The sequence below is a fragment of the Hyla sarda genome, chromosome 2, assembly GCF_029499605.1.
Source record: "Hyla sarda isolate aHylSar1 chromosome 2, aHylSar1.hap1, whole genome shotgun sequence".
NCBI lineage: Eukaryota > Metazoa > Chordata > Amphibia > Anura > Hylidae > Hyla > Hyla sarda.
This window is the reverse complement of record NC_079190.1, coordinates 333,307,831-333,378,131: the sequence shown is the minus strand read 5'-3', so window position 1 is coordinate 333,378,131 and position 70,301 is coordinate 333,307,831. Positions and strand designations below refer to the sequence as shown.

The 70,301-nt window shown below is 42.7% G+C and overlaps 1 protein-coding gene across 2 annotated transcripts; it reads right to left on the bottom strand.

Annotated features, from left to right (window-relative positions):
• Window positions 1-9,799: 9,799 nt before the first annotated feature.
• Window positions 9,800-61,343, bottom strand: LOC130356435 (polymeric immunoglobulin receptor-like). 2 transcript variants are annotated; one of them, XM_056557986.1, is made up of 18 exons: window positions 61,200-61,343; window positions 58,034-58,238; window positions 57,303-57,632; window positions 55,028-55,369; window positions 53,833-54,159; window positions 44,329-44,430; window positions 37,502-37,615; window positions 37,237-37,437; window positions 37,024-37,140; window positions 29,756-29,875; window positions 29,543-29,659; window positions 29,364-29,465; window positions 26,200-26,313; window positions 26,034-26,135; window positions 18,355-18,529; window positions 17,430-17,542; window positions 14,112-14,246; window positions 9,800-10,156 (listed from the first exon to the last, which is right to left on the bottom strand). In XM_056557986.1, exons 2-18 carry the CDS (start codon window positions 58,068-58,070, stop codon window positions 10,149-10,151), a joined length of 2,556 nt encoding a protein of 851 aa, XP_056413961.1. In that variant the 5' UTR covers window positions 58,071-58,238; window positions 61,200-61,343; the 3' UTR covers window positions 9,800-10,148. The 2 variants fall into 2 exon arrangements, with proteins under 2 accessions (XP_056413961.1, XP_056413962.1); XM_056557987.1 differs by lacking the exons at window positions 37,024-37,140; window positions 37,237-37,437; window positions 37,502-37,615.
• Window positions 61,344-70,301: the final 8,958 nt, after the last annotated feature.

Below are 70,301 nucleotides of genomic sequence, written 5' to 3'. Positions count from 1 at the left end.
TATTACTGTGTGAAGAAATAAAAAAGACATTATTGTTCTTGTTCTGAGGAACTATGGGTGTGGACAAGGTGGAAAAAGTGCTGGAAATGTGCTGAGTCTAAGATGTTTGTCTTCATGGCACTCTAGGCCAGGTGGGCATGAAAAGAAAAAAAAAAGTCTTCGATCAGAGAAGACATCACCTGTGAGTCATTGGATGTAACTGTACTGTTGTCACTATAGGGTCACTATTTAGTTGAGACTCACATGTAGAGAAATAGAACATTGCCGTACATCCATAACTTGTATAATGATCTAATCCCTTCTCAGAATAATATCAAAAACCGACAGGTTGTTAGTGTACCTTCTTATCAAAACGAGACAACCACATGGATAGCACTCCACTCCACCCGTTCGGCACAGGCGTTTTTAATCAGCAGGAGACTGCAGATGAGTTTCCTTCTAGCATTCTCCCAGCCCTCTGGCAGGGAGCACATGGTAGGTGTTCACACTGGTGTGGTGCTCTGCGGTGGCCTTTGTTGCTGTGATTCATTTTCTGTGGGGTGGTGTGGCCTAGGGTAGGGGGCTTGGTCGGGCAGCAGTGGAGCTGCCTGGCCACTGTGTCATTCCACCTGTAGGCTTGGTGTCGCAGTGGAGGTGGTTGCCGCCTGGCGCTAAACCATTGTTAGTTTAGGGTCCCACTTTAATCAGGTGGACTGAATGTGGCACGTGGGCTTGCGCATTTTGATTAAAAGGTACACTAACAACCTGTTAGTTTTTGAAATTAGGCTGAGAAGCAAGTAGATCATAGTACAAGTTGTGGGTGTGCGACTATATTCTGTACAAGTTGTAAATGTGCGGCCATGTGATTACTGTTTGGTTAAGAATGCATGTATTGTTTAGTGGTAAAATAAATCTGCATTGTGGCATCTATTTATAATGCTGGATCTATGATCAATGACAAACCCTAATGACTTATCATGGGGCCTGTTGGGTACTGCCGAGATGTCCATCAAAGCCCTGTATGCAGCACTTTTTTCTCAATAACAACAATGATAAACAGATTCTTATCTTCACTATATAGCAGGTGCCTTTTTTATTGTTTTACTTGTGACGGTCAGGTAACAAAATATATTAAATTTAATTAAACTATTTACCAGGTGTCATAAATCAAATCCTCTGCACAAAGGGGACTCACAAAGTGAAAGTAGACAACAGACATTCATCAATGTGTTTCTCCACACTACCAGGAATTACAGAACAAACACAGGACTTTGTTTCCAGATCTGTTGGAGCTCACAGCAGTGACAGCAATATGTTTTTTTCAATATTATACTCATTTTGCCAACTTTCTATATCATACATATTTGCATAGGGAGGTGTGAAAGAGTTGAAGGCAGTTTACCTAACAGCCAAATGGTCTGGAGTGGCGTAGAGGTTTGAACCTAGCATCTCTTAAAGTCATAGATGGCACAAAGGTCCAAGGTGTATCTACATTGGGCAGTAATACACAGTATGTAGTTAACTTAAAATATAATTCTTTGACACCTATCCAGTTAAACATATTTTCCTGCAATGTTGACCGTCAACAGGGTAAAACAATCCACCAACGACAAAATCGAAATTTTCCCATCTTATGGTAGAATTTCTTTCAATTCCTAATATTTTCATTGCAAAATTCAGAATGCATGCCAGTAGGGATGGGCGAATTGAAGCTGGCAAAGTCGAATTCATTCCGAATTTCATGAAAAATTTGATTCTAAACAAATCCAAATTTCCTTGCGCTTCGTTGTAACGAATGGCTTCATTCACTACATGTTGTGCGGGCGGGGGGGCTAAAATGGCGGTTACACGTGTGAGGACATGGGGCAAGAAAGTCTTGGAAGGCAGGTAGGTGGGTAGGCGGGATCACCCTGAATAACATGATGGCATCCCTGTGATGTCACAGCCTTATATATTCATTAGCCATTGCCAAAGATGGGCATTTCCCGGATGTTTTGCTGAGAGAGCAGAGACTGTGTGTGCACACTAATCACCGTTACTCACAATACAGATCTTTAAAGAGGCTAATCCATTCACCTCAAGCCCACATTCGTTCTGGCTAGAGAGAGAGCAGACACTGTGTGGTCACTAATCAGCATTACTGACAATACAGATCAGCACAGGGGAAATCCATTGACCTCAAGCCCGCATCACTTCAGGCAGGCAGGCAGGGAGAGTTTAGAAGTCGTTTCAGTGTCTGCCAATTGAGATCATCACAGGAAGCACTCCCCATTCATAAACTGCAAGCAACCATAGTGGAGGCAGGGACAGTTCAGAAGTTGTTTCAGAGTCGGCCATTTGAGTTCAGAACTGGGAGCAATCCCCATTCAAAGACTGCAAGCCACCATAATGTAGGCAGGGACAGTTCCAAGAGAGAGAGTACTCTTTTTTCAGTTGCAACCATACTGGGGTGTCTTACTGTTAAAAAAAAAAAGTGAAAAATATACGCACTCCGCAGTTCCATGTTTTTTTCTGGTTAAAGCTAATAGAGGGCAGTAAGTGTAATAGCACTAAAAGACTTACACACTAGATTGTTACGCTTCTTTCTGGTACAACCGTACTGGGGCGTATTACTCTAAAAAATATACACACTCCGCAGTTGTACGTGTTTTCTGTTTCAAGCGTATAGTGGCCTGTTAGTGTAAAAGCAGGGATATATACACACATTGAGTGTTCCACAAGTTTCTGCGGCACCCCTATAGGGGCGTATTTCTCTATAAAAAGTAAAATATAGACGCACACCGCTGTTGTACGTGTTTACTATTTAAAGTGTATAGTGGCCTGTTAGTGTAAAGGAAGGGATATATATACACACACACATTGAGTGTTCCACAATTTTCTGTTGCAGCCATATAGGGGTGTATTGCTCTATAAAAAGTAAAATATATATATATATATATACTAGACGACCTCCCCGCCGCTCCACACCATCTCCCTCTCCCCTGAGCACAGCCCTGATGTCGATTGACCGCATGTACCATTCTGTTGTTGGAAGATAAGACGGCAATAAAGACATGCTTGAAGGTGGTGAGTTGCAGTGTTTTTCTTACTTCATTGGTGATACAAGTTACCTGCTGTTCCACGCTTGTACCGCAGCAAGCTAAGGGACTGTTTTATACACCTGCCTCGCAGTTTAGCCCAATAGGATACGCAGTGCCTAGCTCTGTTTTCTACAATATCAGTTGAAATATATATATGCACACCACTGTTCTACAAGAATGTAAGGCAGAGAAGTGCCATACCGTGCACAGAGGAGTGGTAGAGACCTAAATTTATCAGGCGCAGGCAGAGGTCACAGCAGAGTAAGGGGAACATGGCAGCAGGAGTCACAGCGAGAGGTCTGAGCTCCCGGTGTCAACTAGCGCTTGTGTCTAGACCAGCAACCCAGCAGCCGTCATTGATTGGTTAACTCGGTCATCCACTTCATCCCAAGTGACATCCAACAACACCAGTCAACAGTCGGTGGGTTCCTCAGACACAACCCTCAGTTTGCATGGCCCAGGAGCAGTCCCTGTCCTCCAACTGCCTCTGTCCTATGCTGTTCCCTCACACAGAGAAGTATTTTATGCTGTGGGCTCAGCTCCACTATACAGCGAGGACAATCAACAAGATGACAGTCAGCAGCTACTGCCCAGCCAAGATGTGAAGGAGACATCCACCGTTTCCTCCGCTAAGCGGGCAAGTAGTTATGAGAAGAGTGGCTTGGGAGGTGGTGTTGCCAGTGTTCAAGCTCCTGAAACAGACACTTTTAAGAAACTTGAGGATGACATCAGTGACGTGCAGACACAACTCGAGGATAATGAAGCCGATCGCACTTAGGAGTTGGGTGCAGAAGGGGCTTCATCATCAAGAGAAGAGGTTGGCAGGTTGCCCTTGAGGCAGCAGCTGAGCCAGCAAGGTGGTAGCATGGTTTGGAGTCAGCAGGGTGGCAGCAGTGGGAAGTCTGGAGCCAAACGTGTCACCTTCAGGCTCTGTTATTGTGCCGCCTATGGTCTTGTCATGCTGCTGTCACCTCCAGGCTCTGTCATTGTGCCCCCTATGGTCTTGTCATGCTGCTGCCACCTCCAGGCTCTGTCATTGTGCTGTTCTGTGGCCTACCTAGGCTACCGCCACCTCCAGGCTGTGTCAATGTGCCGCCATGTGATCTCCAAATGCTGCTGGCTCATTAAACTTGTTATTCTCTTCAAAATCTTCAATTGACATTTAAAAAATCTCTCTAATTTCTTCAAGTGTGAGACCCTATGGTTTTGTCAGGCTGCTGCCACATCCAGGCTCCAAGGAAATGGGTTGGAGTGATAAAAATAAACCATAACATGGTACACGTGTTCAATCTGGTTGTCCAGCGGTTCCTTAAGTCTTCCACCCATCTGCAAGAAATCCTAAAAATAGCCAGGAAACTTTGCATGCACTTTAGCCACTGGTACACCGCGAAGCACACCCTCCTTAAGCCGCTTGTTGTCATATATTAGCTGTGGAATTACCACAAGAATCCAAGGAAATAGGTTGGTGTATTAAAAATAAACCATAACCGATTAAATGACACATTTGCAGTTTCATACGCAGTTTCACAGTACCAGCCGCGTTTACTTACACATGCATGGCTTAATATTTTAGAAAAGCATATGATACAGGCAGGATTTACCCAGTAACCCTCCCAGGTCAGGCCTGCACCAATGAGAGGAAGGGCAAACTGACACACTACTCTGTCATTGTGCCGCTCTGTGGCCTACATAGGTTGCCGCCACCTCCAGACTGTGTCATTGTGCCGCCATATGATCTCATGCTTCTGGTGGCACATTAAAATTGTTAATCTCATTAAACTCTTCAATTGACATCTCAAAAATTTCTTTAACCCCTTAAGGACCAAGCGCAATTTCACCTTAAGGACAAGAGCGTTTTTTGCACATCTGACCACTGTCACTTTAAAGGGGTACTCCGGTGCTTAGACATCTTATTCCCTATCCAAAGGATAGGGGATAAGATGCCTGATCGCAGGAGTCCCGCTGCTGGAGACCCCGTGATCTTGCATGTGGCACCCCGTTTGTAATCAGTCCCCGGAGCGTGTTCGCTCCGGGTCTGACTACCGGCGACCACAGGGCTGACGGCGTGTGGCGTCACGCCTCCACCCCGTGTGATGTCACGCTCCACCCTTCAATGCAAGCCTATGGGAGGGAGCGTGATAGCTGTCATGCCCCCTCCCATAGACTTGCATTGAGGGGCGGAGCGTGAGGTCACACGGGGGCGGAGGCTTGACATCACACGCCGCCGGCCCATGATCGACAGTAATCAGACCCAGAGCGAACACGCTCCGGGGACTGATTACAAATGGTGTGCCGCGTGCAAGATCACGGGGGTCCCCAGCGGCTGGACTACCGTGATCAGGCATCTTATCCCCTATCCTTTGGATAGGGGATAAGATGTCTAAGCAGCGAAGAACCCCGTTAAGCATTAATAACTCTGGGATGCTTTTTCTTTTCATTCTTATTCCGAGAATGTTTTTTCATGACATATTCTACTTTATGTTAGTGGTAAATTTTCGTCAAGACTTTCATAATTTCTCTGTGAAAAATTCAAAAAAAAAGTTGAAAAAATTGAAAATGTTGCATTTTTCTAACTTTGAAGCTCTCTGCTTGTAAGGAAAATAGAACCATATACCAAATAAACTACATATTGATCCACATATACAACATGTCTACTTTATATTTGCATCATAAAGTTGACATGTTTTTACTTTTCTAAACTAACCAATAAGAGATAAATAGACCACTTGAAAAAAGGGACTATATTTAAAATAGAATAATCTTTATTTAATGGAAAATCCAAAAATACATAAAAAACACACACAGCGTGGACATAAGCAGGTGGGGAACCAGGGAGCAGTGGGGGGGGGGGGGGAATATACAATCAATCCAAATTAAATACCATATAATGTTATAGCAATTATATGTATACCAAAATCATAGATAACAAAGTGCATAGAAGGAAATTTTAAAATATATGTAAGGGCAAAGTGGCCATCCAGTATAGACGAGTGCCAGTAACAAAAGCATAGGTAAAGTGCTGAAGGAACACTGCCCAAACAGAGAACCCAGTGAAGTAACAATACAGTGGTAGAGAACCCCCCCACACAGTGGCTCCCCAGTAACCCACCAAACCTACGACACGTTTCGCCCAGCGGGGCTTTGTCCAGGAGTGCTTTGGATAGGGGATAAGATGTCTAGGCACCGGAGAACCCCTTTAAGCATTAATAACTCTGGGATGCTTTTACTTTTCATTCTTATTCCGAGAATGTTTTTTCATGACATATTCTACTTTATGTTAGTGGTAAATTTTCGTCAAGACTTTCATAATTTCTCTGGGAAAAATAAAAAAAAAATTGGAAAAATTGAAAATTTGGCATTTTTCTAACTTTGAAGCTCTCTGATTGTAAGGAAAATAGAACCATATACCTAATAAATGACATATTGATCCACATAAACAATATGTCTACTTTATGTTTGCTTCATAAAGTTGACATGTTTTTACTTTTGGAAGACCTCAGAGGGTTCCAAAGTTCAGCAGCAATTTTCTAATTTTTCACGGAATTTAAAAAATCTGAATTTTTCAGGGACCAGTTCAGTTTTGAAGTGGATTTGAAGGGCCTTCATATTTGAAATACCCAATAAATGACCCCATTTTAAAAACTGCACCCCTCAAAGTATTGAAAATGACATTCAGAAAGATTGTTAACCCTTTAGGTGTTTCACAGGAATAGCAGCAAAGTGAAGGAGCAAATTCAAAATCTTCATGTTTTATACTCGCATGTCCTTGTAGACCCAGTTTTTGAATTTTTACAAGGGGTAATAGGAGAAATAGCCCCACAAAATTTGTAACCCTATTTCTCTCGAGTAAGGAAAAACATACCTCATATGTGTATGTGAAGTGTTCGGCGGCCCAGTAGAGGGCTCAGAAGGAAAGGAGCGACAGTGGGATTTTGGAGAGTGAATTTTGCTGAAATTGTTTTTGGGGGGCTTTTTGTATTTAGGAAGCCCCTATTGTGCCGGAACAGCAAAAAAAAAAAAAAAAAAACACATGGCATACAAGGGGTCCAGTGAGCTTTAACACCCCACAGGTGTTTGATGACTTTTCGTTAAAGTTGGATGTGTAAATGAATGTTTTTTTTTCACTAAAGTGCATTTTTTCCCCAAATTTACCATTTTTAAAAAGGGTAATGGGAGAAAATGCCCCCCAAAATTTGTAACCCCATCTCTTATGAGTATGGAAATACCCCATGTTAGGACATAACATTCTCTGCAGGCGAACTACAATGTTCAGAAGAGAAGGAGTCACATTTGGCTTTTGGAAAGCAAATTTTGCTGAAATGGTTTTTGGGGGGCATGTCGCATTTAGGAAGCGCCTATGGTGCTAGAACAGGAAGAAAAAACCCACATGGCCTACTATTTTGTAAACTACACCCTTCAAGGAATGTAACAATGTACAGTGTGGACATGTCGGATGTGTAAATGAAAAAAAAAATTACATGGGGACAATCCTGTGTCTACTAGAGGTTTTCTGAGGGATTGCAATTATTCCTGTCTTGTGTTCAGTGTGAACAGTGTCCTATAATTATATCCTGTTGTATTCGTTTTTCTGAATTGTAACTAGGTATCCCTGTTACCGGTCCAAGGGGACTCTGGGAGATTCATTCCTGTGTCTACTGGAGATTTGGGGATTGTGATTATTTCAGTTTAGCGATAGATCCCATTTTACCTTTGTGTGGGCAACTCAGAGGGTATTGTTATTTCTGTGTCTACCAGAGGTTGTCCAGGGGATTATGCTATGTTCCTGTCTGTTCCTGGAGTCTCTATATGTTTATTATTTCTTTAATCAGATCTTTGGAGTTTTTGTACATGCACTGATCATAGGATACATGATCACTTAGCTAGTGTTTTCCTCTGTGCTTTACCATTAGTCTATAGTGTCATCTGTGCAGCTCACTGATCTGTGTCCTCTGAACTTAAAGTTATTATAGAGTTCTATGTTCCTGTTATGTTTCTGGCTTGTGACCGACTGTTTATTAGTATGTGTTTTCAAGGCCATTGCACTTTAGTTCAGGGAGGGACCGGTGCCCAGTTGTTGATCCACCGTTTAGGGTGGATGGGCAAGTAGGCAAGGAGAGCGATTTTAGGGTAATTTAAGGGCCCCCTCTCCATGTCCCCTGGTCGGTCCCTGACATTGTTCACACTGGATTGGTGCTGTGCGGCATCCATTGCTGCTGCGGCATCGTGTCTGTGGGGAGGCGTGGCACTGTGACTGGTTTGAGTGGCATTGGGGCTGCTCTGCCAGTGGGCCGTTCCCCCTGTGGGCGCTGGTGTTTTGGCGGTGGTGGTCACCGCTCAGTGCTACACCATTTTATGCTTGGGATGTTAGGGACCCGCTACTTACATGTGGCCGTGACGTGGCTAGCGGGCTTGTACTTCATAATCATAAAGTACACTAGCAACCTGTTAGTTTTATTAACCCCTTAAGGACCCATGACGTACCGCTACATCATGAGTCTGCTCCTGTTCTATAATAGAGGCCAGGACCCGTGGCTAATAGCGTGCGGAGCTGATCACGGTGCTGTGCACTATTAACCCTTTAGACACGGCGTTCAAAGTTGAGAACTGCATCTAAAGTGAAAGTAAATCATTGCCGGTTAGCTCAGGGGGCTGATGGGGATGTCCGCAGCGAAATTGCGCCATCCCAAACAGCTGTTACACAGCAGGAGGGTCCTTTACCTTGCCTCCTGATGTCCGATCTCCGAATGACTCTTCAGTGCCTGAGATCCAGGCATGAGCAGTCAAGTGACAGAATCATTGATCAATGGTTTCCTATGAGAAACTATTGATCAATGAAAAAGATCAGTGTGTGCAGAGCTATAACATTGCAAAAAATAAGTTAACAAGTGAATAAAGATCATTTAACCCCTTCCCTAATAAAAGTTTGAATCACCCACCCTTTCCCAATTTAAAAAAAGTGAAAATAAAAATAAACATATGTGGTATCGCTGCGTGTGGAAATGTCCGAATTATAAAAATATATTGTTAATTAAACCGCATGGTCAATGGCGTACGCGCAAAAAAATTCAAAAGTCCAAAATAGCGATCAATAAGTCCTATCAATGCAAAAATGGTACCGCTAAAAACTTCATGGCGCAAAAAATTAGCCCTCATACCGGCCCATAGGCGGAAAAAATAAAAAAGTTATAGGGGTCAGAATATGACAATTTTAAACGTATAAATTTTCCTGCATGTAGTTCAGATTTTTTCCAGAAGTACGGCAAAATCAAACCTACATAAGTAGGGTATCATTTTAATCATATGGACCTACAGAATAAAGAGAAGGTGTCATTTTTACTGAAAAATTTACTATGTAGAAACGGAAGCCCCCATAATTTACAAAATGCTGTTTTTTTTTATTATTTATTTTGTCTCACAATGATTTTTTTTTCCATTTGCCGTAGATTTTTGGAAAAAAAATTACTAACTTCATATGGATTTTTAGGTGCAAAATTGAAAGAGTTATGATTTTTTAAAGGTAAGGAGGAAAAAACGAAAATGCAAAAATCTGAAAAACCCCGGGTCCTTAAGGGGTTAATGTTGCTGAGAAGCATTAGATCATTGTGCATGTTGTGGATGTGCGACGATGTCTGTTTTCTCTATTTGAATTCATATTAATAAATCTTCCCCAGTGTCTGTTATAAAAATGCCATAAATAAACACATATATAGAGGGAAATCTTACCTTCTTTTATTAAATAGGAAAAACATCTACTTAAACACTATACCAGAAATAATTTATATCCATTAAAAGTTAATGGAAGGCCATTCATTTTAAAGGGTACAAAAAAAGTAAAAAGGCATTTGTACAGCAAGAAATAACATGTTGCAACTGTGGCAAATTATATAAATACACACACACACACATACACATATATATATATATATATATATATATATATATATATATATACCGGATATATATATATATATATTTTTTTTTTTTTATATTTGTTCACATAGGTTTTATGTTAGAAAAATTCAAAGAATAGTGAAATTGACACTGCAAAGAGAATGAAACTTGTTTTTTTCAGTTCCTAGAGTTTTAGCTTCAAACTTCTGTAAAAATACAAAAAGGAAAGAATTGTTATGAAAAGTATATTATTATTATTATTATGTTTAAATAATTAGTTATTCCTTGTATCTCAAAATTACTAGCATAAATTAAATCTCAAAAGGAGAGGGCTAAAAAAATGACAAATGTTCTTTGTCGTTTTTATCCCTTTCCTAAAGAATACCTTCAGACATGTCGATAGAAAGCAGTACCACTTTCACAATAGGAAAACCCCCAGTAAAATATGATGTAAGGCTGCCATCACACACTGCAGTTTTTCATCCACAACTGTCAAATGAATACCTTTTTCTTTTTTTCTTTTTTTTTTTGGCTTGAGGCTATGTTTGAAATTACATTTAGACTTGATTCATACACAGCATTTTTTCATGGAGTTTTGAGCATATTATACAGTTTTTCTTTTAAAAAAATGTAGCTCTATTAAAATAAATTTGTGGTTAACAAAAACGTTTTATATAATGTAGATAATACCATTATATGTACATTTGTAATATACATTGGTTAAAAAATGTGTATATTTTTGTCGTAACAGCTATTGCCTGTGTGTCCCTGTGAGGAGACCTAATACAGGAAGTGGGGGTGGACAAGCAGGGATCTGTGCATTGAGGATAAGCAGGGCTCTGTATACTGAGGACAAGCAGGGCTCTGTACACTGAGGACAAGCAGGGCTCTGTGCACTGAGGACAAGCATGGCTCTGTACACTGTGGACAAGCAGGGCTCTGTGCACTGAGGACAAGCAGGGCTCTGTACACTGAGGACAAGCAGAGCTCTGTACACTGAGGACAAGCGGGGCACTGTACACTGAGGACAAGCAGGGCTCTGTGCACTGGGGACAAGCAGGGCTCTGCACACTGAGGATAAGCAGGGCTCTGTGCCCTGAGGGCAAGCAGGGCTCTGTGCAGTGAGTACATGCAGGGTTCTGTACATTGAGGACAAGCAGGGTTCTGTACACTGAGGACAAGCAGGGTTCTGTACACTGAGGACGAGCAAGGCTCTGTACAGTGAGGACAAGCAAGACTATGTGCACTGAGGACAAGCAGGGCTCTGTGCACTCAGTACAAGCAGGGCTCTATGCAGTGAGGACAAGCAGGGTTCTGTACACTGAGGACAAGCAGGGTTCTGTGCACTGAGGACAAGCAGGGTTCTGTGCACTGAGGACGAGCAGGGCTCTGTACACTGAGGACAAGCGGGGCTCTGTACACTGAGGACAAGCAGGGCTCTGTGCACTGGGGACAAGCAGGGCTCTGCACACTGAGGATAAGCAGGGCTCTGTGCCCTGAGGGCAGGCAGGGCTCTGTGCAGTGAGGACATGCAGGGTTCTGTACATTGAGGACAAGCAGGGTTCTGTACACTGAGGACAAGCAGGGTTCTGTACACTGAGGACGAGCAGGGCTCTGTACAGTGAGGACAAGCAAGACTGTGTGCACTGAGGACAAGCAGGGCTCTGTGCACTCAGTACAAGCAGGGCTCTATGCAGTGAGGACAAGCAGGGTTCTGTACACTGAGGACAAGCAGGGTTCTGTGCACTGAGGACAAGCAGGGTTCTGTGCACTGAGGACGAGCAGGGCTCTTTACAGTGAGGACAAGCAAGACTGTGTGCACTGAGGCTCTGTGACACGCTCTCAGCTCCCACAGCAGGATGACCGACAAGTCAGGAGGATCCTGCGCAGAGCCCTGCTTGTCCTGCCATAACTTCCTGTATTTGGACTCCTCACATAGACAAACAGGCAATAGCTGTAGGGACAGCATTTTTTCATTTAAAAAATTTAAAAATATATATATTTTTAAATCAATGTATATTGCAAATATATATATATATATATTTATATATATATATATATATATATATATATATATATATATATATATATTAGTATTATCTACATTTTATAAAAAGTTTTTGTTAACGACAAGTTCACTTAAGCTGAAAAATATATGTGGTATAGCTCTTAAAGGGGTAGTCCAGTGGTGAAAAACTTATCCCCTATCCTAAGGATAGGGGATAAGTTTGAGATCGTGGGGGGTCCGACCGCTGGGGCCCCCTGCGATCTCTCTGTACGGGGCCCCGGCTCTCCGCCCAGATAGCGGGTGTCGACTCCCGCACGAAGCGGCGGCCGACACGCCCCCTCAATACATCTCAATGGCAGAGCCGGAGATTGCCGAAGGCAGTGCTTTGGCTCTGCCATAGTGTTGTATTGAGGGGGCGTGTCGGCTGCTGCCTCATGCGGAGGTCGACACGCCCCCTTCCCGCGGGCTTTCGGGGCTCCGTACAGGAGATCGCAGGGGGCCCCAGCGGTCGGACCCCCCGCGATCTGCAACTTATCCCCTATCCTTAGGATAGGGGATAAGTTGCTCACCACTGAGTCATCACTGGACTACTCCTTTAAGGGGTTAAAAATGCTAATAAAAAAAATAAAAATAAAAAAAGAGCAAATAAAAAAGCGCTAAGTACATTCACACGGTCGTAACTAGCAGCAGATGACTGCGATTCACGCTACCATTGATTTCAACATGTCCACTGGCAGTCTGCAAATCTGCCCCTTTTGCAGACTGTCCACAGACCCATACATGTAAATGGTAGTGTAACATAGCATGTGAACATACCTTAAAGGGATACTCCACCCCTAAAAATCTTATCCCCTATCCAAAGGAATAGGGAATAAGTTGTCTGATCGGGGGGGGGGGTCACGCCCCGTCCCATAAACATGAATGGAGGGGGTGTGACGTGATTTCACAACCACAGCTGCCCAAACCCAGCGTTCTGAACAAAAATTTTCAAAACAACGGGAGGGGCCGCCTGGAGATTGTGGGGGGTCCCAGCAGCCGGACTCCCCATGATTAGACAACTTAAGATGTCCAGGGGTGGAGTAACCCTTTAAGTGTGGTTTCACAAACAATGCCATTGCACATTCCTTTTAATATATGCCTGGCTTTGGCTCAAAAGCTGAATAAAAAACTCCCATAAGAAAGTTAAGTGTAAACCATCCTTACATTTTTCCTGTTTTTTTAGTTTATTTCTAGTTTTTGTTAAAGATTAAAAGTCATCACCTATGCATAAGGTAGGGGAAAATGTGAGCATCTGATCAATGAAGTCCGCCACTGATGTCTTCCACAGCTCCATTCATTCTCTATGGTATCTCCATACATTGATGAGTTTGGTGCTCAAGAATGTTCATAAGTTCTATAGAGAAAGTATGGAGCAGCGGGTGATCATGTGTGCTGATGCTCTATACTGTACATCTGGGGAACAAGAGATCAATGTTCTCATGATCGGTGGGGGTACCTGTGGTTGTACACCACAGATCAGATACTTACCACCTATCCCCTGAATAGAATAGATGATGACTTTTAATTTTGAGATATAGACCTTAGGTCAGACCAAAAGACTCCTCCACACACTGCTACCCTTGTCCTCCTATCTCACATTAACTACTCCCTATGCCCCCTATACACTGCTCCTTATGCTCTCGCCCCCACATATACTGCTCCCTATCACCCCCTTATCCCATATACTGCTCCCTTTGCCCCCATGTTCTGCTCGTTAAGGTCCTCTTCTCCCATATACTGATCCCTATGGCTCTTCCTGTACACAAGTCTTCCCACTACCCTCACAGTCCCCTTCCCCCATGCTATTACCTCCTCCTACTCTTTTTACACTGTATTTGAAAGGACCTGTAATGACATCATCAGGAAGGTCCTTTCAGATGGAACGTAAATGTACATGTGCCATCTATGGGCGCTGTGCACCATTGACAGCTATAGGGCAGTAAAGTGCCCATGGTCCTATAGCTGTTTAGGGAGCCCCCTTGGCTTGCCCGGGTTGCCAGCCCTGAGTGCATGTAAGGAGTAGACTAATTAACACCTTCCATACATTTAAGTACTTTAAAAGAAACAAAGGGGAAACCAAAATGACCTGTAGCTCATTTGCTACACATACTTACCTGTTTCTTTAAAGACATTATTATACTTTGCCAGCTCATGAGTTAATATCTCACTCTCCTCAGATATTTCCTCCTTTGCTGGTTCTCTATCTCTCATGAATAAATTTTCCTGGTGATGGACAGAATTGTCCGTTGCTGTATAATGAAACAGAAAGAGCGTTTACTAGTGGAATAGCTACAACTGTGACATTCAATGGTACAGCATTCTCTATGGTATAATATTGGTGCATTGAAGCATTTGTTTAATTGAAACCAGAGCTTGGCCCACAGCAAATGTTTGAATGACTCCAGTCCCATTACACAGAAATACAGATTAGACCAAAAATGTGTCACTATACAGTAACTGAACAATGCTGCTAATATTTAAAGCTCAAATATTACCACTATACAATACTTAAATACTTTATGTTCCCATTGCATTAAAGAAGAATTGTGGGACAGAAACCCCCAAATTCACCAACCCCTCCACCCTCCCGGCAATCTCACATGGGGCCTCAGCTCTCTTCCTGAATGGAGCGTGACAACCACTGCACGAAGCTATGTCTGACACACACCCTCCGTGCAGCTCTATGGGAGAGGCGGGGATTCCCAAAAGCAGAGCTCTGGCTCTTTGATAGAGCTGCATGGAGGGGGCATGTTAGCCATCGCTTCGTGTGGTGGTTGACATGCTCCATTTAGGAGAGCTGTGGTGGGGGAGATCTTAGGATAGGGGATACATTTTTATTTGTCTCGGGGTCCTCCTTTAATGAGCCATTCCAGAGGCAAACAATGGGGTATGTTGTGAGTCTTCTGGCAAGGATCCTGGCTGTGTAACTGTAAGGTCAAGCCATAAAAGCAAGGGATGCTACAAGAGAGAGCCAGGAACAGGAGTTGAATATGGTGTAAACCTGCTGTGCTACACATTACAAAGTCCCCAAATACAGCCCCTTTCCAAGGAGATCTGCTGCTGATCAGCTAGAGGAGCATTTCTGTAACTGTGTGTCATCAGCAGAACACTTAATCCAACATAGCAAGAGGTGTGAAGAAGCTCTACTGAAAACTATTTATATATAGTCAGTGATGTTACTAGAGCTAACCAACCTATACATTTAATGGAGACCAGTGACTATTAGACCATAGACCATTATCGTATCCAATAAACATGTGGGTATTTCTTTTTTAAGATGCCAACAGAGAATTGTAGTCCACTATGCTATTTCATACTTTTTTGTAGCTATTTATAGTATGTATAGTGGCCAGATGGAGGCTTATAGGACAATCGTTTTGCCTCTGCCTGCCAATGGGAGCCAATGGACACTTTCAGCTAGCTTTCTTGGTATACTAAACAATCCCACAGTAAAAGTGTGAAGTGAACAGACCCTAATAAAAGCCCCTAGCCAGACAGATAATGTATATTTCCCTCTTCTAAAATGGTTAGAGTTAATGCACCTACAGTATTGTATTTGACTCGTGGTTTTATCATGGTTTAGCCACAATCTTTGCAAAAACCACAGCAAAACTTAAACCAGTAATCAATATCTTAATAAACTCTCATCACACATACACAAGTATCATATTTACACATGTATCTGTTTACGCACTTATCTGTGACAGAAGGTATTTTAGATAATGTTACCCCCAACCCATTTAAAACCCCCCCACCCCCCCATGACCAGTGACCTGCCATGAAATTGGGAAACAGAAAAGGGGCCCATTTAATAAATTACATCCTTTAGCATATAAATACCCATACATTAACAATATCAACATTATAAACACTGAATATTAGAGAACAATTCTGACAGTAAGGGTCCATGGAGGTCTCACCATACATATGTGTATGCATATACTCACTGGTGGACTGCGGTCAAGATCAGGAAATCATCCGGACTACCAGGATCCACTCTCCTCACATTCATTTGTATTAGTGTATTTAAGACACTGACACAAATGAATAACCAAAAGCAGCCCTGAGCAAAGAAACACTCTGTTCCCTGCCTACCCACCCGGTACTCCTAAGATACTGGTGGCACAATTAGCACTTCCTGCAGCATTCTGTTCTGGCCAGGTCAGGTCTGACTAAAAGAGGCCAGAGCAGAGGATCAGAGCAGGACCTTTGACCATAAGCATTCTCAGTCATTCTCAGTAATTTATTTGTACCATTCTTTGTATTCTTATACGGCTTTGCTCTGGCTTTACTCCTATGGGTTGGGCCCTCATACCTATACTTTGTATGTATCTGGTGCTGTTCTTATTGTATTTTTAATGTGTTTTTTAGCAAGCTTGTTTTGTATAATTTAATAAAGAAAGTACATTAATTTTGTCCATATTCAGTGGTGGTGCATTTTTGTAATTATAGGTGTATAATACTACACATGCACCCTTTACCTGCAGTTAACTGTAGGGGCTCCTATATCGGTGATATAATATATGCTTTCAGTATCCTCAAGCAGCATGGCTTTTACAGGGATTCCCTATGTGAATAGAGCTTCCCCTGGCTCTTCAGTTTCAGAACCGGAGACTTGGAAGCCCCGGAAACCGCCCCCCCCCCCCCCCCCCCCCCGGGAGCAGAGGCCCTGGAGCAGCTGCTACTGTGGTAGTTACGCCCCTGATTCGTTCCTCATGCAGACCTCATGTTTTTTACCCCTGGACCGGATTTAAATCTAAATATGGTTGAACTAAATATATTTAAAGCATTTTTTAAAATTAATATAAATACATAAAAAATCTACCCTATGTTTTAGTACTATATTTGAGCTACAATGCAGACATTATTCAGGGGATGTTATGACAGAGATTTATTCTTACATGTTAAGGTTTTGTTCCCACATGCTAGTGAACACGTGTCCAAAACCATATATGTTGTTATTATTATTGGCAACATAGTGTGGTCCTATCTAAACACATGGGGGCATGGTTTCGGATTAATACTTTAACCTGTATATGGTAATACAGCCTAAGAAATAATACAGACACATGCTTACATAGAGGCTTGAAGCCATTTACTTGTGACACCCTTAGGCTAAGTTTACACTTGTTTTTTTTTCTGGCAGTTTTTGGATAGCTGCCACTGCAGTTTTTGAGCCAAAGCCAGAAGTGTATTCAAAAGGAATAGGACATATAAAGGAAGGACTTACACTTATCCACCATATTGATCCACTTCTGACCTCTCCAGTGGCAGTTTACCAAAAACTGCCAGAAAAAAAAACTAAATGGAAACCTTATACATCATGGGTGGCTGTCAGTTGGCAGTTGTTTCCAGGTAAACAGCCGATGCATGGTTGTAATAAACCACCTTATCCCTTGGCATCAGAGAAAACTCAGATCACTAGTTCTTACCTTCTCTTTTTTTACGAACATTTTTTACAACATAAATCAGTGTTGCAAAACCAATGACACAGCTAATCGCCAGCACTGGGAACAAAATGAGGATCAAATTCTTTGGGTTCTGGCTGTTTAAAAATAAATATGGAATAAGATTCAGGTGAATATGTAAGTATCATGTTTATCATGCTATCACAGAAAATGGCTATAAACATAATACAATAACAACAAAGTTAAACTATACTCAATGTTTCAAAAGAATTTAAAAAATCTGCATGGTATTATTACATTAAACTCTGTAGTGACTAGGTGATGTCACCGCTGTTTTTGAGCCCTTGCCACACAGCTAATTTTCACTCTTCATTTCAATGTGATTAAAGCTGGACATTTTGCCTTTCCCCTACTTCTCTGGCCAATAACAGGAAATTCCCTACTCACAAGGCCTCCTTCTTTTCGCAATGCCATGCCATGGTACTAGGTACTAGATACTAGTACTAAGGTCCACTGGATTGAACAAGCTGGCAATGTGCTGGGGAAAGTATTACATATGGCATGTGGGGCAGTGTTATTGATGCACTAGGCTTTCAATGTATCATGTGAGCAAAAAGAAAATAAAAACAGCATCAGGATAACATCAAGGAAGAGGTTATACCACAAATGCAGCCCTGGTCTAAGCAGTGAACTGCTTCTGCTGATATTAAAGATGAGTAAAGAAAGAGGATTACATTCATGAAGCAGCACTTTTTACACAGTAAAAATGTAAGTATTACAAAAGGAAAAGGTGCCCAGAAATGTATGTTTGATATCTGATGCTAAAGATTAAACTCCCCTAACAGACTGTGGACACCATTTTGCTGGGAATTGAGACCTCTTTGGGGAACAGATTACTTTATACATAAAAGACAATAACATATAAAACTGTACTACGAATTCATCCTACCTCTGATATCTGCTTCCATTGTGTCCTGGTTTAGACTGAGTCTCTACTGTAGAATTTTCTAACAATATTGTCACCTCTGAGTTTAGCTTGTAGCCATGACTTATCCCATAGTTTTCTTCTGTCTCAGACATGGTATGAGTACTGTGTGGTGTGATGTTCCCAGAGTAATCCATTCCTAAAAAGTATATGCAACACAGCATTTCATTAGAATAATAAAAAAAGAATTACATTTTATAGAAACAAACAATGCTACTGCCAACTTAATGTGTTATCTACTGGCATTCCCTACTTGCTATAAAGGTACTATGACAATAAACTTATTGCAAACTGTCCTCTAGCGGTGATGTTCAGTATTCAGAAGTAATCTGTGGAAAAATCTGTGGAAAAAATCCTCCCAATACAGCCAGTTGACCTTAATGCTAATAGTGATACTGTTGAAATTGATTATAATGATATTGATTGTTGATCAATATATTAATACTTATATGCCATTGCTAATGCTGCGGAAAGATATTTGTAACCTTTAACCTGTATATCAGCTTGCTATTTGCTTGTAACTAAGATGAAGACCTTGGGACGAGGTCAAAAGACGCAAGATAAAGAAGAAATTGGAAGTTAGAGACAAAACATCTGAAGAAATATAGACTGTGCAGAAGGACGGATGCATCCGAAATTTTCTGGTAGAATAGGGAAGTGGTAACATAAGTTTCCTATAGTTAAGAAACAAATGAATGTTTAAAATGCTAATATATACAGATGCAATACTCAAATAACCAATCAAAATATAACATGATGATTTTGATGTGATAACTAACCTCCCCTTTTTGTCAACTGTAAAACACAATGTACTTCCGTATAATAAACAGAACTCCTGGGACAGCCAGTATGCTGAGAAGGATATATATACGAACATTTTGTCTGGTGTTCATTTCTTGTGTCGACACTCAGCAGTGTACAGGGGCAGTCACTCACATTTTATAGCCTAACCAGAAGCCAAACTTGGCATTAGGTTTCAGAAGTGGGATCTGATCCCTGGACCACACTCGAGGGAAGAGCCAGGTCTGTTGGGCCGACCCAGAACTGTCCAAAACTAAGAGCCTGATTAGCTCCACAAGAACACGGTAAGTCTGCTGATTTCTTTATGAATCTGTAGCTTATCTGTGTCCTTCGGGCAGTTTTGTGGGAGCCTGAGAGATGGCTTTTATCGACCCTCTAGGAGGAGCCCTTTGTGACATGGAATCTCCCTGCTGTGTGGTCTCAATTTCACAGAGGAGTTTTAGTCGCAGGTGACTGACTGCTGCTGCTTAAATCTATGTCCACAGTTTAGCAAATCAGGAGAAGTTGTGAGAGAACAAGTAAAATGTTCTTTTTGCCTTGATTTCTTATTTTTATTTTTGAGTTTTTGATCTACTCAGTGGATACGGTCAAGGGAGTTAAAATATGTGATTTTTGTACCTCTGGTAACTTTTGTGCTTGTACCTCTGGTAACTTTTGTGCTTGTACCCCTGGTAACTTTTGTGCTTGTACCCCTAGTAACATTTGTGCTGTACTGTTGGTACTTTAGTACCGATATGTATCTTTTGTATTTGAACTGATGGTAACTTTTGTGACATACTGCTGGTATTTTTACCAGCAAGTTGTCATGTTGTTTTTTTTTTTTTGTCTTTCAGACCTAAATCTGTTTTTCCTGTTTTATTTTTTTTTAATTAAACAGTAAAGGTTTATTCAAAAGTTTCAAAAAGAATCACAGTACAAACAGGTAAGTACTAACAATAACTGACCGAGGCCAGGCAATTAAGCCAGCAAAAAATGTGAAGAATGCAAAAAATGCAAGAAAGGCAAGAAATGCAATAAACGTAACAGTCAGGCGAAAGACATGCATTCAATAACAAAGGAGTGAAACCTGTTAGGTACAAGAAGGGACAATCATCCCAACGTTTCAAGTGGCCAGTAGATAGCAGGGAGAGGGCAGCACAGTAGGTGGGGTTCCGTCAGTAGGCACACTGTGAAGCATCTGGAGTAAGCACACCAATAGGCAAAAATCTAAATATATAGACTGTTTTTGTCCCCCTCCTTTGGTAGCTTTGCTACTCTCAGATTATGATTAAATTGTTTTGAATTTATGAGGATAAGAATTCAAGAGCCATGATAAAATATCAGAGAATCCATGGTTAATGCTGAGTTGTAAATGTAAGCTTGTTCCAAGTGATGCAAAGATGAAATACATGGTGACCACATGCAGAATGAAGTTCTACTGCAATAAACCACTCGATCTGAGCTGGTGGTTCAGAAAGTAGAGTTGAAGGTATTCACTGAGATGTGCAAGATATCTGAAGGTAAGACATAATGAGTAGAGATGAGCGAACTTACAGTAAATTCGATCCGTCACGAACTTCTCGGCTTGGCGTTTGCTGACTTTAGCCTACATAAATTAGTTCAGCTTTCAGGTGATCCGGTGGGCTGGAAAAGGTGGATACAGTCCTAGGGGACTCTTTCCTAGGACTGTATTCACCTTTTCCTGCCCACCGGAGCACCTGAAAGCTGAACTAATTTATGCAGGCTAATGTCAGCAAACGCTGAGCCGAAAAGTTAATGACAAATCCAATTTACTGTAAGTTCGCTCATCTCTAATAATGAGTACGGATCCAACTGTTAAGCATGGGGGTGGATCAATCATGTTTTGGGGTTGTATTGCAGCCACTGGCACAGGGAACATCTCACGAGTAGAAGGAAAATGGATTCAATAAAATTTCAGCAAATTTGGGATGCTAACTTGATGCCATCTGTGAAAAAGCTGAAGTTAAAGAGAGGATGGCTTCTACAAATGGATAATGTTCCTAAACACACCTCGAGAACCACAGGGGATTACATCAAGAGGCGTAAACTGAAGGTTTTGCCATGGCCTTCACAATCTCCTGACCTCAACATAATTGGAAATCTATGGATAGACCTTAAAAGAGCAGTGCGTGACAGACAGCACAGAAATCTCAAATAACTGCAAATAAGAATGGGCAAAGTGTTACGCCTAGCGCTCCGGGTCCCCGCTCCTCCCCGGAGCGCTCACGGCGTCTTTCTCCCTGCAGCTCCCCGGTCAGTCCCGCTGACCGGGAGCGCTGCTCTGTCATGGCCGTTGGGGATGCGATTCGCACAGCGGGACGCGCCCGCTCGCGAATCGCATCCCAGGTCACTTACCCGTTCCCGTCCCCTGCTGTCATGTGCTGGCGCGCGCGGCTCCGCTCTCTAGGGCGCGCGCGCGCCAGCTCCCTGAGACTTAAAGGGCCAGTGCACCAATGATTGGTGCCTGGCCCAATTAGCTTAATTGGCTTCCACCTGGTCCCTGACTATATCTATCCTCCTCCCATGCACTCCCTTGCCGGATCTTGTTGCCCTTGTGCCTAGTGAAAGCGTTTTGTGTGTTTAAAGCCTGTGTACCAGAACTTCTGCTATCTCCCCTGACTACGAACCTTGCCGCCTGCCCCCGACCTTCTGCTACGTCCGACTTTGCTTCTGCCTACTCCCTTGTACCTCGCCTATCTTCAGCAGCCAGAGAGGTGAGCCGTTGCTAGTGGATACGACCTGGTCACTACCGCCGCAGCAAGACCATCCCGCTTTGCGGCGGGCTCTGGTGAAAACCAGTAGTGTCTTAGAACCGGTCCACTAGCACGGTCCTCGCTATCCCTCTCTGGCACAGAGGATCCACCTCCTGCCAGTCGGCATCGTGACAGTAGATCCGGCCATGGATCCCGCTGAAGTTCCTCTGCCAGTTGTCGCTGACCTCCCTACGCTGGTCGCCCAGCAAGCTCGTCAGATCGCCCAACAAGATCACCAGCTGTCGTACTTGACCACCATGACACAGCAACTCCAGTCACAACTACAGCAAGTACAGTCACAGCTACAGCAGCAACAACCATCTCCTCCGCCAGCTCCTGCACCCCTTCCGCAGCGAGTGGCCACTCCTAGCCTCCGCCTGTCCTTGCCGGACAAATTTAATGGGGACTCTAAGTTTTGCCGTGGCTTTCTTTCGCAATGTTCCCTGCACATGGAGATGATGTCGGACCAGTTTCCTACTGAAAGGTCTAAGGTGGCTTTCGTAGTCAGCCTTCTGTCTGGAAAAGCTCTGTCATGGGCCACACCGCTCTGGGACCGCAATGACCCCGTCACTGCCTCTGTACACTCCTTCTTCTCGGAAATTCGAAGTGTCTTTGAGGAACCTGCCCGAGCCTCTTCTGCTGAGACTGCCCTGCTGAACCTGGTCCAGGGTAATTCCTCCGTTGGCGAGTACGCCATACAATTCCGTACTCTTGCCTCTGAACTATCCTGGAATAATGAGGCTCTCTGCGCGACCTTTAAAAAAGGCCTATCCAGCAACATTAAAGATGTTCTGGCCGCACGAGAGACTCCTGCTAACCTGCATGAACTCATTCATCTAGCCACTCGCATTGACATGCGTTTTTCTGAGAGGCATCAAGAGCTCCGCCAGGAAAAAGACTTAGATCTCTGGACACCTCTCCCACAGTCTCCACTGCAATCTGCGCCTAGGCCTCCCGCCGAGGAGGCCATGCAAGTGGATCGGTCTCGCCTGACCCTGGAAGAGAGGAATCACCGTAAGGAAGAGAATCTTTGTCTGTACTGTGCCAGTACTGAACATTTTTTGGTGGATTGCCCAATCCGTCCTCCACGTCTGGGAAACGCACGCTCGCACCCAGCTCTCGTGGGTGTGGCGTCTCTTGATGCTAAGTCGGCTTCTCCACGTCTCACGGTGCCTGTTCGGATTTCTACTTCAGCCAGCTCTTCCCTCTCAGCCGTGGCCTGCCTGGACTCTGGAGCTTCTGGGAATTTTATTCGGGAGTCCTTAGTGAATAAATTCCGCATTCCGGTGACCCGTCTTGTCAAGCCACTCCACGTTTCCGCGGTCAACGGAGCCAGGTTGGATTGCACCGTGCGTTTCCGCACGGAGCCCCTCCTAATGTGCATCGGACCTCATCACGAGGAAATTGTATTTTTGGTCCTTCCTAATTGCACTTCTGAAGTTCTCCTTGGACTACCCTGGCTTCAACACCATTCCCCAACCCTGGATTGGTCCACTGGGGAGATCAAGAGTTGGGGCCCCTCTTGTTCCAAGGACTGCCTTCAACCGGTTCCCAGTACTCCCTGCCGTGACCCTGTGGTTCCTCCTGTATCCGGTCCCCCTAAGGTCATTAAGGACTCTGCCTGCCACAGGAAATGCCTCTCCCCCCCTCCCAGTCCCATCAGGCAAGCCCCTGTGTCCCCGCATGGCCCTCGTCCTGGTGTCACACTGCCCCGTGCCAGGTCTCGCCCTCTGCCCTCTCTCCCCATTCCTACTCCTGCTGTTCTGCCTGCCGTTGAGGAATCCCTCCATCCTTTCCCGGTGTCCTCATCCCAGGGGAGGCAGTTACCGGATAAAGAGAAGGGGAGACCTAAGGGGGGGGGTACTGTTACGCCTAGCGCTCCGGGTCCCCGCTCCTCCCCGGAGCGCTCACGGCGTCTTTCTCCCTGCAGCTCCCCGGTCAGTCCCGCTGACCGGGAGCGCTGCTCTGTCATGGCCGTTGGGGATGCGATTCGCACAGCGGGACGCGCCCGCTCGCGAATCGCATCCCAGGTCACTTACCCGTTCCCGTCCCCTGCTGTCATGTGCTGGCGCGCGCGGCTCCGCTCTCTAGGGCGCGCGCGCGCCAGCTCCCTGAGACTTAAAGGGCCAGTGCACCAATGATTGGTGCCTGGCCCAATTAGCTTAATTGGCTTCCACCTGGTCCCTGACTATATCTATCCTCCTCCCATGCACTCCCTTGCCGGATCTTGTTGCCCTTGTGCCTAGTGAAAGCGTTTTGTGTGTTTAAAGCCTGTGTACCAGAACTTCTGCTATCTCCCCTGACTACGAACCTTGCCGCCTGCCCCCGACCTTCTGCTACGTCCGACTTTGCTTCTGCCTACTCCCTTGTACCTCGCCTATCTTCAGCAGCCAGAGAGGTGAGCCGTTGCTAGTGGATACGACCTGGTCACTACCGCCGCAGCAAGACCATCCCGCTTTGCGGCGGGCTCTGGTGAAAACCAGTAGTGTCTTAGAACCGGTCCACTAGCACGGTCCTCGCTATCCCTCTCTGGCACAGAGGATCCACCTCCTGCCAGTCGGCATCGTGACACAAAGATACCTCAAACAAGAATTGAAAGACTCTTGGCTGGCTACAAAAAGCGTTTACAAGCTGTGATACATGCCAAAGGGGGCAGTACAAGATATTAACTCTGCAGGGTACCCAAACATTTGCAGACACCATTTATTTTCAGTTATTTTGAAAGTGTAAATGATGGAAATAAAATCTAACTTTTGTTGACATATAATAATGTCTAATCTGTAATTTGATGCCTTTTGGAGAGTGGGAGTAGATGGTTGCATTGACAATCCAACACAATGGGCAGCACATTGAACACATTTTATAAGTGGTCAGAAACTTGTAAATAACTAATGAAAGAATAAAGTTGCGTTAAAACCAAGCACATCATTGTTTTTTTTGTGAAATTCCCAATAAGTTTGATGTGTCACATGACCCTCTTCCTATTGAAAAAACAAAAGTTTGATTCAAAATGGCCAACTTCAAAATGGCCGCCATGGTCACCCCCTCACATATACTAATGTGCCACAAACAGGAAGTTAATATCACCAACCATTCCCATTTTTTAAGTTGTTTCCATTTAAATGGCCCACCCTATACATTTGTGTAACAACTGAACATACTCTACCAACCATGGTTGCATTCTGTAGAAGAGACAGGTATAAACGGTTTGTATAATTTATTGCTAATTTGCCATCTGCTGGATGTTCTGAGGTACAGTTCTCTTTATATATTGTTCATCTTGGCAGACATTAACCTTTATAATATACTTAATTTTTTTCCCCCATACCATCCAGAACATAATCCTGCCCATCTGTACCATTAGCTTTGTCCAAGCTAAAGCACAGGCAGGAACAAAGAGGAAGATTTAACAAAATCTGTACAGAGGAAAAGTTGACCAGTCACCCATAATAACCAATCAGATTGCTTATATTTATTTTAAAAGTCCTTTTGTAAAAATAAAGGCGCAATCTGATTGATTGCTATGGGCAACTGGTCCACTTTTCCTCTGTACAGGATTTGGTAAATCCCCCAAAAGTCCTATCAGACTGCAACATGAAAGAGATTGGGTGAAGTGATTGGATGAAGAGACCCAGCACTGCACAAATAAATAAGAGTCATGCAGAGTGACACCCCCTCCAAAGCAAAGGAGAAAAAACTAAGTGAGCAACAGAAAGATCGTATTTGGGAGAGAAATATAGATGCTAGACATATAAAAAGTGCACATGATCAGGATTAGGTACTAAGTAGCATAACTTTTTTGTGGGCTAAGACAGGTACTCTTTAACATACTACTATTTATTTCATACTCAGCTACTGATATTTTACATGTGTACATTTCACAATCACCAACCTTGCTCAATGGGAGTAGAATGAGCTAGACCTGAGTCTGTATTTGTGGGTTGGAATGCTCTGGTATACATCACTATGTTACCAGTCTCATAGTTCTTGCTTGTAGTACTAGTACTTTCTAAGCAGCATATATCAAAAATGAAAACAACAGATGGCATACAATATCACCAGATATTACTTGAAAGCTCATTTACTAACCTTGGATACTATTTGTAGCAAGTGTAGGGACAGATGCTCCACCAGTCTGATCTCTAGCAGTGGTTATAAACTGGTGCCATGTTGTGTTATCTGCACAAAAATCTATAAATCAGTGTACAAATCTAACATAGTCCTGACAATTCTGATCTGGCTAATAAGAACAAACCTTGTTCAGTGCTAGACTTAGACCCTTTAGTAGTTAGGACATTGTGACTGAGGTTTAATGTAGCTGTTAAGGTCTTCAGGCTGCTAGGACTGGGGGTGATGTTTATGTGAGATTCTGCACAAAGACATTTTAGAAAAATGATTTGTGTGTAGAAGAACATATTGTCAGCATGTACACAGCACAGTAATAAGATTTTATTATTAACCTCTTAAGGACCAATGACGTCCTGGGACGTCATGGCACCCTGGGCATTAAGGACCAATGACGTCCCACGACGTCATGGCCTTTTCCGGTTCCTGCCGCTTGCCGGGCAGAGATCAGGACTGGATGCCTGCTGAAATCCTTCAGCAGGCATCCAGGGCAAACGCCGAGGGGGGCCATGTAGCGATCTGCGGCGACACCGGGCTGAACGGGTCTCTGGGACCCGATCGCCCGGTAATTTTGCATGATCCCGGCTGTCACAGACAGCCAGGACCATGCTAACGTATAGGAGCGAGGTGGCAAGCCGGCCACCTCCTCCTATTCCCTGCGATCCGTCGGTTAGTTAACCGACCAATCGCAGGAGGGGGGGCGGTTACTTCCTCCCGCCCTGCCCGGCCCCTGAAAGTCCGGACAGGACGGGAGGAAGACCGGAGGACGTGGTGGGGGACGGGGGAGTGCTGGGGACCGGCCCCGGCACTTACCTCGTCCCTGAAGACCCGGATCCCGGCAGTGAAGACAGCGGCGGCGGCGACAGGTGAGTTGATCTTCAGCCGCGGTCGGGCCCTTTACAGCAATGCACGTCGCCGTAAAGCGACATGCATTGCTGTAATGGGACCCTGTAAACTACAACTAACAGCATGCCCAGACAGCCCTTGGCGTCTGGGCATGCTGGGAGTTGTAGTTTTGCAACATCGGGAGGTCCACAGTTTGGAGACCACTGTGCCCTTCCAGATGTTGCAAAACTACACATTCTCAGCATGCCCTTACTGTCCAGGCATGCTGGGAGTTGTAGTTCTGTAACCTCTGGCCCTTCAGATGTTGCAGAACTATAACTCCCAGCATGCATGGACAGTTTGGGCATACTGGGAGTTGTAGATTTGCAACATCTGGAAGGGCACAGATTGGGAACCACTGTATTAGTGGTCTGCAAACTGTAGTCCTCCAGATGTTGCAAAACTACAACTCCAAGCATGCTGGGAGTTGTAGTTCGGCAACATCTGGCTCTAAAGATGTTGCCAAACTACTACTTCCAGCATGCCTGAGAATGCTGGGAGTTGTAGTTTTGCAACAACAGGAGGCACACTGGTTGGGAAACATTGTCTGTTTCCTAACTCAGTGCTTCCCAACCCATGTGCCTCCAGCTGTTGCAAAACTATAACTACCAGCATGCACTGAGACTGTGCATGCTGGAAGTTGTAGTTTTGCAACAGCTGGAGGTTCCCCCCCCCCCCCTGTGAATGTACAGGATACATTCACATGGGCAGGGGTCTTGCAGTGAGTATCAGGCTGCAAGTTTGCAGTGCAGCAAATTTTGCGCGGCAGCTCAAACTCGCAGCGGGAAACTCGCTGTAATCCCCCCCGCCCGTGTGACTGTACCCTAAAAACACTACACTAACACAAAATAAAATAAAAAGTAAAAAACACTACATATACACATACCCCTATACAGCCCCCCTCCCCTCCCCTCCCCAATAAAAATGAAAAACGTCTGGTACGCCACTGTTTTCAAAAGGGAGCCTCCAGCTGTTGCAAAACAACAACTCCCAGTATTGCCAGACAGCCGTTGACTGTCCAGGCATGCTGGGAGTTTTGCAACAGCTGGAGGCCCCCTGTTTGGGAATCACTGGCGTAGAATACCGCTATGCAAATCCCTAATTCAGGCCTCAAATGCACATGGTGCTCTCACTTTGGAGCCCTGTCGTATTTCAAGGCAACAGTTTAGGGTCACATATGGGGTATCGCCGTACTCGGGAGAAATAGCCTAACAAATTATGGGGGGATTTTTCTCCTTTCACCCCTTATGAAAAGGTGAAGTTGGGGTCTACACCAGCATGTTAGTGTAAAAAAATAAATTTTTTACACTAACATGCTGGTGTTGCCCCATACTTTTCATTTTGACAAGAGGTAAAAGGGAAAAAAGCCCCCCAATATTTGTAATGCAATTTCTCCCGACTACGGAGATACCCCATATGTGTGCGCAAAGTGCTCTGGGGGCGCACAACAAGGCCCAGAAGGGAGAGTGCGCCATATACATTTGAGGTGATTTGCACAGGGGTGGCTGATTGTTACAGCGGTTTTGAAAAACGCAAAAAAAACAAAACCCCACATGTGACCCCATTTCGGAAACTACACCCCTCACGGAATGTAATAAGGGGTGCAGTGAGAATTTGCACCCCACTGGTGTCTGACAGATCTTTGGAAGAGTGGGCTGTGCAAATAAAAAAAATTGTACAGCCCACTGTTCCAAAGATCTGACAGACACCAGTGGGGGGTAAATGCTCACTGTACCCCTTGTTACGTTCCTCAAGGGGTCTAGTTTCCAAAATGGTATGCCATGTGGGGGTTATTTTGCTGTCCTGGCACCATAGGGGCTTCCTAAATGTGACATGCCCCCCGAGCAAAATTTGCTCTCAAAAAGCCAAATATGACTCCTTCTCTTCTGAGCATTGTAGTTCGCCCATAGTGCACTTCAGGTCAACTTATGGGGTACCTCCATACTCAGAAGAGATGGGGTTACAAATTTTGGGGGGTATTTTCTGCTATTAACACTTGCATAAATGTGAAATTTGGGGGGAAACACACATTTTAGTGAAATTTTTGTAAACATTTTTTACATATGCAAAAGTCGTGAAACACCTGTGGGGTATTAATGCTCAGTTTATTCCTTGTTACGTTCCTCAAGGGGTCTAGTTTCCAAAATGGTATGCCATGTGGGTATCTTTTGCTGTCCTGGCACCATAGGGGCTTCCTAAATGCGACATGCCCCCGAGCAAAATTTGCTCTCAAAAAGCCAAATATGACTCCTTCTCTTCTGAGCATTGTAGTTCGCAAATAGTGCACTTCAGGTCAAATTATGGGGTACCTCCATACTCAGAAGAGATGGGGTTACACATTTTGGGGGGTATTTTCTGCTATTAACCCTTGCATAAATGTGAAATTTGGGGGGAACATATTTTACCAACCTTGGTAGGTGCTTGTAGTCAAGATGGGTATAAAAGGTGTGTATACTTTACTTCTATTGTGCCACCTGCCGGATGTTCTGGTGTACAGCTCTTTAGTTGTTTCTGCACAGAATGTTTTAAGATATTACTATTTACTTCAGATTTCAGCAATTGATATTTTATATTAAATTATTACCAACCTTGCTTAATGGTAGTAGAATGAGTCAGACTTGTGTCTGTATTTGTGGGTAGGAATGCTCTGGTATATTCTGCTATGTTACCAGTGACACTGTTCTTGCTTGTAGTACTAGTGCTCTCTTAGTAGTAAATATCAAAAATGTAACATACAGATTATATACAGTATCAGCAGTTATTATTTGATCTATAATATTATAGAAACCTAACTTACTAACCTTGGATACTATTGGTAGGGGGTGTAGGATCAGCAGTTAATGGAACAATGGAGGCTCCACCAGTATGATGTCTGGCAGTGGTTATAAATTGTTGTCGTGTTGTATTTTCTGCATAAAAATCTATAAATCAATGAAAAATAACTGACATAGTCCTGACAATTCTGATCTAGGTAATAAGAACAAACCTTGTTCAGCACTAGAATTCAATAGTGATGAGCGGCATAGGCCAAATTCGAATTCACGATATTTTGCAAATATATGGACGAATATTCGTCATATATTCGCAAAATTCGCATATTCGTTATATTCTTTATTTTATGCGCATATGCGCAAATATATGCGCATATGCGAATATTCGCGAATATTGAGCCCTCCCTTCTTTAACCTCTTAAGGACGCAGGGCGTATGGATACGCCCTGCATTTCGAGTCCTTAAGGACGCAGGGTGTATCCATATGCCCGTGGGAATTCCGGTCCCCACCGCTAGCCGGTTGGGGACCGGAGAGGGATGCCTGCTGAAATCATTCAGCAGGCACCCTGGCACATCGCCCAGGGGGGTCCTGAGACCCCCCCATGTCGGCGATCGGAGAAAATCGCATGACAATTCAGACATGCGATTTTCTCCAATTCTGGGCTGATCGGGTCTCTGGTGACCCGATCACCCGGAAAATAGGGCTGATCGGAGTTGTCAGCAACAACCCCGATCAGCCTAAAGGATTGGAGTGAGATCGCAAAGCTGCGATCTCCTCCTATCCCCTGCCATTACTCAGAACGGAGTTCTGACCAATGGCAGCGCAGGACAGGGGGTTGCCATGGCAACCCCCCGTTCTGCCCGCTGCTGGATGTCGAGGGGCTCTGGGAAGAAGATGGAGGCCGTACCTGCAGGAGAAGATGCCTGGGGACCTGGGATCTTCGCTGGAGCCTGCAGGATCCTGATCAGGTAGGGAATCGACAGTGGGGGGGGAATTGAAAGTGAAAGTAAATCGATCTTTACTGTGGCAACCACTAGGGGGGCCAAACTGCAACTCCCAGCATGCCCAGAGAGCCAAAGGCTGTCTGGGCATGCTGGGAGTTGTAGTTTTGCAACATCTGGAGGGTCACAGTTTGGAGACCACTGTTACAGTGGTGCCCAAACAGTAGCCCTCCAGATGTTGCCAAACTACAACTCTCAGCATGCCTCGACTGCCCAGGCATGCTGGGAGTTGTAGTTCTATATAATCTGTCCCTTCAGATTTAGCAATTTTCATGACATTTTTGAAAATTGCTGCTCTACTTTGAAGCCCTCTAATTTTTTCAAAAAGCAAAAGTATGTCCATTTTATGATGCCAACATAAAGTGGACATACTGTGTTTGTGAAGAAAAATTAAATTTATTTGGAATATCCATTTTCCTTACAAGCAGAGAGCTTCAAAGTTAGAAAAATGCTAAATTTTCTAAATTTTCATGAAATTTGGGGATTTTTCACCAAAAAAGGATGCAATTAACGCCGAAAATTTACCACCAAAATAAAGTAGAATATGTCACGAAAAAACAATCTCAGAATCAGAATATTCGGTAAAAGCGTTTTCGCGTTATTAATTTGTAAAGTGATGGTGGTCAGAATTGCGAAAAAGGGCTCAGTCCTTAAGGTGAAAAAGGGCTGCGTCCTTAAGGGGTTAATGGTATAGGGAACTAATGGGCTAGTGCATTAATTCAGTGATTTTTTTTTTGCCTCTTTAAACCAATAGGCCCATTGTGGTCTATGGGGATCTCATGGTATGTAAAACAGTAAGATAAGCAGGAGGGTCTTGGCAGTACAGTGGATGGGAGACACTGGTGGTGGTTCAAGTCCCAGGGTGGGACGGAGTGTTAAAGTGTTGTAGTTGAACTTTACTTGTGATTGACAAATGTAGGTCAATTGGTAATTAAGAGAGCCTTTGAACTGTGGGAACTAGATCAATTGGCAATTAACTGAGTGTGGGAACTAGGTTAATGGGGTTCCAAATATGGGTATTGGGGTTAATTGAAACTGGATGAAATGTGTAAGGCTGGGTATGAATGGGAGGTTAAGGAACATAGTGGGAGATTTATCAAAACCTGTGCAAAGGAAAACTTGTCCTGTTGCCCATAGCAACCAATCAGATCGCTTCTTTCATTTTGCAGAGACCTTGTGAAAAATGAAAGAAGCAATCTGATGTGTTGCTATGGGCAACTCAGCAGCTTTTCCTGGAAGATCGGATCACCGCGGCAGCGATGCGGGCGACCCAATCATCTAATTTAACATGCGCACTGCCGCAGATGCCGTGATCTGTACTGATCACGGCATCTGAGGGGTTAATGGCGGGCACCTGCATGATCGCGGATGTCGGCCATTACCGGCAGGTCCAGCCGAGTATGACGCGAGCACCGCTCCGATGCTCACGGTCATACACAGAAGTTCACGGACAGTATTCTAGCTCTTATCACAGTGATCTTCAACCTGCGGACCTCCAGATGTTGCAAAACTGCAACTCTCAGCATGCTAGTAGTTGTAGTTTTGCAACATCTGGAGGTCCGCAGGTTGAAGACCACTGTCCTATCACATTATCCACCACAAGAACCTGCGGGGAGGAATCTTATATAGTGAAGGGGTGGGATATTTTCCTATAATGGTTGCTATGGATATTGCTAACCTCTGACAGTTGCATCTGCATAATTCTCATTGGCCCACAAGCTTTGCGAATATTCGCGTATGCAAATATTTGCACGCCAGTCTCACACAGCAGTATTAGAGCCTTCTTTGGACCAAACACAGGCTGGAAACAGAAAGGGATTATCAGTGATCACTGTGATGTGAAAAAACAAAAAACTGTGAATATTCGTAATTGCAAATATATAGTGCTATATTCGCAATATTCATAAATTCGCGAATATGCGATATTCGCAAATAAAATTTGCATTGCTAATATTCGCGAGCAACACTAGAATGCGACCCTTCAGTAGTTCGGACATTGTGACTGGGGTTTACTGCAGCTGTTAGGGTCTTCCGGCTGCTAGGACTGGGGGTGATGTTTATGTTAGTTTCTGCACAAAGAAATTTAATAAAATAAAGTGAAGCGCCTATCACACTGTACAATGCTATGCCTATTGTATAGCATTGAACAGTGTTAGCAAAGATTTCATGTAACAGTTCCCCATGAGGATTACTAAATTATGGAAAAAATAAAAGTTGTAATAAATGTGAATAAGTCCCCCCACTTTCCATTTTTCTAATAAAATGATGAAAATAAATGTAAACATATTTTGTAGGAGTCATAGTGAAGGTAGAGTAAAGGGGCTGAGTCTTTTCTATAACCCACTGTTTGTAGCTCTGAGTTTTTCATGGAGACGACCACATCTAGGAAGGCAATTTCCTGATCATTATAGTCTGAGGAGAAAGCCATATTCATGGTATTTTCCCTGTTTAAGTACAAAGCGAATTGCTCAAAGTTCTCTTTACCCCATGACCAGACCATAAGTATATTGTCCATGTACCATTTGTAATCTTTAATATAACTTTAGAATGGGTTGGCACTGGAATAGATCACAGCAAGGAAGATGTTTGCATAAGTACAGGAGACCGGCGTACCCATAGCTGTGCCAGTCTCCTGTTTGTACCATGTTCAACCAAATTGAAAGAAATTGTTCTTCAGGACCAATCGTAGGCCTTCTGTGACAAATTTGGTGTATGCCTCTGATTTGGTTGCTGCATTGCAGAATTCTGCAATGGCCTGAATGCTGGCCTCATGAGGAATCCTCGTATATAGTGACTCCACGTCGATGGACCCTAATGCATCTCCTTCTTTAACTTGTATCTAAGCAGGCTAGGTAGTTGTTTGTGTCCCATAAATACAGCTGAATATCCGAAAGGATTGGACGCAACAACTAATCCAAATATTGTGACAGGTATTCCGATGCCTGAGATTATAGGCCTGTCCGGTGGTTTCTCGTGGCTCTTGTGTACCTTCAGAAGAAAGTACCACTGTGGCCTCGAGGGATTATCCTGGAGCAGTTTTTCGGCTTTTTTTTGGGATAACAGATATAACTCCACTTTCTGCCTGAGAAAGGTCTGTAGTTGGGAGAGCACTTTGGCGGTGGGATCAAAGGATACTTTCCAATATGTGGTGACATCTGAAAGTTGACGGAGAGCTTCGTGTTGATATTGCTCAACTGACATGATTACTGTGCTGTGGCCTTTGTCAGCCTTTTTTATGATCAGATCTTTCATGCTCTTTTTTTACTTTTTTTGACAAGTTGGCTTTAGGAAAGGGGTAAATGAGAGCCTTGACATCATTCAGGACCTCAGTTGCAAAATGGTCCAAGCTGCTGCCACTTTGTATAGGGGGACAGAATCTGGACTTTTTTCCTTCTTTGAACTCTGGGAGTTCTATTGTAGTGTTGCTGTGAGTGACTTCAGGGTACTGAAGACTCAGAAGTAACTTGAGGTCTCTGGTTTCTGTAGGATCTGTTGCAAAATATGCACTGAAACCAAGGGAGACAAGTACGGCAGGAATTTCAACTTCTTTCCTTTCTTTGTTTTGTTCTTTCTGATGAAAGAACTCCGTATAGGGCCATTTTCCTACACGGCTAAAAAAAGATCAATAGTGACTACAGTTCCTTAAAAAAATGGTAGATCAGCTCAAATCACATCTGCTCAAAAGGGGCTATCCGGCATCATGCCTGAATGCAGCCCTCAACAAAACCAATGAGGAATCGAGAGATGAACTTATTACAAAATCCAAGTCCACATTTCCCCCTCCTCCAAGAAGCTTCAATTTTTCCTTCAAACATAGTGAAATGTCCAGTGCGATCCGGAAGGCTATCTATCGCCATTGGCAAATCATAGAGGGCGATCCCCTAATAAAGGAGATAGCCATAGAGAAACTGCTGATCGCACATAAGCGCACCAGTATGCTGAAAAATGAACTGGTGTGCAGTACATTCACATCGGAACCTGCATCACCATCTACCTGGCTTAAGGACCTGTGCCCTATGGGAAACCGCAAGTGTGGGAATTGCTCATTTTGTGGACAACTGAAACAAAGGTGAAATTACCATCTAGGTGGAGAGAACGTGCATGTTACTGATCTCATCACATGCAGAACTAAGTTCGTAGTTTACTGTATACAGTGCCCCTGTGGCTATTTGTATGTCGGTTGCACCATCTACCCAATGTTTGTGCGGTTTAAGGAACATGTCCGACTTTCCAGGAGGGAAGAAGGGGCGCCTAGACTGGCTGAACATCTGCAGATCAAACATAACGGCAACGCATCATTAACTTTCTTTGTTCTGGAAACTATCACGAACACTCCAACTGGTCTCACCAGACAGACCTTTCTGCAACAAAGGGAAGCACGCTGGATCTCTTGGCAATGAATTCAGAACGATCATATGAGGACTAATGTCTATGCATTTGTTTGCCTTTCTTCCTGACATTCTCTCTTGTCCACATCTCTCCTTATCTCCCCTGTCCTCTCCCTCTCTCTCTCTTTCTTGTTCCTCCCTCTTTTTGCCTCTCTTCTTATGTATTCCCATGCATACAAACTCAATCAGTTGGTACTTATTTCACCTAATAAAATTGCAGATGGATGCTACCTACCGGGCACAGCTGGATGTTGTAAGCAACCGCTCTCTGCAGCGCTGGAAGGCAGCTGCCGGATTGTAGCGTCATGTTGCCGGGAAACAGCACGTCAGCTGATCCCAGGCCATGGGGTTAGGTTATTTAACCGAGACCGTGAGCATCATCTGTGGGCGTGACCAAGCGGATAACCCGCGAAACGGGACCTTCATTCGACGAGCTCAGCTGAGCTCAAGTTTCCTTCTCCCTGACCCGAATCCTTGTTTCCCATGTACATGATGGAATAAAGAAAATGTTCTTTGGCATGAAACTGTGTGAGTGCGACATATATTTTTCTTCTCCCTTTCATGTTGCACACTGTGTTCCATATAAGCTCACCCCCGATACTGCCGCATCTCCCGTCTTCCATCATCCCAGTTCAGCATTCACAATACCACTCATCACACTACAGTGCCGTCTCTTTATCTATTGCTACCCTAGCTCTGCTTATGCTGCTTCAGATTCAATTGGGGAGATTTATCAAAACCTGGGGAGATTTATCAGAATACATTGCTGTCTACAGGGATGGCCACGTCCGTGCGATCTTAGTGCCGATTGATTCAGTTGTGACGGCTACCTTCTGAATCTCGGATAGAATTTTTGCGGCCGGTGATTCCTCTGTATGAACCCCACCTAACTTCAATAGTCAGGCTTCCAGAACAACTGCTCAAAAGGCACTCGCTGTGATAACAAATGAAAAGAAATAATTAAACTGTTAAGGCTTGGACCTTGCTGTCATGGATTTTAAACAATTCAAAAATATTGATTTATATATGTAATATTGTTATAAACACAGCTAAAAACATTGGCAATGTATATTATTTATGTTACAATTTAAATACATTTGTGTAACCACTGAACATACTCTACCAACAATACTTATACTTAGTATGGTTGAAAAAAGACATACGTCCATCAAGTCCAACCAATGGTTGCATTCTGTAGAAAAGTATAAAGTATAAACGGTTTGTATAATTTATTGCTAGTTTGCCATCTGCTGGATGTTCTGAGGTACAGTTCCCTTTATATGTTGTTCATCTTGGCAGACATTAACCTTTATAATATACTTAATTTTTTTCCCACCATGCCATCCAGAACATAATCCTGCCCATCTGTACCATTATCTTTGTCCAAGCTAAAGCACAGGCAGGAACAAAGAGGAAGATTTAACAAAATCTGTACAGAGGAAAAGTTGACCAGTCACCCATAGTAACCAATACGATCGCTTATTTTTCTTTTAAAAGGCCTTTTGTAAAAAATAAAGGTGCAATCTGATTGATTGCTATGGGCTACTGGTCAACTTTTCCTCTGCACAGAATTTGGTAAATCCGCCCAATGTCCTATCAGACTGCAACATGAAAGAGATTGGTTGAAGTGTTTGGATGAAGAGACCCAGCACTGCACAAATAAATAAGAGTCATGCAGAGTAACACCCCCTCCAAAGCAAAAGGAGAAAAAACTAAGTGAGCAACAGAAAGATCGTATTTGTGAGAGAAATATAGGTGCTAGACATATAAAAAGTGCACATGACCAGGATTAGGTACTAAGTAACATATCACTTTTTATGGGCTAAGACAGGTACTCTTTAACATACTACTATTTATTTCATACTCAGCTACTGATATTTTACATGTGTACATTTCCCGATCACCAACCTTGCTCAATGGGAGTAGAATGATTTAGACCGGAGTCTGTATTTGTGGGTTGGAATGATCTGGTATACATCACTATGTTACCAGTCTCATAGTTCTTGCTTGTAGTACTAGTGCTTTCTAAGCAGCATATATCAAAAATGAAAACAACAGATAAGATACAACATCATCAGGTATTACTTGATCTATAATGTTACAGAAAGCTAATTTACTAACCTTGGATACTATTTGTAGCAAGTGTAGGGACAGATGCTCCACCAGTCTGATCTCTGGCAGTGGTTATAAACTGGTGCCATGTTGTGTGGATACTATTGGTAGCGGGTGTAGGATCAGCAGTTAACTGGGCAATGGAGGCTCCACCAGTCTGATATCTGGCAGTGGTTATAAATGGTTGCCATGTGTTATCTGCACAAAAATCTATAAATCAGTGTACAAATCTAACATAGTCCTGACAATTCTGATCTGGCTAATAAGAACAAACCTTGTTCAGTGCTAGACTTAGACCCTTTAGTAGTTAGGACATTGTGACTGAGGTTTAATGTAGCTGTTAGGGTCTTCAGGCTGCTAAGACTGGGGGTGATGTTTATGTGAGATTCTGCACAAAGAAATTTTAGAAAAATGACTTGCGTGTAGAAGAACGTATTGTCAGCATGTACACAGTAATAAGATTTTATTATTAGTTTATCATTAGTATTAATTTAGTCTATGAAGTGAGCACAGGAGCTGTATATGCTTTATAGACATTAAGAAATAGCTGCTATTCAAAGCCAAGACTTACCTCTAATGCTGAGGTGATGATCAAGCCAATGCCTGGCATTTATCCTTTAGATCCCGCAGTCAAAGCTGATCCCGGGATCTAAAAAGATACGTTTCTGGTACCGGTCAGTTCTTGGGAGCTGATCAGGACCACAGCTGGGTAATCACGGGGTCCCGATCAGCTGGGGTGATGGTCGAAGGGTCCCTACCTGCCTCTTTGCTGTCCAATCGGAGTTGCATGAATACAGGCAGCCTGTATATGTGTTAGCAACTTAAAGATTGCATGTTATAGTCCCCTATGGGAACTACAAAATTGTAAAAAAAAAAAAAAAGATTGTAATATTAAGATTGTAATAGATGTGAATAAGCCATTCCCCCGAATAAAAGTTTAAATTACCCCCTTTTTTTTTTCTTTTCTTTTTAAATAAAATAATGTAAATAAAAATAAATATAAACATATTTGTTATTGGTGCATGTGGAAATTGCAGAACTAAAAAATATGTAAATGAAACCACACAGTGAATGGGAAAAATATCAAAGTCCATAATTGTCTATCTTTAGCCCCTTCATATACCGAAAAATATGAGGGAAAAAAAAGGGTTATAAAAGTCCCATCAAAACAATGGTACAGATAAAAACTGCAGATCATGGAGCAAAAAACGAGCCCTCATAGAGCCTTGCATATGGAAAAATGCAAGTGTTATAGAGGTCAAAAGAGGACTATTTTAACCCATTAAGGACCAAGCCATTTTACACCTTAGGACCCGGCCATTTTTTGCACATCTGACCATTGTCACTTTAAACATTAATAACTCTGGGATGCTTTTAGTTATCATTCTGATTCCGAGATTGTTTCTTTGTGACATATTCTACTTTAACATAGTGGTAAAATGTTTTGGTAATTTGCCTCCTTCCTTGGTGAAAAATTCCAAAATGTTATGAAAAATTTGAAAATTTTTCACAAAATTTCCAAACTCACTATTTTTTAGGGACCAGTTCAGGTTTGAAGTGGATTTGAAGGGTCTTCATCTTAGAAATACCCCACAAATGACCCCATTATAAAAACTGCACCCCCCCAAAGTATTCAAAATGACATTCAGTCAGCGTTTTAGCCCTTTAAGTGTTTCACAGGAATAGCAGCAAAGTGAAGGAGAAAATTCACAATCTTCATTTTTTACACTCGCATGTTCTTGTAGACCCAATTTTAGAATTTTTACAAGGGGTAAAAGGAGAAAATGTATACTTTCGAGTAAGCACATACCTTATATGTCTTTGTAAATTGTTCGGCGGGCGCAGTAGAGGGCTCAGAAGCGAAGGAGCGACAAGGGGATTTTGGAGAGTACGTTTTTCTGAAATGGTTTTTGGGGGGCATGTTGCATTTAGGAAGCCCCTATGGTGCCAGAACAGCAAAAAAAAAACACATGCCATACCATTTTGGAAACTAGACCCCTCGGGGAACATAACAAGGAATTAAGTGAGCCTTAATACCCCACAGGGGTTTCACGACTTTTGCATATGTAAAAAAAAAATAAAAAAAATTTCACTAAAATGTGTGTTTCCCCCCAAATTTCACATTTTTGCAAGGGTTAATAGCAGAAAATACCCCCCAAAATTTGTAACCCCATCTCAATTTTGCTAGGGGGGCATGTCGCATTTAGGAAGCCCCTATGGAGCCAGAACAGCAAAAAAAACACATGGCATACCATTTTGGAAACTAGACCCCTTGAGGAACGTAACAAGGAATTAAGTGAGCCTTTGCATATGTAAACATTTTTTTTTCCACTAAAATGTGTGTTGCCCCCCAAATTTCACATTTTTGCAAGGGTTTATAGCAGTAAATACCCCACAAAATTTGTAACCCCATCTCTTCTGAGTATGGAGGTATCCCATAAGTTGACCTGAAGTGCACTACAGGCAAACTACAATGCTCAGAAGAGAAGGAGTCATATTTGGCTTTTTGAGAGCAAATTTTGCTTGTGGGGCATGTTGCATTTAGGAAGCCCCTATGGTGCCAGAACAGCAAAAAAAACCACATGGCATACCATTTTGGAAACTAGACCCCTTTAGGAACGTAATAAGGAATTAAGTGAGCCTTAATACCCCACAGGGGTTTCACGACTTTTGCATATGTAAACATTTTTTTTCCCTAAAATGTGTGTTTCCCCCCAAATTTCACATTTTTTCAAGGGTTAATAGCAGAATATACCCCCCAAAATTTGTAACCCCATCTCTTCTGAGTATGGAGGTACCCCATAAGTTGACCTGAAGTGCACTACGGGCGAACTACAATGCTCAGAAGAGAAGGAGTCATATTTGCCTTTTTTAAAGCAAATTTTGCTTGGGGGGCATGTTGCATTTAGGAAGCCCCTATGGTGCCAGAACAGCAAAAAAAAAACACATGGCATACCATTTTGGAAACTAGACCCTTGAGGAACGTAACAAGGGGTAAAGTAAGCCTTAATACCCCACAGGGGTTTCACGACTTTTGCATATAAATGTAAAACAACTAAAAAAAAGTCACTAAAAGTGGGTTTTCCCCAAAGTTTTACATTTTTACAAGGGTTAATAGCAGAAAAGACCCTTCAAAATTTGTAAATACATTTCTTTGGAATAAGGACATACCTTAATATTTGATGATTTTCGCTCCGTGGGTGCACACCAGGTCTTGGAGTGGGAGGTCAGTCAGGGGCCTTGAGCTTATTATAGCAGCCAGGATGTCGGACCCCCCCTCAAGGAGCATTAATGGGGGGAGCACTGAGCCCTAAAATAGGGGAACACTATGGGGGACAACGGGCCGTAACTGGGGTAGACATGTGGGGTACAGAGGCCCGTAATATGGGGTACAGTGGGCCAGAAAACTATAAATCATAAAATAATAAAACAGGATATGTTCCCAGAATGATGACCCAGAGCATAACCAAAACTAAAAAAAATATGCCCGCCCCAAACTCAATGCTCTGAGTCATCATTCTGGGAATGTGATGTGTGTGGCCATCCCTAACCTGTTGCCTCAAATGCGCACCCGCTCAGGTGGAGAGAGCGCTGCACATTTGAGGCAACATAAAAAAGTCCCCGATGATAGTGACTCAGTGACCTATGACCCATTTTTGAAAAAACACCCCCAGAGGTCTTATCAGGTTTTTTTTTTTTCTTCAGGTTTTTTTGGCAATTTAGTGATTTATGGGGGTTATATTTTGGAATGGACTCTGGACTTGGTACATCAGTCAAATTATGGAAAATTCAAATGAAAGGGAAAATTTAGTGCTCCATGGAAGTGTGATACTCCCTGAAGCAGCCTATGCAGAGGCCCGGATTATCTGGGCAAGTGTCACACTGATACCTGGTGTCCTTCTGCATCCCCTTCCTATAACACACTCTGCAGTTTTTTCTGGGATCGCCCCTTCTTTCCACTGTGGGGGACCTCACCTGGAAAGTGTTGGCCTGGGACGATCTTGGCGCCTATAACTCCAGACCCTTGGGAAGTCCGGCCTGATCTTTCCCGGTCAGCAAAGATCAGGAACCTTAGGACTTCTTCTTGGTACTGGAGGAATGTCCCTGTGTTGCCAGCATACTGGGATAGTACAAAAGCGTTGTACATGGCAACCTGTACCAAGTAGACCGCAACTTTTTTGTACCATACCCGTGTTTTTATATTGCTTAAGGAGAGATCTCTGAGAGATCAACTCCCCCCATATACCGATTGTAGTCCAGAATACAATCGGGCTTGAGGACCGGTCCCACGGTACCTCGCACAGGGACAGGGGTGCTGCTGTTCCCATGAATAGTGGTGAGCATAAGGACATCCCTCTTATCCTTATACTTCACCAACAACAGGTTATCATGGGTCAGGGCATGGGACTCACCCTTGGGGATAGGCGTCTTAAAAATTTTTTGAGGGAGGCCTCTCGGGTTCTTCCGCACGGTCCCACAAGCAGATGTGGATCTGGCGGAAAGGGATTTGAACAGAGGGATGCTGGTATAAAAGTTATCCACGTACACGTGGAAACCCTTATCCTGCAATGGGTGCACAAGGTCCCAAACGAGTTTCCCGCTAACACCCAGAGTGGGGGAGCAATCTGGGGGTTCAATACGGGAATCCCCTCCCTCATATACCCTAAACCTACAAGTGTACCCGGAGGTACTCTCGCAGAGTTTATAGAGCTTCACGCCATACCGCGCCCGCTTCCATACAGCGCCCAGGGAATATACTGGCGGAAGATGAGTCTCCCCTTAAAACTGATGAGAGACTCATCTACCGAGAGGTCCCTGAGCGGTATGTAGGCCTCCAAATATTTGGCCCCAAAGTGATCGATGACCGGCCTCACTTTGTAAAGCCAGTCATGGGCGGGATCACCTTGGGGCGGACATGCCGCATTATCTGCATAATTTCTGAATCGCCTCGTACCGCTTCCGTGTCATCGCCATACTGTAAAGCGGGGCCTGGTAGAGGAGGTCCCCACTCCAGTAATGGTGAGCACTTGGTTTTTTGTCCAGGCCCATATGCAGAGTGAGCCCCCAAAATGTCTTCATTTCCGCTGCATCAATGGCGCGCTATTCATTGGACCTGGCCAAAAAGGAATCGGGGTGGTGGGTAATGAACTGCTGGGCATACAAGTTCGTTTGCTCCACCATGTGATTGACCAGGCTGTCACTGAAAAAAACTTTAAAAAGTCCAGATCAGTGAAGCCAGCCATGTCAATCCGGATTCCTGAGTCGGCAACAAACTCAGGAATCCGTGGCTGATAACCCTTTGGGGGGCTCCGGTGCACTTGTCTGGGGGGCCGGACTCCTATTACGAGCGGCATTGCCACTCGTACTAGTGTCGGCCACTGGGTCACTCTCATGGGGGGTGCGTGGCCGCCGCCACACAGGGTACTCATCATCACTACTAGATGATGAGGAGGGCAAGGAAGAACACAAAAAAGTTGGATCTTCCTCGTCCACACTGGCAGATTCGGAGTCGGAGGCTATAAAAGCGTAAGCCTCCGCTGCCGAAAATGCCCTGTGAGCCATCGCCTTTTTTCTACGGTGGGGGGGGGGAAGGGGTGTGTGCTGGGGGGGGGGAGGTGGTGGCGGGGAAGTATGTAGTGTGTGGTGCTTTGTGTAAAAAGTGTAATAACAGTAATAGAAAAAAAGCTGCAGCCAAAAAAAAAGGGGTGGCGCACGCAGCTCCCTGAACCCCTGATAGGACCCGGGGTAAGGGATCAGACCCTAATAGGACCCTTGGGGACCTATTAGGGGGTCAGGGGAGGGGGGGGTACTTTTTTTTACTTTTTTTAACTTTTATTTCACTTTTTAACTGATTTACTCCTACCTGGCCCCGCAATCAGCTCTCCCTATTCTACGGCTCCTGAGGGGGCTCCGGAGCTCTGAGGGGGATCCACGGTCTTCTCCTCACTGCTGCACCCGCTGACTGAATGAAGAGAGCGGGTGAAGCAGCGGGAAGGAACCGTTATTGCCACCCACCACCCCACTATGTTACTGGGTCACTTTCAGGACTCGAGATGCTGCTGATGCCACCTCCAGGCTGTCTCACACTGCCACCATATGTTTTCCTCATGCTGATGCCAGCTCCAGGCTGTGTCATTCAGCCACTATAGGGTCTCCTCATGCTGCCACCAACTACAGGCTGTGTCATTCAGCCACTATATGGTCTCCTCATGCTTCCGTCACCTCCAGGCTGTGTCACTGTACCGCCATGTGGTCTCCTCATGCGGCTGGCACATTAAATAAAACTTTTTAGGTTCATCTATTTTAAATCTTCAATTTAAATGTAAAAAAATATCTTTAATCTTTTCAATTGTGAGGCCCTATGGTCTCGTCAGGCTGTTACCACCTCCAGACTGGTAAGAGACCTCCAACTGTCCTCTAAGCTGATCAGGACTCCACAATGGTCCCAATCAGCATCCCTGAGCAACCCTCAATTGAATTTCGGCACTTTTAGAAGTAGTGATCAACTTTGATTGTGGCATGTAAAGGGTAGGTCCTGGTAGGTCCCAGCTTCTATCAACAGCCATGGGTCCAGGCTGTTGATAGCAGCTGGGACCTACTGGGTATGAAGCATGCTCAGCATTTGTGAGCAGGTAGGTCTCAACTGCTTCATAGACAGGGAGGGGGGGAGGGCATACATTTACAATGTAATGTTATCTTTTAAAATATTATTTATTTCTTCCAAATAATATGAAATGGCCCTCGTCTACTAAAAGTAAAAAGCCTATGATAGAATTTAGTAGGCTCTGAGAGCACCTATGCGTCTGAAGCCGCTTGAAAAATATATATTTAATCCTAGAGAGTCCTTTGCTGACAAATCATGAGTAGGGCTTTCAGTGTGTTCAGAGTAAGGTATTGACCCATATTCCACCACTATAAACCAACAAAGATATCAACCCCATAAACAACAGTTGACATATTACCAATAATACTATCACTAGCCTTTAAACCATCATACAGTACACTCAACATGTGATGTAGGACATATATATATACATATATATAATCCTTTCATCAAAAAAGAAAAGTCTGAGTAATACCAGGACAATGAGTAAGTAATACCTGTAGCCGAAGGTCTATCTGTTGAGTATGTAGTTGCAGTCAAAGAATTTCCCCGTGTATGTCTGCTGATAGAACTGAGGTAAATCTCTGTTGTAGTTGGTGCTAAAATAAGGCCAAAAAATATAGTTAGAGGAAATATTGCATATAAATAAATATACATTATTAATAAAATAATAATTTAACTGATTTGTTTAATTGTTGACTGCTATACGCAGTAAGGATTCAAGCAACCATGTAATGTTTGGAGCCAAGACCAAGGGTGAATCCAAAGATACATTCTTAGAAATTCCGATGCTAGCAGCCTCCTATCATCTTTCATGAGATTTTGTTGCACCTTGTACCCTACAGAATCCCCGTCATAGAAATGCAAGCTCTGGATTGTGCTGAAAGAATGAACATGTTTGTTCTTTCAGCAGAGATAAACGTAGACTTCATTGCCATCTATGGCAGTGCATGTCAAGGCGATCCTAGCACAGACCAATTTATCTGGTGCATGCAGCAGTCAGAATGTCTGCATGGAATATCTCTAGTAGTGTTGCTCGCGAATATTCGCAATTCTAATTTTAATCTCGAATATCGCATATTCGCGAATTCGCAAATATTGCGAATATAGCACTATATACTCGCAATTACGAATATTCGCTTTTTTTTTTGATCACTGATCATCCCGCTCTGTTCTTCGCATATTCGCGAATATTGAGCCCTCCCTTCTTTAATGGTATAGGGAACTAATAGGCTAGTGCAGTGGTCTCCAACCTGCGGACCTCCAGATGTTGCAAAACCACAACTCCCAGCATCCCCTGATAGCCGTTGGCTGTCCGTGCATGCTGGAAATTGTATTTTTGCAACATCTGGAGGTCTGCAGGTTGAAGACCACTGCACTAGTGCCTTAACTCTGTGATTTTTTTGCCTGTTGAAACCAATAGGCCCATTGTGGTCTATGGGGATCTCACGGTATGTAAAACTGTAAGATAAGCAGGAGGGTCTCAGCAGTACAGAGGATGGGAGACTGTGCGGTGGTTCGAGTCCTGGGGTGGGACACAGTGTTGTGGTTTAACTTTTTTACTCGTGATTGACAAATTTAGATCAGTTGGTAATTAACCCCTTAAGGACTCAGGGTTTTTCCGTTTTTCCACTTTCGTTTTTTCCTCCTTACCTTTTAAAAATCATAACCCTTTCAATTTTCCACCTAAAAATCCATATTATGGCTTATTTTTTGCGTCCCCAATTCTACGTTGCAGTAACATTAGTCATTTTACCCAAAAATGCACGGCGAAATGGAAAAAAAAATCATTGTGCGACAAAATCGAAAAAAAACGCCATTTTGTAAATTTTGGGGGCTTCCGTTTCTACGCAGTGCATATTTTGGTAAAAATTACACCTTATCATTATTCTGTAGGTCCATATGGTTAAAATGATACCCTACTTATATAGGTTTGATTTTGTCGCACTTCTGGAAAAAATCATAACTACATGCAGGAAAATTTATACGTTTAAAAATGTCATCTTCTGACCCCTATAACTTTTTTATTTTTCCACGTACGGGGCAGTGTGAGGACTCATTTTTTGCGCCGTGATCTGAAGTTTTTATCGGTATGATTTTTGTTTTGATCGGACTTTTTGATCACTTTTTATTCATTTTTTAATGTTATAAAAAGTGACCAAAATACGCTTTTTTGGACTTTGGAATTTTTTTGCGCGTACGCCATTGACCGTACGGCTTAATTAATGATATATTTTTATATTTCGGACATTTACGCACGCCGCGATACCACATATGTTTATATATTTTTTTTTACACTGTTTTATTTTTTTTATGGGAAAAGGGGGGTGATTCAAACTTTTATTAGGGAAGGGGTTAAATGACCTTTATTAACACTTTTTTAAACTTTTTTTTTATGCTGATCACTGGCGTGTATTAACACGCCTGTGATCAGCATTATCGGCGCTTGACTGCTCCTGCCTGGATCTCAGGCACGGAGCAGTCATTCGTCGATCGGACACCGGGGAGGCAGGTAAGGGCCCTCCCGGTGTCCGGTCAGCTGTTCGGGACGCCGCGATTTCACCGCGGCGGTCCCGAACAGCCCGACTGAGCAGCCGGGTCACTTTCAGTTTCACTTTAGAAGCGGCGGTCAGCTTTGACCGCCGCTTCTAAAGGGTTAATACCGCACATCGCCGCGATCTGCGATGTGTGGTATTAGCCGCGGGTCCCAGCCGTTGATTAGCACCGGGACCGACGCGATATGATGCGGGATCGCGGCGCGATTCCGCTTCATATCGCGGGAGCCGGCGCAGGACATAAATATACGTCCTGCGTCATTAACCTGTTCAGGACCCATGACGTATGCATACGTCTTCACACCCTGGGTCTTAAGGACCCATGACGTATGCATACGTCATGGCGTTTTCCGGTCTCTGCCGCTCGCCGGGCAGAGATCGGAACTGGATGCCTGCTGAAATCCTTCAGCAGGCATCCAGGGCAAACGCCGAGGGGGGCCATGTAGGCCCCCCATGTCGGCGATCGCCGCAAATCGCAAGGGAAATCGCCCTTGCGATCTGCGGCGATACCGGGCTGATCGGGTCTCTGGGACCCGACCGCCCGGTAATTTCGCATGATCCCGGCTGTCACAGACAGCCAGGACCATGCTGGAGTATCGGAGCGAGGTGGCAAGCCGGCCACCTCCTCCGATCCCCTGCGATCTGTCGGTTAGTTAACCGACCAATCGCCGGAGGGGGGGCGGTTACTTCCTCCCGTCCTGCCCGGCCCCTGAAAGTCCGGAGAGGACGGGAGGAAGACCGGAGGACGCGGCGGGGGACGGGGGAGTGCTGGGGACCGGCCCCGGTACTTACCTCGTCCCTGAAGACCAGGATCCAGACGATGAAGACGGCGGCGGCGGCGACAGGTGAGTAGATCTTCAGCCGCGGTCGGGCCCTTTACAGCAATGCACGTCTCCGTAAAGCGACATGCATTGCTGTAATAGGACCCTGTAAACTACAACTCCCAGCATGCCCAGACAGCCCTTGGCGTCTGGGCATGCTGGGAGTTGCAGTTTTGCAACATCTGGAGGTCCACAGTTTGGAGACCACTGTGCCCTTCCAGATGTTGCAAAACTACACATCCTCAGCATGCCCTTACTGTCCAGGCATGCTGGGAGTTGTAGTTCTGTAACATCTGGCCCTTCAGATGTTGCAGAACTACAACTCCCAGCATGCCTGGACAGTTTTGGCATACTGGGAGTTGTAGTTTTGCAACATCTGGAAGGGCACAGATTGGGAACCACTGTATCAGTGGTCTGCAAACTGTAGTCCTCCAGATGTTGTAGTTCGGCAACATCTGGCTCTAAAGATGTTGCCGAACTACTACTCCCAGCATGCCTGAGAATGTTTGGGAGTTGTGGTTTTGCAACAGCTGGAGGCACACTGGTTGGGAAACATTGTTTCCTAATTCAGTGTTTCCCAACCCGTGTGCCTCCAGCTGTTGCAAAACCACAACTCCCAAACATTCTCAGGCATGCTGGGAGTAGTAGTTTTGCAACAGCTGGAGCCCCCCCCCCCCCCCCCCCCTGTGAATGTACAGGGTACACTCACATGGGCAGGGGGCTTACAGTGAGTATCAGGCTGCAAGTTTGCGATGCAGCAAATTTTGCGCGGCAGCTCAAACTCGCTGTAATCCCCCGCCCGTGTGACTGTACCCTAAAAACACTACACACCACTACACTAACACAAAATAAAATAAAAAGTAAAAAACACTACATATACACATACCCCTACACAGCCCCCCGCCCCTCCCCAATAAAAATGAAAAACGCCTGGTACGCCACGGTTTCCAAAATGGAGCCTCCAGCTGTTGCAAAACAACAACTCCCAGTATTGCCAGACAGCCGTTGACTGTCCAGGCATGCTGGGAGTTTTGCAACAGCTGGAGGCACCCTGTTTGGGAATCGCTGGCGTAGAATACCCCTATGTCCACCCCTATGCAAATCCCTAATTCAGGCCTCAAATGCGCATGGCGCTCTCACTTTGGAGCCCTGTCGTATTTCAAGGCAACAGTTTAGGGCCACATATGGGGTATCGCCGTACTCGGGAGAAATTGACTAACAAATCTTGGGGGTCTTTTTCTCCTTTCACCCCTTATGAAAAGGTGAAGTTGGGGTCTACACCAGCATGTTAGTGTAAAAAAATAAACTTTTTACACTAACATGCTGGTGTTGCCCTATACTTTTCATTTTGACAAGAGGTAAAAGGGAAAAAAGCGCCACAAAATTTGTAACACAATTTCTCCCGAGTATGGAGATACCCCATATGTGGGCGTAAAGTGTTCTGGGGGTGCACAACAAGGCCCAGAAGGGAGAGTGCGCCATGTACATTTGAGGTGATTTGCACAGGGGTGGCTGATTGTTACAGCGGTTTTGACAAACGCAAAAAAACAAAACCCCACATGTGACCCCATTTCGGAAACTGCACCCCTCACGGAATGTAATGAGAGGTGCAGTGAGAATTTACACCCCACAGGTGTCTGACAGATCTTTGGAACAGTGGGCTGTGCAAATTAAAAATGTTGTACAGCCCACTGTTCCACAGATATGACAGACACCAGTGGGGGGTAAATGCTCATTTTATGCCTTGTTACGTTCCTCAAGGGGTCTAGTTTCCAAAATGGTATGCCATGTGGGGGTTATTTTGCTGTCCTGGCACCATATGGGCTTCCTAAATGCGACATGCCCCCCGAGCAAAATTTGCTCTCAAAAAGCCAAATATGACTCCTTCTCTTCTGAGCATTGTAGTTCGCCCGTAGTGCACTTCAGGTCAACTTATGGGGTACCTCCATAATCAGAAGAGATGTGGTTACAAATTTTGGGGGGTATTTTCTGCTATTAACCCTTGCAAAAATGTGAAATTTGGGGGGAAACACACATTTTAGTGATTTTTTTTTATTTATTTTTTACGTATGCAAAAGTCGTGAAACCCCTGTGGGGTATTAAGGCTCACTTTATTTCTTGTTACGTTCCACAAGGGGTCTAGTTTCCAAAATGGTATGCCATGTGTTTTTTTTTTTTGCTGTCCTGGCACCATAGGGGCTTCCTAAATGCGACATGCCCCCGAGCAAAATTTGCTCTCAAAAAGCCAAATATGACTCCTTCTCTTCTGAGCATTGTAGTTCACCCATAGTACACCTCAGGTCAACTTATGGGGTACCTTCATACTCAGAAGAGATGGGGTTACAATGTTTGGGGGGTATTTTCTGCTATTAACCCTTGCAAAAATGTGAAATTTGGGGGGAAACACACATTTTAGTGAAATTTTATTTTTATTTTTTTACATATGCAAAAGTCGTGAAACCCCTGTGGGGTATTAAGGCTCACTTTATTCCTTGTTACGTACCTCAAGGGGTCTAGTTTCCAAAATGGTATGCCATGTGGGGGATTTTTGCTGTTCTGGCACCATAGGGGCTTCCTAAATGCAACATGCCTCCCAAAAACCATTTCAAAAAAACGTACTCTCCAAAATCCCCTTGTCGCTCCTTCGCTTCTGAGCCCTCTACTGCGCCCACCGAACACTTTACAAAGACATATGAGGTATGTGCTTACTCGAGAGAAATTGGGCTACAAATATAAGTATACATTTTCTCCTTTTTCCCCTTGTAAAAATTCAAAAATTGGGTCTACAAGAACATGCGAGTGTAAAAAATGGAGATTGTGAATTTTCTCCTTCACTTTGCTGTTATTCCTGTGAAACACCTAAAGGGTTAAAACGCGGACTGAATGTCATTTTGAATACTCTGGCGGGTGCAGTTTTTATAATGGGGTCTTTTGTGGGGTATTTCTAATATGAAGACCCTTCAAATCCACTTCAAACCTGAACTGGTCCATGAAAAATTGTGAGTTTGGAAATTTTGTGAAAAATTGGAAAATTGCTGCTGAACTTTGAAGCCCTCTGGTGACTTCCAAAAGTAAAAACACGTAAATTTTATGATGCAAACATAAAATAGACATATTGTATATGTGAATAAAAAAAAAATTATTTGGAATATCCATTTTCCTTACAAGCAGAGAGCTTCAAAGTTAAAAAAATTCAAAATTTTAAAATTTTTCATAAAATGTTGGGATTTTTCACCAAGAAAGGATGCAAGATACCACAAAATTTTACCACTATGTTAAAGTAGAATATGTCACGAAAAAACAATCTCGGAATCAGAATGATAACTAAAAGCATTCCAGAGTTATTAATGTTTAAAGTGACAGTGGTCAGAATTGCAAAAAATGGCCGGGTCCTGAGGTGTAAAATGGCTGGGTCCTTAAAGGGTTAAAGGGGTTATCCAGTGAAAAACTTTTTTTTTCTATATCAACTGGCTCCAGAAAGTTAAACAGATTTGTAAATTACTTCTATTAAAAAATCTTAATCCTTTCAGTACTTATGAGCTTCTGAAGTTAAGGTTGTTCTTTTCTGTCTAAGTGTTCTCTGATGACACGTGTCTCAGGAACCACCCAGTTTAGAAGAGGTTTGCTATGGGGATTTTATTCTAAACTGGGCGGTTCCCGAGACACGTGTCATCAGAGAGCACTTAGACAGAAAAGAACAACTCAACTTCCGAAGCTCATAAGTACTGAAAAGATTAAGATTTTTTAATAGAAGTAATTTACAAATCTGTTTAACTTTCTGGAGCTAGTTGATATATAAAAAAAAGTTATTTCCTGGAATACCCCTTTAAGAAAGCCTTTGAACCATGGGAACTAGGTCAATTGGCAATTAACTGAGTGTTTGAACCGTGGGAACTAGGTTAATGGGGTACTAAATATGGGTATTGGGGTTAATTGAAACCGGATGTAATGTGTAAGGCTGGGTATGAATGAATGAATGAATGGGAGGTTAAGGAACATAATGGGATATTTATCAATATCTGTGCAGAGTAAAGGTTGCGCAGTTGCCGATAGTAACCAATCAGATTGATTCTTTCATTTTTCAAAGGCCTTGATAAAAATGAAAGAAGCAATCTGATTGGTTGCTATGGGCAACTGCACCACTCTTCCTCTACACTGGTTTTAATGAATCTCCCCATAGAGAGAGATTTATCAAAACCTGTCCAGAGGAAAAGTTTCTGAGTTGCCCATAGCAACCAATCAGATTGCTTCCTTCATTTTGCAGAGGCCTTGTGAAAAATGAAAGAAGCAATCTGATTGGTTGCTATGTGCAACTCAGCAGCTTTCCCTGCAAAAGCTGCTGAGATCGCTTCTTTCATTTTTCACAAGGCCTCTGCAAAATTAAAGAAGTGATCTGATTGGTTGCTACGGGCAACTCAGCAGCTTTTCCAGGAAAGTAAAGTTAAACCACATCACTGTAACACTCCATCCCACCCTGGGACTAAAACCACCACACAGTCGCCCATCCACTGTACTGCCAAGACCCTACTCCTTATCTTACAGTTTTACATACCATGAGATGCCCATAGACCACAACAGGCCTATTGGTTTCAATGGGCAAAAATGCACTAGCCCATTAGTTCCCTATACCATTATAGAAGGCAGGGCTCAATATTCCCGAAAATTCGAATATCCGCATTGATTTTCGCATATGCGCATACATTTTCATATATGCGCATAGAAAAAAAAAGCTTCGAATTTCACGAATATATGATGAATATTCATCCATATATTCGTGAAATATCGCGAATTCGAATATAGCCTATGCCGCTCATTACTGATCTCTAGCAGAGATTTTGTAGTGTGAATGCACCCTTAGACTTCTTTCTCAATAAAACTGCAAGAAAAAAATCTAGAAAAGTCTAGATTCAGAGCATTTACGAAAACCACAAATTATTAGGAGACAAATTAACAATGTTATCACTCACTAATAAGCCACATACAATGATCAGCTGTAACTTTGATTGGCTAAGGCTGGGTTCCCATTACATTCCCATACGGGAGTGCATATGGCTGGGGATAGCTAAAAATTTGCGCTCCCATATGCCTTTCTATGCACTCCCGTATGTAATTCATTTCAATGAGCCGACCGCAGTGAAGCGTTTGGTCCGGTCAGCTCATTTTTTGCCCCGTATGTGCTTTTTCCCCGCACCTAAAACCGTGGTCGACAACGGTTTTAGGTCCGGTTGTAAAAGCGCATACAGGGCAAAAATGAGCTGACCGGACTGAACGTTTCACTGCGGTCGGCTCATTGAAATGAATTACATACGGGAGCGCATAGAAAGGCATACGGGAGCGCAAGATTTTAGCTCTCCCCTGCCGTATGCACTCCCGTATGGGGGAAAACGTAATGGGAGCCCAGCCTAACATAGCCTTTCCTCTCAGTCCAGATAGGACCAGGAAGCAGGGATTGGTAGGGATATATTGAGTGTAGAAACAGCAGCTGCAGGATGATCAGTAAAGTATGTAATTCTTTTTATTTCTTGTCAGTCTTTAAAAAAATATCTCTTTATACCCTGCAAACAGTTTCTTTAAAGGAGATCTCTAGTATTAAAAAACTTATCCCCTATCCTTAAGATAAGGGATAAGTTTCAGATTGCAGGGGGGGGGGCGATCACTGGGACCCCCCACGATCTCCCGTACAGGGCCCCGGCAATCCGCGCTAATGGGGCGTGTCGACCACCACACAAAGCGGCAGCCGGCATGCCCCCTCAATACAACTCTATGGGAGTGCCAGAGCGCTGCCTTCGGCAATCTCTGGCTCTGCCTTAACGCTGTATTTAGGGGAGTGTCGGCTGCCGATTCGTGCGGTGGTCAACACACGCTCTCTGGCCAGTCCCATCGGTCGGACCCCCCGCAATCTGAAACTTATCCCCTATCCTTGGGATAGGAGATACGTTTGACAATGCTGGACTACTACTTTAAATGGTTTTCCAGGAAATTACATTGATGGCTTACCCATTCATTAGGAGTACAGTGGCCCATTTACTGCAGTAACCATCAGTGTGGCTGTGCTTGGAGTGCAGCTCAATTGCACTTTAAACCTGTTCATCAAGCTAAATGGCCTATTCTAACTGGCACAATAAAAATCCTATGACAATTGTGGTATAGGTATAATGTATTATGACAAAAATTATTGCTGCTTCTCTGCTCTGCTTATAAATGGGGACTCATAGCTGTATTATGCTTATGGCAGCAGCCAAACCTTGTACTTCTATTCTGCAGTCATATTACCATCCATCTGTCTCTACATTTGGGTAATGTAACACATGTAAGGTAACAGGAAATATAATTGTTGGAACCAACTTCATAGATATTAATTATTGTGTGCTGCTGTAAACATTCAGCTCTACATAGTCACGGGAGACACAAAACGGTATACGATTTTCAATTAAGATTTGCAAAATTGCTTCTTTTTGGATTTTAAATGCATTGTAATCCACAGAGTAGTGAAAGCACACAGTGCTATGAAATGCTTCATTTTTTACATTAAAATACTTGGACATCAGTACTTGCAACCAAATATTCACACCAATTAGTTTTTTCAGTTACTATCAACTTATCCAATATGTCAGTGCATCCTTACCTATAACATGAACCTCCACTGATGATGTTTGCATGTTCTGTCCATCGGTGATGACACACCAGTAGTATCCACTGTCTCCCAATTCTAACTGAGCTAGGCTCATAATATAGGTTCTGTTAGTGTTATTCAGGGAGACTCTGTTCTGAAAACCTTTCTGGATAAATCCATTAGAGTCTATTAAACGTAAGCAGCCAGTTTCATTCCATCGGCACCAATATACCAGGAAAACAGTGTGAAAAGATTTTGGGACCTGGCACTGTGCCACCGCCAGTTCCCCAGGAGATCGGGAGCGTGGCTTTATAATCCGGTATCTTATAGTCTCTGAAGCTGAAAATAAATTATATGGAATGTAAGTAAAAGCATTACATTAGGTAACGGAATTGTCTGTGTTACTTAAAGAAAATGACAATATGCATGGTGCATAAATAACACAATATTGTATCCTTATCTGTTTTATCCTTGCTGTTTCCTGCACAGCTGCTTTGGTCCTTCTTGCTTGCCTTGTTTAACTCCCTGCAAGACACGCTTTGAGCACAACCCTGATGACGTCCCCAGAGTAGCATTCAGCCAATCACTGGGCTGAGCTCTATTCAACATGAAACCATCGAGGTCAGTGATTGCCTGAAGTGTGCACGGTAAGTAAATAAAGGCAGCAGGGAGAAAAGGAGCAGGGTAGCTGGACTCAGCATAAAGAAAACAGGTGAGTGTAACAATTTTGTGCTTTTATCTCTCTTAGGCCCCCTTTACATATGTCCGTCCTCAGTCTTCCTTTCCTTCCCTCCGGCGGTGCAAAAAACGCGCCAGAGGTAAAATGAATCCATAACTAATCCCATTCATTTGATTAGTTTAGATGCCGGATGATTGAACTCACCATTGGATTGGACTTCCCCCATCCAGCGATCACAAACAATGGATGCCAGATGATGCACAGCTGATGCCAACTGCTTCTGGCATCAGTTGGTGCATCAGTAGTGGCAATTTTCACTCAATTTCGACAGAGCCGGATGCCAGATATATGTAAATCTAGCTTTACAGACTGTATTTCTTTTTTTTTTTTTTTACTGGGACATCCCTTCTAATTTACATTGTTACTTTATGTACTGCATTTATGTTTATTGATGTAATATTTAGGACCTATGGTTAGGAGGACATAACACAGCTTTTTAATGCAATATTTAAATCACATGACACTTACGATTTAGAATATGAATGTGAATATCTGTCCAATCTGATCCATCTTCAAATTTTCCAGTGCCGCATCGGTAAAAGCCAAAATCATTCATTTTAATGTTATTGACAAGAATCTTGAAATCACTGGTGTTGTAAACCTCCTGTATCAACACCCTTCCCCAAAAATTTTCATGAACATATCCAGAACTGTTAACCATTGTGTGACAGGATGGAACATCCATTTGATGATGCATTTTGCACCAGTACTTCCATCCAGTACCCTGTTCCTGAATAACTGGACAGTTGATTGTAATTGAACTTTTGAGATTTGCAATAATTACTTCTGAAGAGTAGGGGATTTTGTTCCCTGTAAGAGTGGTACAAATAGGTGTCCATGTTCATTCATTTACTATTATTCTTTAACTGCATGGAATTTAAAAACTTAACTCTATGGGGGAGATGTATCAAAACCTGTGTAGAGGAAGAGCGTGGCAGTTGCCCATAGCAACCAATCAGATCGCTTCTTTTATTTTTTAGAGGTCTTTTTTTTTCTTTTTTTTAATGAGAGAAGAAATCTGATTACAGTGGTCCCTCAACATACGATGGTATTTCGTTCCAAATGACCGATCATTTGTCGAATCCATCGTATGTTGAGGGATCCGTGCAATGTAAAGTATAGGAAGTTATACTCACCTGTCCCCGCTGCTCCGGACAGCGTCCTCACCGCTCCCGATGCTGTCCCAGGGGCTCCCGATGCTGTCCCGCTGCTCCGGTGTCTTCTTCGGGATCCTCTGGCTTCTTCCGCATCTTCTGCAGGATCCGGGCCTCGCTTTCTGGTGACGTTATTACGCTGCTGCGCCGACACGGCGTGCGTAGTGACGTAATGACGACGCCAGAAAGCGAGGCCCGGACCCTGGAGAAGATACAGAAGCTGCTGGAGGATCGCGAAGTGGACCCGGAGCAGTGGGAATAGGTGAGCGAACCTGTCCGGGATGCTTAAACTGCTATCCAACAGCAGCTTAAGCATTTTGCGCTGTCGCATAGCAGTTAATGCGATGGCCCCGACATATAAAAGCATCGTATGTTGATGCTGACATCGACATGCGATGGCCTCTGAGAGGCCATCGTATGTCAATTTTATCATATGTCGGGGCCATCACATGTCGGGGGGTCATTGTAGTTACTTTGTGCAACTGCACCACTCTTCCCCTACACAGGTTTTGATAAATCTCCACTTATAACAATTAATATCAAACCCATAAACTGTATATTCTTAATTCTATTCACATATTTTTTTCTAATATAATTAATATCTTTAATAATATAACAATTAATATTGCTATTTTCTATAAAAAAATTCAAATATTACATACATATATAACACAAATAAGGAAAACAATGTTTCTAGTACTGTTTACCTAATTTATAAAACAAGCATATTTTAAAAGTTATATTATCACAATGTCCAAATTTAGCATAACCTGCTTTTAAATGTAGTTTTATTGATATTTTTTTATTCATTTTTTATTGTTCTTAAATAGGTTGTCATGCAATTTAATATCACATTTCTTTGTTGACTCTTGCAAAACATAATTTTTCTAAAAAAAAATTTTTTTATATTTCCTATATACACTGTAGAGGGACAGGTGAGTGGCGGGTGTGTGAGTGTGGTAGCACACTGTCCTAAGTGGGTAGCAACCCCTAGGTTATTTGATAGATATAAATTGGTCAGTGGGGTTTGCAGATACACATACACAGTCACTTGCAATAATTTTAGGGTTTTACTTGGCAACAATTCCAGATAGGAAAGTAACAGCAAATCTTGCCAAAGAGTCAAGGAGGCACAATACTTGAACAGCTGCAAACCAAATTTTGTTAAAAACACAAATCTTGGGCTTTTCCTTTATCTCAGACCACTCAGCTTAAAAGCATTGTCTTATGATCTTATCCCCTTTATACAGGGAGAATTGTCCCTGAAAATGAAAGGATCAGACGGAGCATGGGCAGCCAGTGCTCCATTCGTTGTCTATGGAGCAGAACTTGGGAATGTTTGGCTTCTTGCATGCACTGCCCAATCCTTTTCTTGCTAAGTACCTTTTTTAATCTGTTCAGGTGAACAGGGGGTGTCCCTGTGGCAGGATCCCCATCAGTCACCTAGTTATCCCCTATTGATGCACAATATTGGGCTTTCTATTGAAAGAGGCGAGCGAGAAAGCTTAATAGAAAATTCTTATTCTGATGAAGAGGAAAACAGTGTTCTATTGCTATATTCAAAATCAGTAAATGAGAATAGGAAATACCTTCAGAAACCGTAACATTAACAGTGTAATAAAAACGGCCATTATTATTTCCAATTCCACACCGGTATATTCCATTGTCCTTTTGCTGTAGATTTGTCATATTTATCTTGAAATGATCTGTATATTTTTGAAGATTAGTCCGGTTGATGTAGTTTTGATTAATATAATTTTTAGTTGATATAATAGTAAAACAATCATCTTTGCTCATTTTGCACCAAAACTTTCGTCCATAGATGTTGGCAGATATGGGATTGTAGTAGCATGATACCATCACAGAACCTCCGAGTGCTCCAGTTACTTTACTCGGTCCAAAAAGATAGCCTGATGCAGCTGTATAAATGAAATCTGTTTAAGACTTAGAAAACATCATTCCTTAATAAAACGCAAAGAAAATGTCCATAGAATGTAAAACAAATGACTGTTGTATCCCATAGCCATACTTTAAATATGATTCATGCTCTACCAAGACCACCTACAACATCAAATATTTTATGATTATTATAGTGTCCACTCTCCTGTTCACCAAGATCCACATGGATCACTAGCTGTACTTTGAATAGAGTTGGCCCCATTCACTGTTGAGCCCCAAAGCAGCTGCCGTGCATACTAAACCATGTACAGTACACAAGGGCATAACAAGTATCTATATTATACTAATAATGAACTGAGAGTATATATACATTACAGTTGCAGTTGAAAAAGTATATTATTTTACAGTATGTGCCACTTACCTTGTATAAGAATGGAAATCAAAATAATTGTTGGCATTGTTCCCAAATATCACAGATCACTGGTGATGAAATACAATATTGAGGCCAGACATTTCACAAATGATCCGATCTTTGCAGATGTAAATGAAGAAGTAAAAGCAGTGCACAGCAAAGTCTTGTTTTTTCCCACTTGTTCTTGTTTGGGTCAGTAACAATAAAAATATACCTTAATCACAGAAAACTACCATCAGTAACTATAAAGCAATACTAACACAAATCAATAAGATGAATGGATTTGCGCCCACCTTTTGGGGAAAGGTGGGCATGAATCCATTATAGTAAAAACTTGAATAGCTCTTCTATGCTCTTCCTCTTTCTTTCCAATCTTCCTCTTTTTTCCTCTTTCTGTTCCTTTTTGAATATACAATACTTTCTATTGTTGTCTGTATATATCTCAGATATGCAGTAATAAATCAGTACTGGGGGTATAATCCTTTGTGTGTATACTGTATAATTTGCGATTGTGAGTGAGACTATATACAGTAGCCAATTGTAGCAATTAACAGTATAACTATACAGCATAACTAAAATGCTACTAAAACCACAACAAATTGTGTTATCTTCATACTTAGTTTCGATGTCCGGTAACCTCACTATTTCATTGACGTTAAGTGTTTTTTACCCAGTCTAATAATCTAAGCTGTTTTATGGTTCCTCATACTAGAGTTCTGTTGATCACTGGCAGTAACTTGAGCAACCAGTGTCCACTCTAACAGGAGACTGGAGTCCCCCCCCCCCCCCCCCCCCACACACTATTAGATAGCTATCCCATATCCTGTGGATAGGGGATAATTTTGTCAGATGAAAAAAAATCCTTTAACCTAAATAGCCGTTATGTGGCTATGATATGTACTGGAAGGGTGTATTAGAGCAGGGGATATCATTTATGGGGAGGTGAAATTGGATGGGGGATGTCACATATTGGGAGGAATATTAGATAGTAGATGTTTTGTACTGGGAGGAAGAATTAGATGGCTGATATGTACTGGGAGGCGGTATATGGGGATGTCTTGTACTGGAAGGTGTATTAGGGGATGTCCTATAATGGAGGTCATTTTAGATGGGATGATGTCAAATACCGGAGAGTATATTTTATGAAGGATATCATATACTGGCAGAGGGTATTTTATTAAATGATGTCATGTACTGGAGGAACAACATGTGCTGGGAGAGACATCAGATGGTTACCAATACAGTCATGAATGGGCATTAGTCATGTTGATATGTGTGACAAGCATAGCAACAGTTTTTACAGATACAACTTTAAGGGTATGTTCACATACAATGCATCTGCAGCGTATTTCACGATGCGGATGCTCTGACGACAGTCCCAAGAGCAAGCTCCATGCTGCGGCCGGGTAGCTCTGTGTACCCGAAGCTGTGGATTTTCTGCAGGTGGACACACAGAGCTACCCAGCCGCAGCTCTTTTGGTCATTATACACAATGCAGCAGTGTAAGACTAATTCACATCCTAAACATGTTTGCTTACCTTTTTTTTGCCATATCTGTGCTGAGAAACCATGGCTTCAGCCGCAGCCAGTGTAGGTAGCAGATTACAATTCCCTTCATGCATTGCTGGCATCTGTATCTAAATCTGTGCAATTTCTATTGTGCTCCTTCACAACTTCTCATATGATTTCTATCCTCTGCTGCTTTATAGACTGAACTTTCCATAATTCCTGGTGCTACAACTAAGCATGCTAACAAGCAGTCTAAGACTGGACTACAGGTCTTAACTCTAGGTGACCTGATCAGCTATAAACAAGTAAACTGTGAGTGATTATTTAAGAAGCTTCTGAAAAGATACAATTCATATATATTGTGAATGTTTCATTTGCATTGTATACTTTTGAATAGTGTTAAAATTTGTATATAGGTAGGAATTTACCAAAAAACAAACAAACATTGCTTGTCTAGTCTGGGATCTAAAAACCTTGGGATTTTACTTGTTGGGGGGGGGGGGGTCTGTTCCTGGCCATTTGACTATATAGATGGTGAAATCAATGGTACTGGGGGCTTTTGAAGTCTTTTGTGGCTACCATGTTTGTGCCCCTTAGTATACCCTATACCATCGGTGACAGTATGTTTAAATAGTGCACATACGTACTGCAGTGTAATGTGCAAGTGATGAAACAATAGCCCACAAGTCCTCAGTGGGTTTGAAAAATATAAAGAATGCCTCATAATAAAAATTACCCCCCCCCTCTTTTAGTTTTCAAATACAATACAATACTATTAACTATTTTCAATCCATAAAGGTAAGTATACATATAAGATAGCTGTTAGCCATCAGCTACATATGCATGTAAACTTGGCTCAGCTAAGCATACATAGAGAGTGCGGGGTAAGACCCCTCCAGACTCCTCTGACAGTGGATTTTTCTTCCCAAGAACAAAATAATTAAACAGTTTAAATTAAAGGGTACCAATTACTTAAAAAAAAAAAGTTCTGTCATGTCAAAGTAACATGTCAGAAGTTTTGATCATGGGGGTCAAGGTGATGTGGCCCCTACCTATTGCTAAAATGAGCACTTAAAAGCACTCAGCTAAGCACTGAGCCTGTTTGCTTGTGAAACACGATTCTTTGTGAATTTTCCCTTCATGTTCTGCACAGAAAACTATTCACCAGTGTCCTCCTCACAATGACAGGCATGATTACTATAAAATTACTATATTACTATACCATTTTGTATCTACATGTCTACAGCATTGTTCTGCCCAAATAAAAAAAACTCTTTAAATGGTAAAAACTCTTTAAAAATGTTTTTTAAAATTTTGAGTTAAAAATACCACTTTCTGAAGTATAGCTTTCATTGCAAATTGTGCCCTGAGTTGTTCAGTGTAATTTCATCTAACTTTGCTTTGTTCTGCATATTATTTTACGGATTGTTTTTTGGACTATTAGTAAACTATGAGCTTTTGTTTCGTACTTTAGATCTGTGCATGTTTTATCATTACATTTATCATTCTTATTGTTTTCAGTAACAAAAAGATTACAAAGACTACAAGGCACCAGGGTAGACTAAACAATTTTGCCAGGGTACAGAGAAAACACACAAATTACTTATAAAATATTGTTTCAATATTGGAATAAACCTTAAATTTTGTATAAAATTGCTCCAATTACCTTATGGTTGTATAGCTTCAGCCAGTGACGTATACCAGACAGCACAGTACAGACACAGATGAGCTTTGAATGGTGGGTTCATTTATCAGAATTTTTCAGCCGGTAATGACAAACTTTGGGGGACAGAATATCTTTCAACTTCCCATATACAGCATGTGACATGCTTAGTGCAGATTACTGAGTGACTGGAAAATGAAAGTTCCCATTACTTAAGTTCTTCTCCTGGATATTGTTCCTCTTTACAATTTTTGAACCACTACGACTGGTTGTCTATTAACGTCATTTTGTTACATCATTTATAACCAATCAATAATTCCTGTGGGGTCATGTTTTTTTAATCTATACACTGTATAGATAAAAAATTGTATACATAAAATTTATATATAATAATATATCCCTTTGAAGACCAGGCCATTTTTCATTTTTGCACTTTAGTTTTTTCCTCTTCACCTTCTAAACATCAGAACGCTTTCAATTTTCCACCTACAGACCAATATGAGGGCTTTTTTTGCACCACCAATTTCACTTTGTAATGACATCAATCATTTTACCACCCAATCTATGGCGAAACCAGGAAAAAAAATATTTGTGGGGCAAAATTGGAACAAAACCAAAACACCATTTTGTAACTTTTTGGGGGCTTCCGATTCTACGCAGTGCACTTTTCTGTAAAAATGACACCAAATCTATATTCTGTAGTCCATACGGTTACAAGGATACATGCACCAAAAATTTGTATGTTTAAAATTGTCATTTTCGGACCCCTATAACTTTTTTATTTTTCCGTAACTGGGGCAGTATGAGGTCTAATTTTTTGCGCCGTGATCTGAATTTTTTTATCGTTACCATTTTTCTTTTGATGGGACTTTTTGATCACCTTTTTTTCGTTTAGGGTATAAAAATGACCAAAAATATTTGAGACATTGGATTTTTTTTATGTATACGCCATTGACCATGTAGTTTAAATAACATTATATTTTTATAGTTTGGACATTTACGCATGTGGCGATACAACATATGTTTATTTTTGTTTACATATTTTTTTTTATAAATGGGAAAAGGGGGTTGATTCAAACTTTTATTAGGGAAATGGTTAAATCACATTTATTAACTTTTTTTAAAACTTTTTTTACACCATTTTTTAGTCCCTATAGGGAACTATTACATGCAATCCACTGAATGCATACACTGTTCAATGCCATGCCATAGAATAGCATTGATCAGTGTTATCGATGCTCTGCTGCTCCAGCCTTGATCTCAGGCATGAAGCAGCAGATCGCTGATCGGACAGAGAAGGAGGCAGGTAGGGACCCTCCCCATACATTCAGCTGTTAGAGATGCCACGATTTCACCGTGCGTTCCCAAACAGCCCGACTGAGCTGCCAGGAAGCTTTTACTTCACTTCACTTCACTTTAGATGCAGCAATCTACTTTGATCTCTGCATCTAAAGGATTAATGCTGGGCATTACAGCGATCGGTGATGTCCAGCATTAGACACGGGTCCTGGAGGCTGATAGCCGCCAATATCACTCGGCTATGATGCGGGGTCAGCTCATGAGCCCGCGTCATAGCAGTGGAGCAGGACCAGAGCATACAGGTACTCCCTTGGTCCCCAAGGGGATATATACCTAACTTGATATATGTACAAGTTAGGTTGTAAAGTGTTTGTGTATATTATGTCTAATGCAGGGCTCAAGTCCTGCAGGAACGCACGAGAACAGAGTTTTTCCACAGCAGGAATACTGTTCCCATTAGCAGGTGTCCTGCAGGACCAGCCCTTGAGTAGAAATCTTGGGTGAGTTCCCAGATTTTTTTTCCCAGGACTTGACCCCTGGTCTAATGTCTTCATGAACCTGAAGTGGGAGTCATGAGATATGAGTCTATGGCTGTGTTCACACAATGCAGTTGCATTGCAGTACTGTCACTGTACTGCAGCATTTTAATGTGATTACTCAGTGCCATAACAGTACTGCAATGCACTGCATTTATCTTCAGCTGTTATCACTGAAGGAGCCTGTGTGTGCCCATTAAAGCTTTGTTCACACTATGCGTTTTGCAATACTGTTGAGCTTGGCATTCTCAGGAAAATAGAGAAGGAATCATACTCATGCAAAATGGTTATATGTTGGCACAGTTATGATAACTGTGTTTTACAGGAGAGGAACATTAAGACAGCAATATAATTGTGTGTCAACAACTTCAGCACATAATTAGTTTCAGTAATGTCATACCGTGTAGCCAAATTCCATATATTATGATTGGAATTTGAGCACAAGGTTGCCATAATCTATTCATATTTGCATGGGGTTCCTTTTGGTGCTCTGGTTTCACTACAGTTGGTTAATTTAATTCCTAAATGACATATCAAATGTCATTACTAAGAGCTTTATGCTCGAAACGCGTCTGCGTTCACCTGGTTTTAGGAGTGACATGTCACTTGCCATCTCTATGGCGAATTGTTTTTAACATGAGCATTAAACGTTAAGTTTTATTCACCATTTTTTCTCTGGGAGCTGGATCCAATCCATTTTCTGCTCTATGTCTACAAGGAGAGGCGGCTCCTCATCCATGCTTCCAGCATTCACACCTGGGTATCCTCTTATCAATTGAACTGTGGTGAGCTGATCTTTCTTTTTCTACCTTTACTTATATCAAATTATGTTTGACTGGTTAACCGGACTTCATATGTAGAAAAGTTAAAGAAAATCGATCAGCTTTATATCATGATCAGAGCTGCAGGCACGAGCAAATAGCTAAAGAAAACAAATAATACCTGTATCTTAGCTGAAAGCTGTTTTCAAAGTTATAAAATCATGTTTTCTTCTAAGCTCAAGAATCAAAAAGGCAGTTCTAAATTTTAACATGTACATATTCTCCCTTCCCCACTCTTTACTGTCCTGTACAATTGATGTACAAGGCTTATAGCTGGAATTTGAACCCTGTTCATCAATTATGCTGGGCAGGAAGGGGTAGAGGAAGGGAGGTGAAACAATGGGCTACCACATAGACTTACAGAAGACACCCTGTGCACCAGCTTTGTCCTAGCATGAATGACATTTTCTTCCTTTTTGGCCACTATGGCTTATGTGGATTATACGGGGGGGAAGGGGGGGGGATAACAATTTTATGGGCCCCTAAGCTGTCTGTAAACTTTGTTGATTATCATTCAGCCTCCATGAGCAAACAAGTGGGATTCTCCTAGGCTTCTCAGGGATTTGCAGGATTTGTAAAGTTAGGACATTCAGAGATTTTTCCAACCCAAAACTAACTCTCCAACACACTGACTCCACATGAATTAATTCTGTGCTATCAGCAATGTCCGTCCACCACAGGTAACATCTGTTGGAATGGTTTAAATTTGGCACCTCTACCTTATGGATGAAGTGGATGAAGTTTTCGTGTTTAAGTAAAATTACCTGTTGTGAAGCAGCTCCTTTAGTCTCGGTGTCTTAGTTCCCAACTGCACGTGAACCATCAAGGGCATTTCAATTAGTATCTGCAAGGACATTGTTGACCAGGGAGGGCCCCTCTTCCTTTGGGGTGACCCCCAGGGTGGTAAAACTCCACTCTAGATACTGTGAACAAAGGTCCTTGCCAAGGGTGAGACTACAACTACCAGATGACCTGGCAACAACATCTGTGCCTCCTTGCTGAGTCCCCACAATTACATTATGAGCATAGAATGTAAAATGTGTATGCCTCCTAATGCCATCACTTTATTTTTTATTTTTTTATTTGCACTTATATTTTTGGCTTCTGTATAACTCAAGGGTTTTTAGCACTTATAAGTTTCTATTTGAATTTGCTTAAAGCCAACAAGCTAAGATTGGGATTGTTCTTGCATAATAATGTAATATTTATAATGTTTATATTTATTTGTTTTTTATTCTGTTGCACCATATTTTTTTTTTAAATATGAACCTTACTTTGATGAACTACAGTTTTATTTAATAAGACATAATGTGCATCAAATGAACAAAGGAGGAACTTCTATTTTTGCACAGTGTGGTAAATGTTTTGAATGAAATAGAGAAATGAAAAGTACACATGAAGGACTAATATTTATTATTACCATCAAAAATTTACATTCACACATCTTTATATTTCCTGCAAAAAGGATGTTATATTTGACATGATCAAGGGTCAACTCTAGTCTCAAAAGTGTATACTAAAGTTTAACCCTTTATTTGAATGCAGCATAAAAAATATGTTAGCCCTATTCTGTGGATCATAGCAGATCACCAACAATCTTTAAAGGGTTATTCCAGGATATTTTTTTATTTGACTATGCTACAGGGGATGTAAAGTTAGTGTAGTTCATAATATAGTGTCTGTACCTGTGTGTGACAGTTTTCTCACAATTCTTATGTGATTTTTGTCCCCATATTTATTTTTAACAGCATACAAAATGACTGTTGTCTCAGATTTTTCCCAGGTTGCAATGCGGCCGAGACCTCACTCATTAGTCAGCTGATGACAGGGAACCTGTCTGCTTCAAAGGGTGGAGCGATCGCTTGGTGGGAGAGAGATCAATCTGCAACTAATGCAACAGCTGTAGGCACCCTGATTGAAAACCACAGGTCTTTTAAATGGATGCATTTATGTTTCAATGGGGGGACTGGCTGATGTTTCGGAGGGAGGAAAAGGAATTCTGGGTTTTGTAGGCAAAATAAGAAAACTAAAACAGGAAATACAAGTTCACAAAAAGCTAGCCAAAAAGCCAGTGTTATGGTAATCTCACAACATAGCCATTTAGCCCCAAGACAAGCACATATCCTTCCTAAGCATTAGTGTTGAGCGGCATAGGCCATATTCGAATTCGCAAATATTCGCGAATATATGGACGAATATTCGTCATATATTCGCTAAATTCGCATATTTGTAATATTCTCGTTCTATTTTTGCATACGCGAAAAATTAGCGTATGCGAAAATTAACATATGCGAAAATTAGCATATACAATAATTTGCATAAGTGAAAATTTGCATATGCGAAAATTTGCATATGTAAATTTTCGCATATGCGCAAATTGTCACGCAATTCTCACACAGTAGTATTAGAGCCTTCTTTACACCACACAAGCTGGAAGCAGAGAGGGATGATCACTGTGATGTGTACTGTCAAAAAAAAAAATATATATATATATATAAAACGAATATTCGTAATTACGAATATATAGTGCTATATTCACGAATATTCGCAAATTCGCGAATATGCGATATTCGCGAATAAAATTTGCATTGCGAATATTCGCGAGCAACACTACTAAGCATGTCCATTACTGTCCGCCAAGTACATATTAAAATCACCTTATGGTGGAGAACCCCTTTAAGTATGACCTGATAGACTTAAGCTTTTAACAGGTTTAAAGGGGGGTACTCCCATGCCTGGTGTGTTTCGATCCTTATGTATTGCTACACAGTGTGGTGCCTTTTTGTGGAAACTGTGTCTAAGTGCATATGTTCTTACCATTTCTGTTTGGAGGAAGTGTTGTAGTTTTTTGCTGTTCCTGTGACAGGCGACCACAGGTTTATTACAATTGCGTCGTCCATCTTGTGTTCATGAAATGAGAAAGGCTGTGGCTGACGTGCACTGTGCTGTCCTCTTCTGGGCATGGTTTGTGCTGGCTACCTCCTTCTAATTCATAGATTTGGTCAGGGATCCTGCTTCTGGGGCTGGGGCTTGCTAATATGACCTTTTTTTTAATAACAGCTCTCAAACCATTCACTGTGTGAGTTGTGTGCAGGCGCAATTCCACGCCACTGTCCCCATGTGGTAATGCTGTTTGGAAGTCTGTAGTAAAGCGATAGCGCATGACAAGTTTACTACAGGCTACACATTCTGCGTAAGGCTAGCGTATGTACCGGCCTGAGCATAGTTTTCATTTGTTATCCTTAGTAAACTATGCACGCATGCATAGTTTGCTACAGACGTTGAAGGCTAGTTTAGTTGCGTAAGCAAAAGGTGGAAGATGATTGGACAGAGGGGCACGTAACAACACGCAGTGTGCTGACAAAACAAAACACACGTGACAGACAAGTCAGCTGACAAGAGCCAAGCAATAAGCAAAGGGCGGAAAAGGGGCGGAAGACCACAGGAGAAGGGCAGGACAGGGGGCAGAAGTCAACAGGCGACAAAAGAAATTATAAGGGACAACAACAAAATGGGAAAACTGCAAGACAACAGCACTTCACTTGACCCGCGGCTGCCCTTAGAAACCCATTGGCAGCAGAGTACCCCTTTAATTCCAGCTGCCGTGGTATACCATTGTCACCCTGGCATAGTTTACCCACAAATGTTTAATCACTTATCCACTGGATTGGTGAAAAATATCATGGGTCACATAGTCAGAGTTCAGCTTGCTGGAACACTATCAATTGCTACAATAGGAAGATTCCAGTCCTCTGTGTGCCTCAACCACACAGCTTTGGGGGGGGGGGGGGGGGGGGGATAAGTATGAATGGAGTTGCTGATCCGCTCAATCTCTATCAGAGATTTAAAGAAAGCCAAGAACTATATGTATGTGGCTGGAATATACATCTAGTATTGTAAAGAATGGCTTTTAAATTTAATATACTGTATAGCTAATAGTGGGTGCAGGATTATCATGATGCTTAGAACCGACACTATATATAGCTGTATTAGTCCCCATAAATAGCTAATTTGAATACTTCAATAAGGGTGCCCCTACATAGGAATTAATGGCCACAGATAGCACTTTTCTTTTACTGCTAATTGTGGGATGCACTTGGACTTACCTCTGTTTTAGGATATGTTCACATGCTGCAGATTTGCTGTATATTTTTTTCCAGATTTTTTCCTGTTTCCTTCTATAGAGTCAAAAGTCAAAGTCAAAATTAGCAGCAGATCTGCAACAATTTAGCAGCAAATCCACAGCATGTAAACATATCTTTAAAGGGATCCTCCGCTCCTTGACATCTTTTGCCTTATCCAAAGGATAGTGGCCGGTCCCAGTGGCCAGACCCACCGCGATCTCCGCGTTAAAAATGCAGGCATTGTGCTTTCATGTTCGTGACGCCCGCTCCATTCATGTCGATGGGAGGGGCGTGAAGACTGTGTACTTCTACTCCACAGTCATCACGCCTCCTTCCATAGACATGAATGGAAGGTGCGTGTCGTGACGTCACGTCACAAACACGGAAGCCCGAAGCTGACCATGTGCTTGGGAGTGGGGGGACTGTGTATCTGGGGAGTTGGCTGGGGTCTGGTCGTTGGGACCCCCCACGATCAGACATCTTATCTCCTATCCTTAGGGGAAAAGATGTCTAGGGGCGGAGTAACCCTTTAAAGTTGCGATGCAGTATGGCAATTAGTCATATAGGCAGCTGGTTCTGCATGTAAGATCACCTTAAAAAAGATGAATGGGGAGATTTATCAAAATTTGTGCAGAGGAAAAGTTGACAAGTTGTACATAGCAACCAATCAGATCGCTTCTTTCATTTTTCAGAGGCCTTTTTTTTTGAATGAAAGAAGCAATATGATTGGTTGCTATGGGCAACTGGTCAACTTCTCCTCTGCACAGGTTTTGATAAATTTCCCTGGTAATGTGTACCTAACCTAAACTTCTACTCCAAACTCTTAAGATTCCTTCTTGCCAGGAACCCTCACCCTCCTCATCCAAGCAGGCGATCTTAATGCCCTACTTTCACCCTCTCTTGACAAATCATTACGCATCCCACATGTGGTTCCCGTCCCGCCAACCTTTATCCAAATCCTTGGCATTACCCATGTGTGACCCATGGAGACTATTGAATCCTACTGAATTAGAGTATAACTTTTATTCCCGAGTGCATGACTCTTATTTCTAGACTTTATTATGCGCTGATTTCAGACACTCCATTTTCTATGACAACTGCATCACATATCTTACGGATGATAGGTTTCCTTTCTATCTGCACAACTCCTTTTAGACCTACCTTCAAACATAGTGGGCCAATTAAACAATTTGACAACACTCCCTTGTTGTGGGCTACCTTGAAGGCGGTGATGAGGGTTCATGAGATCAGTTATTTAAACCTTCAAAGGAAACTGTGGATCTTCCATTTTCAATCCTTTCATGCTGACATAGTACTCCCAACAACACCATGCTACTAATCCCATAGATGAGTCTAAACTGAAATATGAGGAGGCTGGAACACTTCTGAACACTTTTTTCATGGACAGGCAAAATGGTCTCTTCTGGCGATTCAAAACAAATATTATCAACAGGAGAATAGGATAGGATCTCTTTTGTCCAAATTGACTTACCCTCATAGAACAATGAAGCCCATCCTCTCTTGTCACGAAAGCTTTAGTACAATCTGAGGCAGAGATTTCAGATATCTTCCCTAAATATTATGAGGATCTCTATAGTGCCCCTCCCACAGACATGTCAGCTATCCTTTTTTGGACTATTTCACAGCAGGCCAAAAACAGTTCCTGGAACAAGACATCTTTATGGATCACCACTCTCCACGGAGAAGAAAGTGAAATGTTTCTTCAACATGTGGGAAAGCTACATCTCCACTTTACCCTCTAGCACACAACTGGCAATTAAGGGACACTTTTAATACACCACATTTTACCTTGAGCAGGAAGCCGGGGGCCACCTGTAATGCTCTAGTAGTGCCCATTTCTGGAGTGCTGGTGGATCCGAGGACAGCTTTCTTCCCCTTTCTCCCCCTTCCTAAAGTCCAAAAACAGGAGCAGGATGTTCAAGTATGCAAGAGCAGCATCGGGTACGAACACACTACATTCGTGCCCCCAATCACTGTATCCATTGTCATGCCAAAACAGAATGCAGACCTATACTGTTAACAGGAGCAATGGACCCCTTTTCGCTTCTATGGTCAAACGGAGTCACCCCTAGTGACTTTGTTTGGGACATATGCATTATTTTAAGCGGACTTATGACGGGAGCTGTTGCAATTTGAAATGGTGCATACGTCCCGAAAGGAGTCCCTTGATGACTACTTTTGGCCATAGAAGTGAATGGGGTCTGCTGCTGTTAAAGGGGTATTCCACTGGCCATTCCAGTATGGAAGGGGTATTCCACTGACATTTAGTTCCGAATGCTGTGCGTGCGCTGCGGGATCGGCCAC

Excerpts from the sequence above, each read along its gene's own strand:
- LOC130356435 (XM_056557986.1), bottom strand. The coding sequence starts at position 58,070 with ATGCCAACAATTATTTTGATTTCCATTCTTATACAAG. Across the intron at positions 57,633-58,033 it reads GATTTCCATTCTTATACAAG|CTGCATCAGGCTATCTTTTT; the intron begins GTAAGTGGCACA and ends TCATTTATACAG. Across the intron at positions 18,530-26,033 it reads TGCTACAAATAGTATCCAAG|GAATGGATTACTCTGGGAAC; the intron begins GTTAGTAAATGA and ends TATACTTTTTAG.